At 45.1% G+C, this 70,763-nt stretch overlaps 3 protein-coding genes across 6 annotated transcripts; 1 reads left to right on the top strand and 2 right to left on the bottom strand.

Annotated features, from left to right (window-relative positions):
• The first annotated feature begins 40,679 nt into the window (after positions 1-40,679).
• LOC125523594 (nuclear transport factor 2) lies at positions 40,680-42,885 on the top strand. Its single transcript, XM_048688616.2, has 5 exons — positions 40,680-40,816; positions 41,572-41,627; positions 41,707-41,847; positions 42,230-42,458; positions 42,542-42,885. Exons 2-5 carry the CDS (start codon positions 41,574-41,576, stop codon positions 42,595-42,597), a joined length of 480 nt encoding a protein of 159 aa, XP_048544573.1. The 5' UTR covers positions 40,680-40,816; positions 41,572-41,573; the 3' UTR covers positions 42,598-42,885.
• Positions 42,844-52,098, bottom strand: LOC125523592 (26S proteasome non-ATPase regulatory subunit 2 homolog A-like). Of its 3 annotated transcripts, none has more exons than XM_048688613.2 (25): positions 51,941-52,098; positions 51,712-51,812; positions 50,824-50,944; positions 50,684-50,743; positions 49,845-49,912; positions 49,418-49,451; positions 48,036-48,107; positions 47,831-47,869; positions 47,625-47,743; positions 47,412-47,535; positions 47,249-47,335; positions 46,900-47,058; positions 46,695-46,802; positions 46,535-46,624; positions 46,291-46,431; positions 46,101-46,205; positions 45,806-46,027; positions 45,354-45,503; positions 45,041-45,250; positions 44,250-44,309; positions 44,062-44,169; positions 43,872-43,957; positions 43,682-43,790; positions 43,419-43,597; positions 42,844-43,331 (listed from the first exon to the last, which is right to left on the bottom strand). In XM_048688613.2, exons 1-25 carry the CDS (start codon positions 51,956-51,958, stop codon positions 43,259-43,261), a joined length of 2,643 nt encoding a protein of 880 aa, XP_048544570.1. In that variant the 5' UTR covers positions 51,959-52,098; the 3' UTR covers positions 42,844-43,258. The 3 variants fall into 3 exon arrangements, with proteins under 3 accessions (XP_048544570.1, XP_048544571.1, XP_048544572.1); XM_048688614.2 differs by having other exon boundaries at positions 46,900-46,995; XM_048688615.2 differs by lacking the exons at positions 49,845-49,912; positions 51,712-51,812; positions 51,941-52,098 and having other exon boundaries at positions 50,824-50,892.
• A 3,464-nt stretch (positions 52,099-55,562) lies between these two features.
• On the bottom strand, positions 55,563-63,902 carry LOC125521963 (26S proteasome non-ATPase regulatory subunit 2 homolog A). 2 transcript variants are annotated; one of them, XM_048687030.2, is made up of 25 exons: positions 63,725-63,902; positions 63,496-63,596; positions 62,602-62,722; positions 62,462-62,521; positions 61,640-61,707; positions 61,209-61,242; positions 60,555-60,626; positions 60,333-60,371; positions 60,127-60,245; positions 59,929-60,043; positions 59,760-59,852; positions 59,412-59,570; positions 59,203-59,310; positions 59,052-59,132; positions 58,618-58,758; positions 58,429-58,533; positions 58,137-58,355; positions 57,716-57,832; positions 57,397-57,612; positions 56,926-56,985; positions 56,737-56,844; positions 56,540-56,625; positions 56,328-56,436; positions 56,060-56,238; positions 55,563-55,977 (listed from the first exon to the last, which is right to left on the bottom strand). In XM_048687030.2, exons 1-25 carry the CDS (start codon positions 63,749-63,751, stop codon positions 55,905-55,907), a joined length of 2,610 nt encoding a protein of 869 aa, XP_048542987.1. In that variant the 5' UTR covers positions 63,752-63,902; the 3' UTR covers positions 55,563-55,904. The 2 variants fall into 2 exon arrangements, with proteins under 2 accessions (XP_048542987.1, XP_087390704.1); XM_087534578.1 differs by having other exon boundaries at positions 59,823-59,852.
• Positions 63,903-70,763: the final 6,861 nt, after the last annotated feature.

Raw genomic sequence — 70,763 nt, 5'->3', positions numbered from 1 at the left:
TTTCGGTCTCACCGAAATGAGTGATCGGTCCCACCGAGTTTACCTGACCAACTCTCTGGTTAGCATATTACCAAAATAGGTCTCACCGAGTTTGTGTAATCGGTCTCACCGAGATTACGTTATGCCCTAACCCTAATCATATCGGTCCTACCGAGTTGCATGTCAGTCCCACCGAAAACCCTAACGGTCACTATCTTTGTTGAATCGGTCCGACCGAGTTTAACCATTCGGTCCCACCGAGTTTGGGAAGTTATGTGTAACGGTTCGATTTTGTGTGGAGGCTATATATACCCCTCCACCACCTCTTCATTCGTGGAGAGAGCCATCAGAACGAACCTACACTTCCAACTTATTTTTTCTGAGAGAGAACCACCTACACTTGTGTTGAGACCAAGATATTCCATTCCTACCACATGAATCTTGATCTCTAGCCTTCCCAAGTTGCTTTCCACTCAAATATTCTTTCCACCAAATCCAAATCTTGTGAGAGAGAGTTGAGTGTTGGGGAGACTATCATTTGAAGCACAAGAGCAAGGAGTTCATCATCAACACACCATTTGTTACTTCTTGGAGAATGGTGTCTCCTGGATTGGCTAGGTGTCACTTGGGAGCCTCCGACAAGATTGTGGAGTTGAACCAAGGAGTTTGTAAGGGCAAGGAGATCGCCTACTTCGTGAAGATCTGCCGCTAGTGAGGCAAGTCCTTCGTGGGCGATGGCCATGGTGGGATAGACAGGGTTGCTTCTTCGTGGACCCTTTGTGGGTGGAGCCCTCTGTGGACTCGCGCAACCGTTACCCTTCGTGGGTTGAAGTCTCCATCAACGTGGATGTACGATAGCACCACCTATCGGAACCACGACAAAAACATCCGTGTCTCCAATTGCGTTTGAATCCTCCAAACCCTTCCCTTTACATTCTTGCAAGTTGCATGCTTTACTTTACGCTGCTCATATACTCTTTTCATGCTTGCTTGAATTGTATTAAGATTGCTTGACTTGTCCAAAGTTGCTAAAATTTGTCAAGAACTAAAATTGGGAAAAGGCTAGATTTTTATTTGGTCAAGTAGTCTAATCACCCCCCTCTAGACATACTTTCGATCCTACAAGTGGTATCAGAGCATTGGTCTCCATTTGCTTTGATTTCCATAGCTTTTGGTGGTCATAGCCTTGGTTTCACAACCTAGGAGAGTATGGCGTCTAGCGAGGGAAATTACCACCGTAGAGGTCCTTACTTTGATGACACTAATTTTGCTAGTTGGAAGCATAAGATGAAAATGCATATTCTTAGACATAACCCCGCCGTTTGGGCTATTGTGTGTATTGGCTTGCAAGGTGAATTCTTTGATGGGAGAGAACCGAATCGTGAAGCTACCGCGGACGAGTTGAAGATGCTACAATACAATGCTCAAGCTTGTGATATCCTCTTCAACGGATTGTGCCCCGAAGAATTCAACAAAATCAGTCGTCTTGAGAATGCAAAGGAAACTTGGGATACTTTGATTGATATGCACGAAGGTACCGACTCCGTCAAGGAATCCAAGTTGGATGTGCTTCAAAGTCAACTTGACAAGTTCAAAATAAAGGATGGTGAAGGTGTCGCTATAATGTACTCTAGGCTTGCTCTTATCACAAATGAGATTGCCGGCTTAGGAAGTGAAGAGATGACCGACAAATTCATCATCAAGAAGATCCTAAGAGCCTTGGATGGAAAATATGATATCGTATGTACATTGATCCAAATGATGCCAAATTACAAAAATCTCAAGCCAACGGAAGTCATTGGAAGAATTGTGGCTCATGAGATGTCACTCAAGGATAAGAAGGAGCTCCATAACATGTCAAGTGGTGCTTACAAAACCTCATGTGAAGCTCCCACATCATCAAGTGAGAAACAAACCTTCAATGAAGAATTGAGCCTAATGATAAAGAACTTCAACAAGTTCTACAAGAGTAGAAGCAAAGAGAGAAGTTCAAAGTCAAGGTCCTACAATGACAAAAGATCTTCTAGTCGAGAGCGAAAGTGCTACAATTGTGGAAGACCCGGACACTACTCCAATGAGTGTACGACCCCCTACAAGATAAGAGAAGATTCTCGCAAAAGAAGAAGTAGAAGAGAAGAATCACCATCGAGGGAGAGAAGGAGTAGGGATGATCGTTATGAACGAAGACCCTCTCGGAGGAGCAAGGAATCAGAAAGGAAGGACAATTCATCAAGGAGCTACACAAAACGAAGACATCAAGCTCATGTTGGTGAATGGGTATCCGACTCCGACTCCGACAATCACTCCGAGAGAAGCTATCACTCCGACTCCGAATATACTCAATATGAAGGTGTTGCCGGTCTAGCACTTGTGTCAACCAACTCCTACGACATATTTGATTCACCAAATGAAGGAATTGGAATATGCTTCATGGCCAAAGGTCCAAAGGTATCACACCCTGAGTATGTTGATTTCAAAATGAAGATGACTTGTTAGGTGATGATGATTTACTTGTTGACAACTCTAGTGATGAATACTATGATGAAACATCAATTAATCATGCTAATCAAGATAAAATGAATGACAATGATAAGGAGAAGATTGAGTCTCTAACTAAAGAACTAAACACTCTTAAGTTAGCTCATGAAACTGTCTTAGGAGATCATCGAGAACTTTTAAGGACTCATGAGAAATTACGTTTTGAGAAGCTCAATCTTGAGCAAGAGCATGAGTTCTTAAAGGCAATCAATGATGATCTTCGCAAGAAAAGTTCTTCTTACATTGCCAAGCGTTTACTCTTATCCATTTACATGCCTCAAGTCAAGTCTAGTAACAAGAACAAGAAGGATTCTTCCTCTAGTAGTAACAATAATCATGCTAAATCCAATATTGTTGCTTCTAGTAGTTCTCTTGATTCCACTAATGATTCTTGATGACCCACAAGTATAGGGGATCTATCGTAGTCCTTTCGATAAGTAAGAGTGTCGAACCCAACGAGGAGCAGAAGGAAATGATAAGCGGTTTCCAACAAGGTATTCTCTACAAGTACTGAAATAAGTGGTAACAGATAGTTTTGTGATAAGATAATTTGTAACAAGCAACAAGTAACAAAAGTAAATAAGGTGCAGAAAGGTGGCCCAATCCTTTTTGTAGCAAAGGACAAGCCTGGACAAACTCTTATATGATGTAAAGCGCTCCCGAGGACACATGAGAATATCGTCAAGCTAGTTTTCATCACGCTCATATGATTCGCGTTCGGTACTTTGATAATCTGGTATGTGGGTGGACCTGTGCTTGGGTACTGCCCTTACTTGGACAAGCATCCCACTTATGATTAACCTCTATTGCAAGCATCCGCAACTACAACAAAAGTATTAAGGTAAACCTAACCATAGCATCAAACATATGGATCCAAATCAGCCCCTTACGAAGCAACGCATAAACTAGGGTTTAAGCTTCTGTCACTCTAGCAACCCATCATCTACTTATTACTTCCCAATGCCTTCCTCTAGGCCCAAATAATGGTGAAGTGTCATGTAGTCGACGTTCACATAACACCACTAGAGGAGAGACAACATACATCTCATCAAAATATCGAACAAATACCAAATTCACATGACTACTAATAGCAAGACTTCTCCCATGTCCTCAGGAACAAAAGTAACTACTCACAAAGCATAAACATGTTCATAATCAGAGGGGTATTAATATGCATATAGGATCTGAACATATGATCTTCCACCAAATAAACCAACTAGCATCAACTACAAGGAGTAATTAACACTACTAGCAACCTACTAGCACCAATCCCGGACTTGGAGACAAGAATTGGATACAAGAGATGAACTAGGGTTTTGAGATGAGATGGTGCTGATGAAGATGTTGATGGAGATTGCCCTCTCCCGATGAGAAGAGCGTTGGTGATGACGATGGCGATGATTTCCCCCTCCGGGAGGGAAGTTTCCCCGGCAGAACAGCTCCGCCAGAGCCCTAGATTGGTTCCGCCAAGGTTCCGCCTCGTGGCGGCGGAGTTTCGTCCGAGAAGATGGCTTATGATTTTTTTCCCATCGAAAGACTCCATATAGCAGAAGATGGCCACCGGAGGGCCACCAGGGGGCCCACGAGGTAGGGGGCGCGCCCAGGGGGGTAGGGCGCGCCCCCCACCCTCGTGGGCAGGGTGTGGCCCCCCTGGTGAAGTTCTTGCTCTCAGTATTTTTTATATATTTGGAAAACATCTTCCGTGAAGTTTCAGGACTTTTGGAGCTGTGTAGAATAGGTCTCTAATATTTGCTCCTTTTCCAGCCCAGAATCCCAGCTGTCGGCATTCTCCCTCTTTATGTAAACCTTGTAAAATAAGAGAGAATAGGCATAAGTATTGTGACATAATGTGTAATAACAGCCCATAATGCAATAAATATTGATATAAAAGCATGATGCAAAATGGACGTATCAATTCTCTTAGCCAAGTTACACTTGAGCAAGAAAATAGCTTATTGAAGGGAATCATAGAGAAAGGTGTTTACAAGAGCCTTGTCGGGAGCAAGCAATTCGAGGAAATTATACGCAAGCAAGGAAGGCACCAGAAGAATCAAGGTATTGGTTTTGAACGAAAGTTCAATGCCAATGGAGTTGAGTGGGAAGAAGATCAATACCCCAAGACGAAGTTTGTTCCTCAACAAGAGAAGTATGATCCTACTTCTTTCAAAGGGACACAAGCTCAAGATGATCTTCCACCACAAGACCACAAGGAAAAAGGCAAGGACAAGCTTCAAGAGGAAATTGATGCATTTGAAGAAGCTTGCACTAGTTCAAGGAGTCACAAACCCTCTTGTTGGTAAGACAAGGGACAAGGTAACCTAATGCTCTCATAGACATCATCTTGTGTGTGCATCACTCTATGTCTATGGATATCCTTGTTTGTTCCTTGTGGGACTAACCCGTGTAGGTATTGAAAGTGCAACTCACTCCAAAGGATAGCTCCGAATGATCTACATCAACTTAGAGCATCCACATCTTCAACACCTACATGAAGTCATCATCGACAAAACCTAAGGTTAGTTCATCCCTCTTACGGGGGATTTCACATCTAGGGGGAGCTTTACTCTAAGAATTGAGCTAAAGCAAGTCTAATGGTGTGAACACAACAACACTTTATGTAAAAGTGGTAACCCCACTTGTGCTTAAACGATGAGTATGACCTATGATAAAATGTTCTCATTTGACTCCTAAGTCAATATACTCATATATAGATGACCTAGTCATCGCCAATTGTTTGATAGATGCTAGAATTGTTTGTGCATGCTTTGCCACATATTTCATTTGTCATTTTATTGTGTGAGCATGTTGGTTGCATAATTTACTCATTCGAGGACATCCGCTTGTTGTTTTGATTGGTTGGTTTCCTTTTCTCTTGCCAAGTGGATGGACAAGAATGCCTAAGAACCCTCTCTAGCTATCTATGCTCTTCTCATCTCAAACTCTATTCATGTTGCATCACAAAGTTTGATCAAGTCAGATTCGAACCACTCTGTGTGAGGAGCACTCGGAGTCCCCGATTTGTCATAGACTTAAACTTCCAAAACTTCTTTGTGCGTTTCGGTCTGACCAATTCATCCATTTCGGTCATACCGAGGTCACTAAGTCGATATAGGTTTTCAATCTCGGTGCAACTGATTTGAACTTTTCGGTCACACCGAGTTGCTGTAACTGCTTGCACTTATGCATCTCGGTGCCACCGAGTTGTTCCACTCAGTCACACCGACAGGGTCAGGCTATATATACCCATGAGCCAAAATTTGGAAAACTTTCCGAACCTCTTCGCCCGCGCTCAGCCTGCTCTGCCTCCCTGGGTCTCCGGATCGTCCTCCTCGTCGCCAGCCGCCTCCAGTCGCTGGTCTCTGCCGCCGTCAACGAGATCGTCTCCGCCGTTGCCGTCGTAGCAAGTCCATCGCCGAACTAGGGTATGGACTTGATCTTTTTGATGTTCTCACTCCGATTCCCCAGCACATTGTTTTGCCATGTATCTTGCCACGATTGATATCACTCTTTCCAATGAAAACACTCCGTAGTTTAGTTGTGGATTGAAAATTTAGGGTTAGGTTTCCGCCGAAACCATCTCGGACCGACCGAGTTGTTGAAATCGGTTCCACCGATTTGGCTCAGGCCATTGCACATGTGATTCTCGGTCTGACCGAGAATTGCAAATCGGTGTGAGCGAGTTCGAGTCTTTGTGAAACCATAGCAGTCTCGGTGCCACCGAACTGTGACTCGGTCTAACCGAGTTCACTAGTTTAGGTTCCAACAGCTGCTTCGGTATCACCGAGATTTCAAATCGGTAGATCCGAAATGCTTTCTGTGGAAAACTAAAACTAAGTTTTTGATTCATTCTTTTGCAAAAACCTCTGCACTTTTTGATGCTCATCCACTCTACGTCATCTATTATCTATTCACAGGGTCTGCTGTCAGTGTTTGCATCATGTCAGATCAGAGTGACAGTCAGAACAAATCTGAGGAGCAGGTTCAGATGAGTGAGGGCACTAGTCCCTCTAGTAGCTTAGATGATGGAAGCAGAAGCACCCAGCAACTTGCCAAAGGCTGCCACAAGGGCCAGCAAGAAGAGAACCTCAGATTAAGAGGATGAGGACTATGTGGCTGAGGAGGAAGAAACCACCTCAAAGAGGAAAGTTCTCAAAAAGGAATATGGCACAGCTGCTGCTACTAAGCCAGGGATGAAGCAAAAGGTTCCTACCAAGAGATCTCCCTTGTCAAAAGTCAGAACATCCACTGAAGAGACTTTGGGATCTGCACCCAAAGAGCAGGTTGTGGCAGAAAAGAAAAGGAAAGAGAGGGTCAAGAAGATGTAATGCCCCGAGACTGATGTGCCAGGTGTCTTCCAGTTATTCGCTGTTGTTGCCTTGTCTTTTGCTTGCGTGTCATGCATTTCATGTCATGTCATCATGTGCATCGCTTTTGCATACATGTTCGTCTCATGCATCCAAGCATTTTCCCCGTTGTCCATTTTGCAATCTAGCGCTCCTATGTCATCCAGTGTCCCTTTTTGCCTTTTTTCGTGTGCGGGTGTTGAACATTCTCGGATTGGACCGAGATTTTCCAAGCGGCCTTGGTTCACTACCGGTAGACTGCCTATCAAGTTTTGTGCCATTTGGACTTCGTTTGATACTCCAACGGTTAACCGAGGAATCGTAAAGGCCTCATGTGTGTTGCAGCCCAACACCCCTCCAAAGTGGCCCAAAACCCATCCAAATCTCCTCCATCCTCTCGGTCGTTCGATCACGATCGCGTGGCCGAAAACCGTGCTCAATTTGGAGTCTCCTAGCTCCCTCTACCTATATATATGTGGCTCTCCCCGAAATTCGCGGTCAAACCCTAGCGTCTTCCTCCTCAAGCCGCCGGACATGTCCAACCGTGCCGGACATGTCCGCCGGACACGTCGCTCCGACCAACCCCGTCGCGCCATGTCACCCCGCCACCGCTCCCCTCCACTCGCGCCGCGCCACCTGTCACCGCCACCTCCCACCACCGTGCGGCCCGCCGCGGCCCATCGGGGACCCGCCCGGGCCCGGATCTCCCCGCCGCCCGGCCCGCTCTGCCTCGCCGCCCTCGCCGTCCGGCCGCCACCACCGCACCACGTGCTTGCCGCTGACCTCCGCCACGCCCCGCCAACCTCGTCGCGTGCCTCCGACCCACGGCGCCGCCCGCGCCCTTGCTCCTCCGCCGCCTAGCGCCGCCGCTGCTCCGGCCGCCGCTTGCCGGAGCGCTCTGCCATCGCGTCGTCCGCTGTCGCCGACCCCATCCGGTCGTGCCCTCGACGCCGGCCCGGATCCGGCGAGCCCCCCCCCCCCTTTTCTCCGGCCTCCTCCCTCAGCTCTGGCCATCTCCTTGCGTTTTCCGGTGACCTTCCGGTGAGCTTCCCCGGTGAACTTCGATTTCCGTGCTCAAACCCTAGATCTAGCCGAGGTGAAACCCACTAAGTCCTTTTTCTGTTAAGTTTTATAGCTCTATTCATCATGCCGTAACTCCTCATCCGTAGCTCCGTTTTGGGCGTACCATATATCAAATTGTTCGTCTCGATGTCCTCTTCATTACATTCCTTTGCACCATGTTTGTTTGAGTTCATCTTGATGCCCTAAATGCTGTTGCAAGAGTGCTATAAAATGTTAGGTGCTGGTTCTTAACAGATCTTGAGCATTTGTCATTTTTTCATGATTAATGTGTGCATCCTATGAGTATGAGCTCTACATGTGTTTTGCTATATGCCATGCCATCTTTACAGGGGTGTATGCCATGTATTTTTGTGATCATTGTGATGACTAGCACAAGCATGCAAAGTAGCTCTCGTGATGTTTCTGATTTCAGGGACTTAGAATTCTTCTAAGTCATTTTCCCTGATGTTATTTTTATGCCATGTATTCTTGTTGCTACAGAGTGATCCATGCCTCTTTTGAGCATGTTCAGTAAGGATGATTTTGAGATATGATTATGTTGTATCCATCCATGACCTTGTTTGCAATTATGGAGTACCCTAGCATGACTCGATCTTGCTCTACTTTTGCTATAAAATGTTCCTGGCAGATTGTTTACGTGTTAATCAATTTTGCCAAGGTTGTTGTAGTTGATCCATGCATGCTATGAACTTGTTCTTGCATTGCTTGGTTTCATGATCATGTCTTCTTGATGGGTGTATGCTTAGTTTGTCATACAATGCCTTGTGGTGAGTGCATCGAGCTCATTAACATGCCTTCGTAATTCTGTTCATGCCATGTCCAGTTTTCTGCTAAGTCTGAATCTGTTAATGTAACTTGCTATGTTTACATGGGGGCCATCATATTTTCTGGTCCTTTTTGGCTTATGGTCAGTAAGGGACTTTTGTTATATGCTTTGTGTAGTTTCATGTCATGCCTTGCTTTGCTATGATATGTTCCTGTAGCATGTTTTTATCTTGCTCTAAACATTGCTTCCTGATGTTAAATCCTGACATGTTGTTATTTTCACTAAGTCTGAGATGATGTTATCTTTTGCTCTTTTGCCATGCTTGTTTGAACATGCTATTGTGTGATTTAGCCGTAGCTCAGTGTTCATCTTTTGTCAAGCATCTTGAGTGGATCACTGTCATGTGCTTTATTGTTATGTTAGAGTGCAGTAGCTTGTTGTTCTTGATGCATTTAGATGGCCTCGTGCTGTTAATCGCAGCTTTGTGCCATTATTGTTTTGCTTGCCATTTGCAAACCGTGCATCCGATTCCGGTGATCTTTATATCGATTTCGACTGAAATCATCTCATCTTTCCAGCGGCACTCTTGGTTTGCCAAGTTGAGGCATGGTTCAATCTTTTCCTTTCGGAGCTCGCATATGCATTGCATATCACATCCCGCATATCATCCCATGTTTTGCATCATGTTGCTTGCGCATTGCACCGTGGTTGATTGTTGTTTCCTTTGCTTGTGTTCTTGCCTTGGGTAGAGCCGGGAGACGAGTTCGTGTTTGAGGTACCCGTTGAGTACGTTTTCGAGGATCAAGCTTTCGTCTTCTCGGAGAACTTTGCAGGCAAGATGACCATACCCTCGAAATCACTTCTATCTTTGCTTGCTAGTTACTCGCTCTATTGCTATGCCTATGCTACGATACCTGCCACTTGCTTATCATGCCTCCCATATTGCCATGTCAAACCTCTAACCCACCTTGCCCTACCAAACCGTTGTTTGGCTATGTTACCGCTTTGCTCAGCCCCTCTTATAGCGTTGCTAGTTGCAGGTGAAGATGGAGTTTGTTCCTTGTTGGAACATGATTATTGTTGGGATATCACAATATATCTTATTTACTTAATGCATCTATATACTTGGTAAAGGGTGGAAGGCTCGGCCTTATGCCTGGTGTTTTGTTCCACTCTTGTCGCCCTAGTTTCCGTCATACCGGTGTTATGTTCCTTGATTTTGTGTTCCTTACGCGGTCGGGTTATAATGGGAACCCCTTGACAGTTCGCTTTGAATAAAACTCCTCCAGCAAGGCCCAACCTTGGTTTTACCATTTGCACTAACAACCTACCACCTTCCCTTGGGTTCTGCAGACTCAAGGGTCATCTTTATTTTAACCCCCCCAGGCTAGTGCTTGTCTAAGTGTTGGTCCGAACTAGAGCACCGTGCAGGGCCGTCCCTTGGCAACTTGGGTTACGTTGGCTCCTATACACTTAGCTTATCCGGCGTTGCCCTGAGAACGAGATATGTGCAGCTCCTATCAGGATGTCAGCGCATAGGGTGGTTTTGCTGGTCTTGTTTTACCATTGTCGAAATGTCTTGTAACCGGGATTCCGAGTCTGATTGGGTTTTCCTGGGAGAAGGCATATCCTTCGTTGACCGTGAGAGCTTGTGATGGGCTAAGTTGGGACACCCCTGCAGGGTTTTGAACTTTCGAAAGCCATGCCCACGGTTATGGGCAGATGGGAATTTGTTAATGTCCGGTTGTAGAAAACTTGACACTTAACTTAATTAAAATGCATCAACCGCGTGTGTAGCCGTGATGGTCTCTTCTCGACGGGGTCCGGGAAGTGAACACGGTGTTGGAGTTATGCTTGAACGTAAGTAGTTTCAGGATCACTTCTTGATCACTCTAGTTCACGAACGTACTTTGCCTTCTCTTCTCGCCCTCTTTTGCGTAAGTTAGCCACCATATATGCTTAGTGCTTGTTGCAGCTCCACCTCACTACCTTTTTCCTACCCATAAGCTTAAATAGTCTTGATCGCGAGGGTGTGATATTGTTGAGTCCCCGTGACTCACAGATTACTTCCAAAAACCAGTTTGCAGGTGCCGATGATACTGTGCAGGTGACGCAACCGAGCTCAAGGCGGAGCTCGATGAAGATCTTGTTCATTGTGTTGTTTCGTTTCAGTTGATCAGTAGTGGAGCCCAGTCAGGGCGATCGGGGATCTTTTGCATTAGGGGTAGTCTTCTTTTATTTTGGTTCCGTAGTCGGACCTTGATTGTATCTGGATGATGTAATGATTTATTAATGTATTGTGTGAAGTGGCGATTGTAAGCCAACTTTGTACCTCTTTCTTATTCAGTACATGGGATGTGTAAAGATTACCCCTCTTGCGACATGCCTACAATGCGGTTATGCCTCTAAGTCGTGCTCCGACACGTGGGAGATATAGCCGCATCGTGGGTGTTACAGAAGACCACTGTCAGAGTGCTTGGGAGATCTTCAATAATGAAAGACTCTGAAGAAGAGGAAGAGGAAGAGGATGCAGCACCAGCACCCAAAGCTCAAAAGCTTATGGGAGATGCTATAAGGGCAGGGGTTGTTCCATCTAAGCCTAAGACTGCTGCTCCAGCTCCAAAGCCAAAACCAAAGAGGAGCACCAGGAACATCCCTGCTGAGGAGAAGAACAAGGCCCCAGTGCCTGAAGCTGCAATGGAAGAAGAAGAAGATGATGAGTCACATGTCTTGAGGAAGTTGAAGCCAAAAATTTCAGATCACAATGATGCTCATCCAGTAGCTGAGAACATGAAGATAAGGAAGGATTCAGGATTAGGGCTATGGAGAGAGCTAGATCCATATGCCACCAGAAGAAGAACTGCTATGGACTACAGGTTCCATACCAAGGAACAACAGGACTTCTATGAGACTATCTTACTTGACAAGAAGCCCATAGTGTGTGACATGAGATGGGTTGATTGGAAATTCATTGAGGAAAATGAGGATCACTTCCCTGGTGTATATGACAGCTTCAAGGCGTGTGGAGTCGATGAGTTTGTGGCTCAAAAGCTCACAAAGTGGAATGATGAGCTCATCATGCAGTTCTACTCCACAGCTCATTTCTACCCAGATGGAAGGATTGTCTGGATGTGTGAAGGCACTAGGTACCAGTCAACAGTTGCAGAATGGGCTCAGTTGATCAATGCCCCAGAAGAACAAGAAGATGACTTGGATTTCTATGCCAAGAAGAAGAAGGATCACAACACCATGGCACACATGTACAAAGAGATCCCAGATGCTGCTCTTGAGACACACAAGTTTGGATCAGTACATTACCTTCTGTCATGCTTGGCAACAATCAACTGGATCCTCAGGCACACTGTCTTGCCAAAGTCAGGTGATCACAAGATGATCAGAGGTCACTCCATCAACTTGTTGCACATTTTTTATGTTCCACAGAAGTTCAAGGTCATGAGCCTAATTGTGGAAACCATAAAGAGGACAGCTGTAGATCAGAAAAGGAGTTGTGGGTATGCCCCACAGATCCAGGAGCTGATCAACTCCAAGATGGGCACTAGCACATATCTGCTGGACAAGGAGCACCTGCCCATCTACCCAGACTTTGAGGACAACATTGTGGTGATGGATGAAAATGAACCATCTTCTGTGCATGCACAAGCCAAGAAGGAAAAGGCAAGGGCTGAAAAGGCTGCAAAGATGCCAACCACTGAAGAGGCATCTCAGTATCTTCTGAAGAGCAAGCAAGATAAGCTTGGCTACTTGATTGCCTCCACTCTGAGAATTGAGAAGGGATTGGCTACCCTGACTCAAAACCAGGAGAGCTTGGAGAGGATCGTGGAGCAGAAGTTCTATGACTTAGATGTGAAGGTCACTGAGATACAATTTGTTGTTGAGAAACTTCAGGAGGAAGTGCAGGAGAAGAAGGGCAAGACAACCACTGATGCTTTTGCTAGAGTGCCCAGAGGACAAAGATCTACTGCAGTGCATGTCACAGACACCAGAGCAACTTCATCTGCACCAGCTACAGCTTCAGTGCCACCAGCTCCAGCACCTACTCCACCAGCTCCATCTACATCGACTAACGCCTTCGTCCTTGGAGTTCTGTCTACACCACCACCTGAAGACCAAGCCTGAGTGATGATTTAGCACTATGCATATTTAGGAACTTTTTGGTAACTTGTTGCCAAAGGGGGGAAAATGTATAGATCATAGGCTTCGAGAGAGAGTGTTGCTTTTGTTCTCTCTTGCGTATCTCCTTGGTGGTTGAACTTTTTTATCTGCTTGTTTGAGATACTTTATGCTTGTGTGTGATACTTGGATGATCATGTGTTTGATCATATGCTACCTTTATGCATGTTGGATGACATTATCCTTTTATATTCCATATGATCACTCACTTTGCTTGGTGATGAGTGCATGTATTTTAATCATTGTCATTTTGAGCGCTCCACCAAGATGTATGTGACATGGAAGAGTAACCCATGATCCTAACTCTTTGTGCATTTGTAGTCCAAAGCAAATCTTAAACTATGCACAAATTTAGGGGGAGCTCTTGCTTTTCACATACTTCTCAAAGCGACAATGTTTTTCACTCTTATTACCATTTGTCGAAGCTTTGATCTATATGTTGTCATCAATTACCAAAAAGGGGGAGATTGAAAGTGCAACTATCCCTAGGTGGTTTTGGTAATTCCTAACAACATATAGCTCATTGAGCTAATGCTACTTCAAGATTAATATCTCAGGAAAGCTCAATGAATGGCATGGCATGGATGAGAAAAGTGGCCCCCTCAAAATGCTAAGGACAAAGGATTGGCTCAAGCTCAAAGCTCAAGACTCTAAATTTTCCATTTTAGTGATCCAAGATCACATTGAGTCTATAGGAAAAGCCAATACTATCAAGGAGGGATGAGGTGTTGCTTAATGAGGTTGTTGCTCAAAATGCTTAGTGATATGCTCCAAAACCCTCAACTACTTTCTCACATCCACATATGACCTAAATCAAAAGTCAAACTCGGCCCCACCGATTATTCCTATCCGGCGCCACCGAGTTTCAAATGTCATAGTCACTGCCACATACCCTAGGCAAATCGGTCTCACCGATAGGGATCTCGGTCTCACTGAGATGGGGTTGTAATCTCTCTGTTTCCCTTCGTAACATTTCGGTCTCACCGAGATGAGCGATCGGTCCCACTGAGATTGCAATGTAGACTCTCTGTTTTCCCTTTGTAACGTTTCGGTCTCACCGAAATGAGCGATCGGTCCCACCGAGTTTACCTGACCAACTCTCTGGTTACCTTATTACCAAAATTGGTCTCACCGAGTTTGTGTAATCGGTCTCATCGAGATTACGTTATGCCCTAACCCTAATCATATCGGTCCTACCGAGTTGCATGTCAGTCCCACCGAAAACCCTAACGGTCACTAGCTTTGCTGAATCGGTCCGACCGAGTTTAACCATTCGGTCGCACCGAGTTTGGTAAGTTATGTGTAATGGTTCGATTTTGTGTGGAGGCTATATATACCCCTCCACCACCTCTTCATTCGTGGAGAGAGCCATCAGAACGAACCTACACTTCTAACTTACTTTTTCTGAGAGAGAACCACCTACACTTGTGTTGAGACCAAGATATTCCATTCCTACCTGAAAGTGCGTTATATCGACTAGAGGGGGGGTGAATAGGCGATTTTTATGTAAGTCTTCAAAATGTGGAAGTTATGAAGACAAATAGTAGAGATATGCCTATTACTATGCAGCGGAAGTTAGACTACACTAGGCAAGCCATGGTCAAGTATCGACAGAGTGAAAGCACAGTGACAAATAGTTGTAGTGTAATTTGGATCAGGTAGGAAGATACTATGAAGCCAAGCAGATCATACACTCACGTTGTGAAGACAAAAGATAGAACAGACATGCAATGACTTCACAATGAGTGATCAGTAAGTAAAAGGAAGTGAAGATGAAACCAGTGACTCGTTGAAGACAATGATGTGTTGGACCAGTTCCAGTTGCTGTGACAACTGTACGTCTGGTTGGAGCGGCTAGGTATTTAAACCTTAGGACACACAGTCCCGGACACCCAGTCCTGAACACGCAGCTCAGGACACCAAGTCCTCACCGTATTCTCCTTGAGCTAAGGTCACATAGTCCTCGCCCAATCACTCTGGTAAGTCTTCAAGGTAGACTCCCAAACCTTCACAGACTTTGTTCACTGGCAATCCACAATGTCTCTTGGATGCTCTGAACGCGACGCCTAACCGTCTGGGGATGCACAGTCCTCAAGTGTAATAAGTCTTCAGATCACACAGACAAGAAGACTTAAGTGATGCCCAATGTTCTCTGGCTCTGGGTGGTTAGGACTTTATCCTCGCAAGGAATTCTCTCTCTCAAAGGCTTCGAGGTGGGTTGCTCTCAAACGACAAAAGCCGTACTCTCAATCTGAGCAGCCAACCGTTTATGGTTGTAGGGGGTGGGCTATTTATAGCCACTTGGCAACCCGACCTGATTTGTCCGAAATGACCCTGGGTCACTAAGGAACTGACACGTGTCTCAACGGTCAGATTTCAAACTCTCATGGCAACTTTACTTGGGCTACAAGCAAAGCTGACTTGTCCGGCTCTGGACAAGATTCGCTCTCATTGTCTTCACTCGAAGACATAGGTTTTTGGTTTAGGCATCACTTCAGTCATTCTGACTGGTTCTCCTGGACCCCACTTAACAGTACGGTGGTTCCTATGACTCAACACAAAAGAAAAAGAACTACAAAAGATCTAAGTCTTCGAGCTCCATAGGCTTCATAATGTGTCTTCTTTTGTCATAGTCTTCAATGTGAATATCTTCATATACCACCTTTGACTTCAATGTCTTCATACATTTTTAGGGGTCATCTCTGGTAGTAAAACCGAATCAATGAGGGACTTCTACCTGTGTTATCCTGCAATTCTCACAAACACATTAGTCCCTCAACTAGGTTTGTCGTCAATACTCCAAAACCAACTAGGGGTGGCACTAGATGCACTTACAATCTCCCCCTTTTTGGTGATTGATGACAAACTAGTTGAAGTTTTCAACGGGGAATATAGTCTGTGAAATTGTAAAGGATAAGGAATTGTCTTCATAAGTTGCAAGGGCTCCCCCTGAAGATGTGCATATAAGTTAATTTGCTTTTGGAATGCAAATGCACATGGCAGGTTGTACTTGTGGAGATCCACTTCAGCTTATGATGACAATCCACTATGCATGTGAAAGTATATGAAGATAATGACATGCATAATGGAAAATGGACGTCTGCAGAATGAGATAAGTGCGGAATTTATCGTCGCACATGCGGAATTTATCTTCGCATAACAGGGTGGCAAACAAGTAGCAGACGACCATCTGGTTTAAGTGTTACAACTCACAAGAACTAAATGTAGCAAAGAAAACGAGAGTTGTAAGCACGAAGCAAAATATAAGGCACCCGCCCATATGAACCCGCTTGAAGACTATCAATATCATATGCTTCTCCCCCTTTTGTCAGTAATGACCAAAAAGGTTTGAAGACATAGAGCCTCTACTCGTTCCCATGAGGAGTAGACGAAGTAGCAGGGTTGTTGGCGTTGTTTGGCGGTGCAGAAGAGGGTGGAGGTGAAGTTGCATCGTCTTCATCCTCGATGACTCATGCAGTTACTGTTGCAGCAGATGAAGAGAACTCAGAGTCTTCAAGTGATGGTGTGCTTTGCATCACAGCCCTTCTAGGAGGTGTGGTGTCAAACTTGAATCGCTCAGTGAAGCCATCCTCTTCAAGTTCAGCTTTAGTACACATCATTGATAGCCCTTTCCATGTACGACGACAGGTTTCATGTGTAACGAAAGCATTCTTGGTGGCAAGATTTCGAAGACGATTAACACCCACCAAGAGGCTTTTCATCTGACGCTTTAGCCAGTCATGATGCCTATCTTGTTTTTGATGAAGGGCCACAAGAAGCTCTCGGTCATTGAGAACACGAGCGCGCTTCTTGGGTCTTGAAGCAGTTGCACTGTCAGTGGCTTCAGTTGAAGCAGGGTGTGGTGCACGTGTAGTGCCAGCCAAAGGATACACCCTGGAGATGGCTTCAACACCTTCAACGTTTTGAGTGAAGCTCTGGTGTTCTGCATTCTGAAGACTCAGAGGTTGCTTGGCAGGTTCAGGATAGATGGCTTCAGCAGAGGTATCCACATCAGCAAGAAGATCCGATGGTTGCAGGCTGAGGGCTGATACGAGATGGCAGAGTGAAGTTTGATCAGCCTCATTACCCAAGGAGCATAGAACTTTAAACCAAACAGATCTGAGCCTGATGCAGCTAGTTGGCGTATGAAGAAATCATGTGCGTTGAAGTATTTGCCATGAAGGATACAAAATATCAGAGTCTTCATTGCACCCTCGATCTTGGCATTTGGAGAGTGCCCTTTGATAGGCCAGAGAGTCCGCCGGATAATGTGATAGATGGTTCTGGGCAGGTACTCAAAGTCTTCAACGAAGAACTCTGTTGGATAAGGAGCATCGTGGGGCAATGGCTTCATCATGGAGAGCATCTGACTCATATTCGGTTCAGGCCTCTGGAATATGCTCTCAAGAGCTTCAGTGTGTAGTGAACAGCCTTCCTCGAAGAATTCGCCAGGAGTGGGCAGGCCGGTGAGCTCAATGATATCAAATGCATTGGCTTCGTGATGGACATTGCCGGTCATCCACTCCAGGGCCCAAGTCTTCGGATCTCTGTTGTATCCTTTGATGTGGAGGGTGGCATAGAATTGCAGCAGAAGCTCTTCATTCCAGTGCTCTTCATCAGTTACAAACTGCAGCAGACCCACTTGCTTGAAGCAATCCAACGCTTCCTCTAAACAGGGCAGACCAGCAATGGCTTCAACATCAAGGCGCTTGTGCAGGAAGATGTGACCTTGGTTGTATAGGATGCATGAATAGTAGCTGCGCTGAGGATAGCTCCAGAACCTATGTGATGAAATCCTTTCCCTTGAATAAGGGTTCTTGGAGCTGTTGAAGAACGTATTATCTGCCTTGAAGCTATTGATGTTAAACGAGCCAGGTGCTGATGCAGGACCTGGGAACCTCGGCAGCCTTGGGACTGGCTTCTGGACATGAGGCCTGTGCTCAACATGGTAATCAAATTGAGGACCTGCAGCAGACTCAGAAACAGAAGTGTCTGGATCAGTAGCTTCGCTGTCTTCTGAAGCTTTTGGTGGGGAGGGCTCCACATTGGCTTCAGTGTTGGTTGTGGCAGCCTCAATATTTTCAGCCTCCGCTTGACTAGCTGGAGGGTCGGTCACAAGCACGTTCTCCTGGAGAACTGCTTCTTGGTGGAGCGTAGGAGTGGGCTCTTGTGGTGCTTCTTCTGCGGCTGATGCAGCCGGAATGTCTTCAGCATAGACTTGAGGCCTTGGACCTTTGCGAAGCCTGCGGAATGCAGACGACGCATGTGGGGTTGGAGTGGGCTGGGCCTCATTGTCTTCTTCCTCTTGAGGGCGATCCGCCCATGACGCATCTTGTGCAATTGGCGTCAGAGGACGACCAATGCTGATGAGTTCGCTGTGTTCATACTGAGGAAGGGCTGCATCATCTTGTACATTGTCCTGATGACCAATGTCTTCAGCAGCGATGGGGTCGGCTGCTGGTATGTCTTCAGCTTCAGGAGCCTCTGTGGAAGCAGGCTCATGAACTGTCAGTTGTCGTTCTGCGTCAGGATAGACGACAGAAAGGGGTTCAACCATCAAGGGCTCTGTGGGAGCAGCCCGAGCTTTCTTGATCTTTCGCTTCTTCTGAGTGGGGGCAGAAGGAGAGGCTTCAGAGTGTTTCCGCTTCCTGGCTTCAGCCTCTGCAGTTCGCGTCTTCTTGAGCTCTGAAGCGGTTGACCGACTCTTTGGCTTCGAGCCAGTCGTTGCAGTTGGGAAAACAATTGGAACTGCTTCTTGCCTTGGTGCCTCTGGTTCAGCTAGAACAGTCTTCTTTTTCTTTGCGGCCATCTTGGGGTCGATGCCAGGACGCCCAAGTGCCTTGCGCTTCTCAGCCTCATTGTAGGCTTGCACACATCTGTCCGCCAGAGACTTCATTCTCTCACATGAACCCTGAGCTTCTGCACGCTTCTTCAGAAAGTTTTCCTTAAGCTCATGCAACATGATCTTGAAGCTCTTCACTTCTTGCACGCTGAGCTTGGCCATATTCTTCTTGAACTGAGCCTTTTCATGATCAATTTTCTGCTTCAGTTCAATAATGCGCTGGGCAATGGCAAGTTCTGAAGCAATTGCGCCTTGGAAGGCGACGCTGAGGCCAACAGGCAGCTACAGATCTGCGAAGCTGATGTTTGGTGTGGCAAACCATTCGTCGATGAAGTTGTGGATGATGGCGACATCAAAGAGAGGCAAATTGTTGAAGATTTCAGCTTCTTCTTTGCTCTTGATGAGCTGCTCGAGAGCGTCATCTCCAAGATCTTCATCACTTGACAGATCAATGGCTTCGCTGCGCAGAATGTCAGCAGCTGTGAGCTCTTTGCCGGTGTGTGGCTGAGGCATCTTGGCCTTCTGGGGCTTGGAGACGCGGGATACGTCTTCAGAGTGCACACTGTCTTCAGGAGGTGCAGTTGCCAATGGCTTCGCCCTTGAGACTTTTGGTGAAGGGGCCGGCTTTGAAGCTTTTGGCTTCTTCGACTGCTTTGGCTTCGGTACAGCAGGAGCTTCATCAGACTCAGAGTCAGCTGGAGAGTCATTCACGGCAGTCCCTTGGACTAAGATGCGGGTGATGAGGCCCTCAAGGTTGGCATACGGACCGATGATATTGGGTTCTGCGTCGCGTGTGCCATCTGCCCTTGGTGCTGAGGGACCAGGGTTGAAGTCTAACCCAAATTTCTTCTTGTTCTGCTTCGCTGATTGTTGGGCAAACTGGAAGTTGCGCTTGAACAGATTGTCGTCACGACACCAGAGTAGTGACGACGGATGTGCATCATCAGGCTGTGGCCCACGAACCATGCATGGATAGAAACTTTGGGCAATAGCTTCATCTCTGGACCTGGGTACAAGGTTCTTGTATAAGATGTCTCCCCACGGTCTTTTGTTGGCACTTTTCTCAGCATACTCTTGGGTTGTGAAGCGGTATTTGAACCATTGTTCTGCCCAATAGCGTCGAATCCATTGGATTCGGGTCTTGCGCTGCCCATAATTCTCTTCAGGATCTATTTTATACATTTCTGCCAGGTCATCAGGCAGATCTTTGGATGTTCCTCCATGTCTCTGTCTGCCCCCCTTCCTTGTTGCTGCTTCTGAAGCCATAAACTTTAACTTGAAAGGCTTCAAAACTTTCAAAGGCTTCAAAGGCTTTCTTTTGCTGGACCAACAGGAACTGGCTTCAGGAGAATTTATGTGATGCTGTAGGAATTCTGCAAATGAATGCAGACTATGAGAACCAAAGGATTCTCCCACGGACATGTACCTGTGACAGCATTAAGGTGCGAGGGAAGGGGAAGAGGTCATATGCATTCTCAGAAGATTTTGAAGATAAATCAGTTTAGAAGACATTGACCTCATCGTGCGAAGACATTCACTCATAGATAAGAAGTTGGTTCCAGATTTGTACGAATCCACAGATCAGTACAAGTGAGGAATCTAACTACCTTTTGAAGCACAAGTGAATATTCTAGGCATGTTATGAGACGCAGTTTGAGAGAGATCTAGTTTGTGTGAGCAGAAACTGCTTGTGGTAGAAAGTGACAGATCAATAGGATCAACGGTGCTGTAAAAAGGCAGTTTTATTTACCACACTGAGAACTGCTAGACGGAGCGAGAGATGAGGCCGAGCAGTTCAATCCTCTGTGCCCTAACTTGGCGACGGAAGACACCTACGGCGACGGCGGAGAGGACGATGTCCGTGATCGGTGTGAAGACGGCGTCGGAGAGGTTGCGGCAGCGAAGCACTTCGTCGCCGGCGTCGTCGAGAGCTAGCGGTGGCGCTAGGGTTCGTGCGAGGGTGGAAGAAGGAGATAATGACCGCGGTAAGTGTGAATTTATAGGCGCAGGGGCGGCACTGTGCTATTACACAGGTGCCCCTGGCGATTCGCATCTGAGGAACGCGTGGCCAGTTTGCGGAAGTTTGGGGTTTGTTCCACTTCCCACGCACGCCTGGATTGTCGGGCGGTCGTTCCTGCTTCTCTGGATTTTATGTGGAGGAATGAGCATTGAAAACGGACTTTATGGTTTTCTCTATATCTTGAGCTGACAAGGACGCAGTGAAGACATTCGACAGTTTCAATAGAATGCATATGACTTGGAGAGATAGAGTTTGAGATTGAAAGCATAGAGAAGTTTGGGGTCCGATCACATTCACTTAGTTCAAAAGATTCAACACGAAGATATAGCTATAAGTGAATGCTGTAGAGGACAGAACACTAGCATATATATATATAATCAACATAGTGAAGATAATCATGAAAATGTGTTGAGTTCGAAGCCAAACCAAATGTGAAGACATTGCAAGATAACGCCATGAGTGAAACACTTCAAAATAGAACGTTTGGTGGTGGCGTTACCCACCGTATAGGAAGTATTAGACCCAGACACGGCGCACAATTATCATGGCGCTCCGAAGTCAAATTCCACGTTAATGTATTCACACTTAGAATGTATGTCTTCATTGATTGAAGATATACTTTACTTTGTGTGTTGCACATCTAAGTCATCATATGCATAAGTGTTAGGATGTGTGCCTGATCACAGGACATTTGAGGATTCCAGGATATTTAGCTCACACCGTAACTTGCAAAACCTCTTCTCATCCAAGGGCTTGGTGAAGATATCTGCCAATTGCTCTTCAGTGTTGACGTGTATGATATCAATGTCTTCCTTCACAACATGATCTCTGAGAAAGTGATGACGAATTTCAATGTGCTTTGTCTTCGAGTGTTGAACTGGGTTGTTGGCAATCTTGATGGCGCTTTCGTTGTCGCAGTAAAGTGGCACTTGCTTCAAATGAATGCCATAGTCCTTGAGTGTTTGCTTCATCCACAGAAGCTGAGCGCAGCAAGATCCAGCAGCAATGTATTCAGATTCAGCAGTGGAGAGAGATACACAGTTCTGCTTCTTTGAAGACCAACATACAAGTGATCGTCCCAGAAAGTGACATGTGCCTGATGTAGACTTGCGATCAACTTTGTCACCAGCATAATCAGCATCCGAGAATCCAACCAAATCAAACTCTGAGCCCTTTGGATACCATAATCCTAGAGTTGGGGTGTGAGCCAAATATCGAAGAATTCGCTTCACAGCTAAGTGATGCGACTCCTTTGGTGCCGCTTGAAATCGAGCACACATGCAAACACTAAGCATAATATCTGGCCTAGATGCACATAGATAAAGTAAAGAACCAATCATGGAGCGGTATACCTTTTAATCAAACTCTTTACCATTGTCGTCAGGACCCAGATGATGTTTGGCTGGCATTGGTGTTGTGAAGCCTTTGCAGTCTTGCATACCGAACTTCTTCAGGCAATCTTTGAGATACTTCTCTTGAGATATGAAGATGCCATTGCGTTGTTGTCGTATTTGAAGACCAAGGAAGAACTTCAGCTCCCCCATCATGGACATCTGATATTGCTCTTGCATCATATATCCAAACTCTTCACTGTACTTCTGATTGGTGCAGCCGAAGATAATGTCATCCACATATATTTGGCACACAAACAGTTCACCATCATATGTCTTTGTGAAAAGAGTGGGATCTAGGGAACCAGGTATGAAGCATTTGCTCTTCAGGAAGTATTTGAGTGTGTCATACCAGGCCCTAGGGGCTTGTTTGAGGCCATACAGTGCCTTGTTGAGCTTGTATACCATGTCAGGATGTTTTGGATTTTCAAAGCCAGGCGGTTGTGCAACATACACTTCTTCTTCAATCTTGCCATTGAGAAAGGCACTCTTCACATCCATTTGATATAGAAGAATGTTATGATGATTTGCATAGGCCAGCAGTATGCGTATGGCTTCAAGCCTAGCCACAGGAGCAAATGTTTCATCGAAGTCAATGCCTTCCACTTGAGTATATCCTTGAGCAACGAGACGAGCTTTGTTTCTGACAACTTGACCATGCTCATCTTGCTTGTTGCAGTATATCCATTTGGTGCCTATTATATTGTGCTTCCGTGGATCAGGACGCTTAACCAGTTCCCATACATTATTCAGCTCAAACTGTTGAAGCTCTTCTTGCATAGCTTGAATCCATTTAGGTTCCATGAAGGCTTCTTCAACTTTCTTGGGTTCTGATATTGAGACGAATGCGAAGTGCCCACAGAAATTTGCCAGCTGAGTTGCCCTCGAACGAGTGAGTGGACCAGGTGCATTGATGCTGTCAATTATTCTGTCAATCTGCACTTCATTGGCAACACGAGGATGTACAGGGCGAAGACTTTGCTCTTGTTGATCTGTGTTGTTGTTGGGAGGAATGTCTTCAGGCTGAGCATTGTCTTCATGTTGATCAGGTGCTGAAATAATAAGTTCTTCTTCAAGATGAGCTTCAGAAGGTATAATCTCTCCAGTTCCCATTGGCTTGATTGATTCACTGGATGGAACTTCATCTAGCACACTTGGCAGCTGCTCTCTTTGTGATCCGTTGGTCTCATCGAACCGCACATCCACTGTTTCAACCACTTTGTAATGATGAAGGAGATTGAATACTCTGTAGGAGTGCGAATCCTTTCCATATCCAAGCATAAAACCCTCATGTGCTTTTGGTGCAAATTTTGAGGTGTGATGTGGGTCCTTGATCCAGCACCTTGCGCCAAATACTCTGAAGTAACTGACATTTGGCTTTTTGCCAGTAAGGAGCTCATAAGATGTCTTGTTCAAAAGCTTGTGAAGATAAACACGATTGATTATATGGCATGCAGTGTCAATGGCTTCAGTCCAGAATTTTCTTGGAGTCTTGTATTCATCTAGCATCGTTCTGGCCATCTCAATGAGTGTTCTGTTCTTGCGTTCGACGATGCCATTCTGCTGTGGAGTGTACGGAGCTGAGAATTCATGTGTGATGCCCAAGGTATCAAGATATGTATCAAGGCCAGTGTTCTTGAATTCAGTGCCATTGTCACTTCTGATGTGCTTTATCTTGGCGCTGTAATTGTTCATAGCTCGATTGGCGAAGCGTCTGAAGACATCCTGCACTTCAGTCTTGTAAAGGATTATGTGCACCCAAGTATATCTAGAGTAATCATCAACAATGACAAAGCCATAGAGGCAAGCAGTAGTAGTAAAAGTTGAGTAGTGAGTGGGACCAAAAAGATCCATGTGAAGCAGTTCAAAGGGTCGAGTAGTGGTCATGATTGTCTTCGAGGGATGTTTTGCCCTCGTCATCTTCCCTGCTTCACAGGCACCGCATAAGTGATCTTTCTTGAACTTGACGCCCTCGATGCCTATGACATGTTTCTTCTTCGCAAGGGTGTGGAGGTTCCTCATGCCAGCATGCCCAAGCCTCCGATGCCAAAGCCAACATTCTGAAGCTTTTGCAAGAAGACATACTGCAAGTTGTGGCCCTGCTGAGAAATCTACCACATACAGATCATCTTTCCGATACCCTTCAAACACTAGAGACTTGTCAGATTCCATTAGTACCAGGCAACGATATTTTCCAAATATTACGACCATGTTTAAATCGCAAAGCATTGAGACAGACGTTAAGTTGAAACCAAGGGATTCAACAAGCATGACTTTATCCATGTGTTGATCCTTTGAGATTGCAACTCTACCTAGACCCAGTACCTTACTTTTACCAGTGTCAGCAAATGTGATGTGGCTCTTGTCGGATGGACGTAAGGTTGAGTCCATAAGAAGGCTTCTTTTGCCAGTCATGTGATTTGTACACCCACTGTCAATGATCCATTCTGAAGAGTGTCATACCCTACAGTGCAGTTAGGGGGATAGGCTTCACGAAGAGAATTGTGAAGCAAAAACATTTGACGAACCAGTGGGTTATGAAAACTTAGATCCAGATTAGGACTAATAGGGAGAGTAGCATGCGATTCAGGAACGAAGTACATAATGATGCCATTCGGGCATTTTATCTTGCGCCCTACAAGATTTTTAAGGTCCCCAGCAATAGCGTCAGACGATTTTGGTTTTCTACTGGAGACCATTCCCTGCAAAAGAGAGTTAAGCCTTCTTAACCACCCACATCTTCAAGGGTAGCTTAGAAGCAATAAGTCTAAGTGCAGCATCTGAGAATTTTGGCTTTGAGGCCTTAGCACACAGTCTTGCAGGTGGACAATAGTACTCATAAGAATAAGCAGAATAGTTCTTGGTCTTATGAACATAGCGGTTTGATGAACCGCTCTCATATTCATATGACTGAGTATGGTCTCCCTGCAAAACATTTGCGTTAGTGTGACTCAGGTGAGTCCTCTATTTGTATGAAGCCTTTGGACCGTATGAAGCCTTTGGTCTGAGGTTTGTCATCTTCAAGTTAGGTGTCATGAAGACATTCACAGGAAGATTTTCCAGACACTTTTTCGGAACCTAGATCTTCTTCATAGGCGGTCCATTCCTGCAGTTAGTACCAATGTACCTGGCAAACACTACACCATTCTGATTTTTAAACAGTACATAGTTTGCATCAAAGAATTCATCAATGATAATGGGATTAGCACAGGTGAAGCCAGATAAATTGGATGGATCTGCTGAAGGTTCCTTTGCAGCAACCCACTTGGTTTTGGGGTACTGCTCAGGTTTCCAGTAAGAGCCATCTGCATTTATTTTCCTTACGAACCCTATACCCTCTTTCCTAGGGTTTCGGTTCAGAATCTGCTTTTTCAGGACATCACATAGCGTCTGATGCCCTTTAAGGCTTTTGTACATCCCTGTTTCAAGCAATGTCTTCAACCTAGCATTCTCATCAGCAATAGCAGTGGTATCCTCAGCAGAGGGGTTAGTTACCACATCAACAGTTGAAGATATTGCAACAGCAATAGCAGTGGAACATTCAGCAACAGAAGTAGCATTATCACGCTCAATGCATTTAAGACATGGTGGTTCAAATCCTTCCTGAGCGGAACTGATCTGTTCGGCGCGAAGTGACTCGTTTTCCTTTTGAAGATCTTCATGAGCCGCTCTCAATTTCTCAAGTTCTTGCTTCCTCTGAAGATAATCATAGGAAAGCTTTTCATGAATTGTTGAGAGAGTATCATGACGATCTTCAAGTTCCTGATACTTAACGTGAAGATTTTTTATGTCTTCAATTAAGGATTCAGATCGAGTCATTTCAGCACCCAATAGATCATCGCTTCTGTCTAACAGTTTTTGAATATGTTCCATGGCTTTCTGTTGTTCAGTTGCAATTTTAGCAAGTGTTTTGTAACTGGGTTTTGAATCACAATCAGAGTCATTGTCACTAGATGTTTGATAGTGAGTAGTGCGTTTGTTTACCTTGGCACCGCGTGCCATGAAGCAGTAGGTAGGAGTGGAGTAGTCCTTGTCATTTGCATCGGTGTCGGTGATGAAATCATTGTCTTCAGTGTTGAAGATGGACTTGGCGACGTATGTTGTAGCCAGACTTGCAATGCCAGAATCAGACTCCTCCTCAGACTCCACCTCTGCCTCCTCAGAAGCGGACTCCTCCTCTGAATCCATTTCCTTGCCAACAAATGCACGTGCCTTGCCAGATGAGCTCTTCTTGTGTGATGAAGACTTTGAGGAAGACTTGGAAGAAGACTTTGTGTATTTCTTCTTCTTCTTGTCGTCAGAGTCATATTCCTTGCTCTTGTTCTTCTTTCTGTTCTCATTGTCCCACTGTGGACACTCAGAGATGAAGTGTCCGGTTTTCTTGCACTTGTGGCATGTTTTCTTCTTGTAGTCATGAGCAGAAGCTTCATCATTCCTTGAGCTTGATCGTGAAGACTTTCTGAAGCCTTTCTTCTTGGTGAACTTTTGGAACTTCTTCACAAGCATTGCAAGTTCCCTTCCAATGTCCTCAGGATCATCAGAACTGCTGTCAGATTCTTCTTCAGATGAGGAAACAGCTTTTGCCTTCAAGGCACGAGTTCGCCCATAGTTTGGACCGTAGATATCTCTTTTCTCAGAAAGCTGAAACGCATGTGTGTTGAGCCTCTCAAGTATGTCAGACGGATCGAGTGTCTTGAAATCAGGACGTTCTTGAATCATCAGGGCTAGGATGTCAAACGAACTATCAAGTGATCTTAGCAGCGTCTTGACGATTTCATGTTTGGTGATCTCAGTGGCGCCGAGAGCTTGAAGCTCATTTGTAATGTCAGTGAGCCGATCAAATGTGTGCTGGACATTCTCATTGTCATTTCGCTTGAAGCGGTTGAAGAGGTTGCGAAGAACACTGAATCTCTGATCTCTCTGGGTTGAGATGCCTTCGTTGACCTTGGAGAGCCAGTCCCAGACCAGCTTGGATGTCTTCAAGGCACTCACACGGCCATACTGTCCTTTGGTCAGATGACCGCAGATGATATTCTTGGTAGTAGAGTCCAGTTGAGTGAACTTCTTGACATCAGCAGCAGTGACACCTTCTCCAGCCTTGGGAACACCGTTCTCGATGACATACCATAGGTCGACGTCAATGGCTTCAAGATGCATGCGCATCTTATTCTTCCAGTAGGGATATTCAGTTCCATCGAAGACGGGGCACGCAGCGAAGACTTTGATTATCCCTGCAGTCGACATAGCTAAAACTCCAGGTGGTTAAACCGAATCACACAGAACAAGGGAGCACCTTGCTCTGATACCAATTGAAAGTGCGTTATATCGACTAGAGGGGGGTGAATAGGTGATTTTTATGAAAGTCTTCAAAACGTGGAAGTTATGAAGACAAACAGTAGAGATATGCCTATTACTATGCAGCGGAAGTTAGACTACACTAGGCAAGCCATGGTCAAGTATCAACAGAGTGAAAGCACAGTGACAAATAGCTGTAGTGTAATTTGGATCAGGTAGGAAGATACTATGAAGCCAAGCAGATCATACACTCACGTTGTGAAGACAAAAGATAGAACAGACATGCAATGACTTCACAATGAGTGATCAGTAAGTAAAAGGAAGTGAAGATGAAACCAGTGACTCGTTGAAGACAATGATGTGTTGGACCAGTTCCAGTTGCTGTGACAACTGTACGTCTGGTTGGAGCGGCTAGGTATTTAAACCTTAGGACACACAGTCCCGGACACCCAGTCCTGAACACGCAGCTCAGGACACCAAGTCCTCACCGTATTCTCCTTGAGCTAAGGTCACATAGTCCTCGCCCAATCACTCTGGTAAGTCTTCAAGGTAGACTCCCAAACCTTCACAGACTTTGTTCACTGGCAATCCACAATGTCTCTTGGATGCTCTGAACGCGACGCCTAACCGTCTGGGGATGCACAGTCCTCAAGTGTAATAAGTCTTCAGATCACACAGACAAGAAGACTTAAGTGATGCCCAATGTTCTCTGGCTCTGGGTGGTTAGGACTTTATCCTCGCAAGGAATTCTCTCTCTCAAAGGCTTCGAGGTGGGTTGCTCTCAAACGACAAAAGCCGTACTCTCAATCTGAGCAGCCAACCGTTTATGGTTGTAGGGGGTGGGCTATTTATAGCCACTTGGCAACCCGACCTGATTTGTCCGAAATGACCCTGGGTCACTAAGGAACTGACACGTGTCTCAACGGTCAGATTTCAAACTCTCATGGCAACTTTACTTGGGCTACAAGCAAAGCTGACTTGTCCGGCTCTGGACAAGATTCGCTCTCATTGTCTTCACTCGAAGACATAGGTTTTTGGTTTAGGCATCACTTCAGTCATTCTGACTGGTTCTCCTGGACCCCACTTAACAGTACGGTGGTTCCTATGACTCAACACAAAAGAAAAAGAACTACAAAAGATCTAAGTCTTCGAGCTCCATAGGCTTCATAATGTGTCTTCTTTTGTCATAGTCTTCAATGTGAATATCTTCATATACCACCTTTGACTTCAATGTCTTCATACATTTTTAGGGGTCATCTCTGGTAGTAAAACCGAATCAATGAGGGACTTCTACCTGTGTTATCCTGCAATTCTCACAAACACATTAGTCCCTCAACTAGGTTTGTCGTCAATACTCCAAAACCAACTAGGGGTGGCACTAGATGCACTTACACTACCATATGAATCTTGATCTCTAGCCTTCCCAAGTTGCTTTCCACTCAAATATTCTTTCCACCAAATCCAAATCTTGTGAGAGAGAGTTGAGTGTTGGGGAGACTATCATTTGAAGCACAAGAGCAAGGAGTTCATCATCAACACACCATTTGTTACTTCTTGAAGAGTGGTGTCTCCTAGATTGGCTAGGTGTCACTTGGGAGCCTCCGACAGGATTGTGGAGTTGAACCAAGGAGTTTGTAAGGGCAAGGAGATCGCCTACTTTGTGAAGATCTGCCGCTAGTGAGGCAAGTCCTTCGTGGGCGATGGCCATGGTGGGATAGACAAGGTTGCTTCTTCGTGGACCCTTCGTGGGTGGAGCCCTCCATGGACTCGCGCAACCGTTACCCTTCGTGGGTTGAAGTCTCCATCAACGTGGATGTACGATGGCACCACCTATCGGAACCACAACAAAAACATCCATGTCTCCAATTGTGTTTGAATCCTCCAAACCCTTCCCTTTACATTCTTGCAAGTTGCATGCTTTACTTTCCGCTGCTCATATACTCTTTGCATGCTTGCTTGAATTGTATTAAGATTGCTTGACTTGTCCAAAGTTGCTAAAATCTATCAAGAACTAAAATTGGGAAAAGGCTAGATTTTTATTTGGTCAAGTAGTCTAATCACCCCCCCCCCCCCTCTAGACATACTTTCGATCCTACAGTAGGTGACTATAGACTTGCAAGATAGGATCAAGAACTCACATATATTCATGAAAACATAATAGGTTCAGATCTGAAATCATGGCACTCGGGCCCTAGTGACAAGCATTAAGCATAGCAAAGTCATAGCAACATCAATCTCAGAACATAGTGGATACTAGGGATCAAACCCTAAGAAAACTAACTCGATTACATGATAAATCTCATCCAACCCATCACCGTCTAGCAAGCCTACGATGGAATTACTCATGCACGGTGGTGAGCATCATGAAATTGGTGATGGAGGATGGTTTATGATGATGACGGCGACGGATTCCCCTCTCCGGAGCCCCGAACGGACTCCAGATCAGTCCTCCCGAGAGAGTTTAGGGCTTGGTGACGGCTCTGTATCGTAAAACGCGATGAATCCTTCTCTCTTATTTTTTCTCCCCGAACACGAATATATGGAGTTGGAGTTGAGGTCGATGGAGCTCCAGGGGGCCCACGAGGCAGGGGGCGCGCCCCCATCCTCGTGGCTAGGGTGTGGGCCCCTGGCCTTGATTCTTTGCCAGTATTTTTTATTATTTCCAAAAATAATCTCCGTGGAGTTTCAGGTCATTCCGAGAACTTTTGTTTCTGCACATAAATAACACCATGGCAATTCTGCTGAAAACAGCGTCAGTCCGGGTTAGTTCCATTCAAATCATGCAAGTTAGAGTCCAAAACAAGGGCAAAAGTGTTTGGAAAAGTAGATACGATGGAGACGTATCACACGGCGCCAGAAAAACGTCTTGATAACCCACAAGTATAGGGGACCGTGACATTCTTCGAGGGTAGGATTGCACCGAAATATATTAATTCGAAACAAGGGGAGCCAAAGAATATTTATGAGTATTTATGCTTGTCCCTAGCATATCACGTATGGGGTTTGTGGATCTAAAACATGCTTGTATTTATGAAAACATAATGGGTTTAGATCTAAAATCATGGCACTCGGGCCCTAGTGACAAGCATTAAGCATAGCAAAGACATAGCAACATCAATCTCGGAACATATAGTGGATGCTAGGGATCAAACCCTAACAAATTGACTTGATTACATGACAAATCTCATCCAACTCCATCACTGTCCAAAAAGCCTACGAAGGAATTACTCACTCTAGGTGGTGAGTGTCGGTGTCAAAACCGGCGGATCTCGGGTACGGGGTCCCGAACTGTGCGTCTAGGCCGGATGGTAACAGGAGGCAAGGGACACGAAGTTTTACCCAGGTTCGGGCCCTCTCGATGCAGGTAAAACCCTATGTCCTGCTTGATTAATATTGATGATATGGGTAGTACAAGAGTAGATCTACCACGAGATCAGAGAGGCTAAACCCTAGAAGCTAGCCTATGGTATGATTGTTGATGTGTATGTTGTCCTACGGACTAAAACCCCCCGGTTTATATAGACACCGGAGAGGGTTAGGGTTACATAGAGTCGGTTACAATGGTAGGAGATCTGAACATCCGCATCGCCAAGCTTGCCTTCCACGCCAAGGAAAGTCCCTTCTGGACACGGGACGGAGTCTTCAATCTTGTATCTTCATAGTCCAGGAGTCCGGCTGAAGGTATAGTTCGGCTATCCGAACACCCCCTAATCCAGGACTCCCTCAGTAGCCCCTGAACCAGGCTTCAATGATGACGAGTCCGGCGCGCAGATTGTCTTCGGCATTGCAAGGCGGGTTCCTCCTCCAAGTACTTTATAGAAGATTTTAAACACAAAGATAGTGTCCGGCTCTGCAAAATAAGTTTTCCACATATTGCCATAGAGAGAATAATATTTACACAAATCTAATCCGCTGACGTATTCCATAGTGTGACACACCACGGCCAAGCCTTTATCCGAGTCGTTTTATTATCCCACCTCAGCACGTCATGTGAGGCGGTTTCCTTGGCACGTCTTGTCAAAGCAGAGATCGTGTCCCCTTATTCCGAGATTCTCATCAGTACGGGCGTGGGTAACCCAACCGCTTCTAGGACTCCTAGATCATAGGCAAGTCCAAACGGACACGGAGAGGACGCTCGATATCCACCCTCTTTATAAAGGGACGAGGCCTTTTATTTTTCCCTCCCGTGCTCAATCGAATCCCTCCCCCACCTCAAGCTCAAGCGCCCAAAGTTCAGGTCAGGTGCTCCGAACCTTCAGTTATGTCCGTATCTAGCCTTCAAGGCCGATGGGTGCCTTCTTCCGTCACGGAAGAAGACGTCAAAAAGTTGAGGGAGGCCAGATATCTGACCGCCGAGATTCTGCATCGGCTGCCTCCTCGGGGGCAGGCCGTCCCCTCCCCCGAACCCAACGAGAGCGTCGTGTTCGTCTCCCACTTCCTCCGAGGTCTAGGCCTTGCATTAGATCCTTTTGTCAAGGGCTTGATGTTTTACTACATGCTAGATTTCCATGATCTAGCTCCGGACTCCTTTCTTCATATCACGACATTTATTGTTGTGTGCGAGGCCTTCCTCCGGGTTACCCCTCACTTTGGCCTATGGCTCAAGACCTTTGAAGTAAAACCGAAGATGATCGAGGGGCAACATGCGGAGTGTGGAGGCGCCTCAATACACAAGATGACGGGAGCTGCATGGCCCAAAGGTTCCATTCCAGAGGTGTCTGAATTATGGCAACAGGAGTGGTTCTACATCACGGCTCCTAGAAGTGCCAAGTGGGCGGCCGCCCCTGTCTTCCGCCCGGGCCCTCCTCCACAACTAATGTCATGGATTAGCAGAGGATTGAGCTGGGGTCTGGCCAAGGATGTGCCTATACTGCAAAGCCGCATTCAAGATCTCTTTAATGGAGATTTCAGTTTGGTCGCGGTAACACAAGTTATGCTGGTTCGTCAAGTCCAGCCTTGCAAACGTCGGCCTCTTCGCTTGTGGGAGTTCAATCCTGAGGGACCGCGCGCCATTCGAAATTTCCTCGGCCTGACGCACGAGGAGATGTACAAGTTGTTCTTCGGACCTCAAGTGGAGTGTCCGGAAATTACCGAGGATGTGGGCCTGAGTAGCAACCGTGCCGCCGAACAGGTAAGGCACCTTCCGACCAAGCGTACTACCTCTCCTTTGATGCGAAGTTATTTCTAAGAGTTCGCTTTTTGACCAGGACTGGCTAACAAAGGCGAAGTTGATTCGGTGCTCGGCCCCCCTCCCTGAGGGTTTGGAAAATCCGATATTGGAAAAGATGCTCCAGACCGCACCTTGCCCGGAGCCCTTGAAGGAAAATGCGGGCGGTCGCGGGCCCCAAACGCTGGCCGCTCTAGCCGAGGGAGCGAGCATCTCCATGAAGGAAGACGACCCAAAGAGGAAAAGGATTGCATCTGGGGATTCGGAAGCCGAAGCTTCCAAACGGGAGAAGAAGTCTCCCACAGAGGGTCCTACCCCGGGGGGTGCGGTTGCCGCACAAAGTCTGCGGGGGGGGGGGTCAATTCTCCCACGAGTCGTAAGTGACCCAAAATACCTTAATAGTACAGATATGTCGTCTTTTCTTCTGAGAAGATAACCACTGCATGTATCTTTGTAGTTCAGGCCTTAGCTCCTCTCAAATGAGCTCGTCTTCGGGGGATCTTCTTCCAGAGATGATGGAGAGCGAAACGCCTCCTCCGGACTCCTCCGCTCCGGAAGCGGGCGACCCTGAAGTGTCGTCGCGGAGGGCCTCTCTGAGTCCGGCGAGGCCCGAAGATAATCCCGTCGACCCCCGAAGTTCCCAGTGTCCGGCTCCCGAAGAGAGCAGACAAACGAGTCCGGCACCGTCTACTGTGCGGTCGGATGTTCTGAGGGAGTTGGTGGGGCGAGCGGCCATCTCAGATGAACACCGTGTGCTGATGAATACGGTGATGGAGAGAATCTTGTCCGCCGAAAGCGGATTACATAAAGCTTTTATGAGTCTACTGACAGGTTTTGAGGTATGTAAAATAATGTATGATAACCCTACACATGCTAAGTGTGCCCTGTGTAGATAGTAGCCCCTGAGACTCTGGTTGTCGTTGGGAACGACAACGATCAGAGGATCATAATCCCAGGTAGTAACCATACTGCTTTTATGAGTAGGTGATGGAAGCTCCAGTGGCTAGCCGGACTAGCGAGTTTTCCCATTTAAAACGGCAGTTGGATGCGGCAGACGCCGACATCGAGCTTGTTAACAAAAGGCTTGACGAGGTGCAGGGTAGGTGTTATTATCTGGTAAATGCCGCATAGTAAGAGCAGCATGAAGCCAGTATATTTAACATGTTATTACTGCAGATGGAGCTGCCACTGTTGAAGCCTTGCGGGCGGAACTTGCCCGAGCCAAGGAACAAGTGATATTGGGTAATGCGGCTGCTTTGAAGGCGGCCGAAGAGTTGCGAGCCGAGAAGGCCGCGCATGGCGAGAGCCGGGATAAGATGGCCAATATGGTCGTAGAATTAAAAGCCGCCGCCGACCGTTGCCGGGCTCTTGAAAAGGAAAACCGGGCGAAGGCATCGGACCTTGAGAAGGTTGCTGCAACGGCAAAAGACCTCCGCTCTGCTATGAGGGCAAAGAAGGAGGAGCTGAGGGAAGCCGGGGATATTGTAGTCGGGAAATCCTTTATGCTGCAGAGGAAGTTCGGAGATCCACGGTATGCCCCTCTGGATCGGCTGTGGAGTTCGGAGGATGTGTATATGGATTTGGCGGCGAGCGCTGCCGATGCGGCCAAATACTTTCAGAGTCAGACGGACCATGAAGTAGACCAGCTGTTTTGGGAACAATTCCTTTCTCCCAAGCGTCCGCTTTCATTGACGGACCAATTAGCCAAATGGGCCAAACTAAATAGGTTGTCCGGACTCTCCATGAGGTTTGTTGTGGATCAGCTATGGCCGGGAAGGTCGAAACCGAGCAGCTATTTCAGCTTGGTGCAGCAGTTCCTTGACGTGGTGCCGCGCATAAATGCGATGAAGAGGTCGGCGTGCATAGAACGCGCACGAATGGCCTTTGCCCGTGCTAAAGCATACTGAGCAGAGATGGATGCTACCACTGTTGCAGCGCAGGATTCGGCCATAGGTCGAAGGGCTGTTGAGCACTACTTTGAGGAAGTTCTTGAGGGTGCTCGTTTGATAGAGACCCAGTGCTCAAAAAATATTATGTTTGAGTGACATGTAATCTCATTTTAAGCGAAATTATTTTATAAATTTTCATAAGGCTACTTTTATACTTTTGCCTGAAAGTAATATGATGCCTCCTGGGCGGCCGTTTATGTATACATGTGTATAACCTGAAAGATTGCATCGTCGGCTTCAACCCCCACGCATATAATGCGGAGGTGTTCGCAGAAACACGTGTTCACACTTAACCCAACGTCTTGGTCCTATTAAGGAGGTGATAGTGGAGCGAGCGAGGCAACCGGACTATAATGCTTTAACACTTTCACTTAGCCATAGGAGTTTGACAGTGGGGCTACTAGATAGCCCCTGGTGGCTCCGCACTCTCCCGATCCCGGGGTGCGTATATGCCTGGCCAGAAAGCGGCCCTTCGTTAAGGCGGAGGAATTCTAACATTCCCATGGGTTATCGAGTGGTTGACCAGTCTCGCGCTAGATCATGACAGTCAGTTTTCAGCTTTCTCTACTGAGGTGCTCGTCCGGATGAACCAGGGCACAATCGCAGTAGTTCTCCTGGTGCTACCTTAGCCGGTAAAGCGGAACATAAGGCACCAAAACACAGGAGCCGGGCAAACCCAACATTTGACCAAAGACAATGATTCGGAGCTGATGCATATAGGGCCAAACTCGCGACGCCGAACACTCCTTAAGGTATTCGGTCTTTGTGGTATAAACTGGGCCTAAATAATGGCCTTCGTAAGAAGCCCCTTATGTCCAGGTACGTGCATTGGTCTGGCGTGGCCACATGCCAAGACGTCAGCATCCTTCTCAACGGTGGATATGTATCAACAAGAGACAGTAAGAAAGGTTTACGCAGGGTCTTAATCTAAAAAGAATCCTTGGAGCGGGTCCCTGCTGCACGTCTGCGCCTGTGTCTCCGTTGTGCCGTATCCTGGACGGGTGTGGCACGATGATCGTCTGTAAAAGAGAGGATTTAGGTGAAAAAGGTTGTCGTGCAAAAAGATAATTGAAGAAACTATGCATAATTCAAGATGAGGAGGAATGGCCACATGTCCGCGCGCGTTGAGCCCCTTGTAAATAGGGGTGTGACCATTTATTCGGTATAAGTAGCGGCGCCGGACTCGATTAGTTGTGTCTGAGGTCTTGATGACCTATGGGGCGCTTTGGCTAGTCCGGGCGCCTTTAGTGTGTGGCTGCCAAGGCAGCCTCACTCTCTTCGGTGCGCAGAGATCGCTTGATATTTCCGTGCACTGAAATGATGCCGCGTGGACAGGGCATCTTGAGTGTGAGGGAGGCGTAGTGTGGTATTGCATTAAAGCGAGTGAAAGCTTTGCGCCCGAGCAGTGCTTGATAGCCACTTTGAAACGGAGCGATGTGGAAGGTTAAATGCTAGCTATGGAAGTTATCGGGGGAGCCGAATATAACTTGTAGTAGGAGGGAGCCCGTACAACGAGCCCCTAGGCCTGGCGTTACTCCTTTAAAAGTAGTATTGCTATGGCGAATTTGTGTTGGGTCTAACCCCATCCCGCGGATTGTATCCTGGTATATTAGGTTTAGGCTGCTGCCGCCGTCCATCAAGACTCGTGTGAAGTGATATCCGCCAATTACTGGGTCTAATACCAAGGCAGCCCATCCTGCATGTTGGATACTTGCTGAGTAATCGCGATGGTCGAAAATGATCGGTTGAGGCGACCATTGGCAGGACTTCGCGGTGACAGGCACTTGGGTATATTTTCCTGGGGGTGCCGCATTGTTTTTTCCCTTGATCATGTGTAGTACGTTTACTGTTTTGGCTTCTGGTGGGAATTTCTTTTGTTCCCCAGTGTCTTGCTTGGGAGGCTCGTCCTCGTCTTCACTTGGTGTATCCTCCCCCTTGTGTACGGCGTTGAGCTTGCCGGACTGCTTGAAGACCCAACATTCTCTATGGGTATGATTAGCGGGCTTGCTCGGGGTACTATTTATCTGACATACCTGGTCCAGAATTTTGTTGAGGCTGGACGGTTCATCCCTGGTGCCTTTAGTGGGCGGCTTTTGACCTGGCCGGGAGCTTTTGAATCCGGCATTTACTGTCGTGCCCTTCGTGATGTCTTCTTTATTCCGGCGTTTGCTATTGCTGTTGCGCCATGATTTCCCGTTTCCATCTCTAACTTCAGATATACTGGGGTCGCTAGTGCTGCATCTGGCTAGCCAGTTGTCCTCACCCGCGCAAAAGCGGGTCATGAGGTTTGTTAATGCGGCCATCGTTCTCGGCTTATTTTGGCCGAGGTGTCTGGCGAGCCATTCGTCACGGACGCTATGCTTGAAAGTTGCCAAGGCTTCAGCGTCCGGACAGTCGACAATCTGGTTCTTTTCAGTGAGAAACCTGTTCCAAAGCTTTCGTGCTGACTCTCCGGGCTGTTGAGTTATATGACTCAAATCGTCCGCATCCGGAGGTCGAACATAAGTTCCTTGAAAATTTTCCCGAAAGGCGTTTTCGAGCTCTTCCCAACTTCCAATGGAGCTTTCGGGGAGGCCTTTGAGCCAGTGACGAGCTGGCCCTTTGAGCTTGAGGGGTAAGTATTTGATGGCGTGGAGATCATCTCCTCGAGCCATATGGATATGAAGGATATAGTCCTCAATCCAAACCCCAGGGTCTGTTGTCCCATCGTATGCCTCTATGTTTATGGGCTTGAATCCCTCTGGAAATTCATGGTCCAGCACCTCATCGGTGAAACATAGGGGGTGTGCGGCACCCCTGTAACTGGGTGTACCGCGTTGTTCTGATGCTTGTTGTGTTGCATTGTATGCTGGGGCGCGCTTGCGTGGTCCATAGATGGATCTTGTTGCGCCGTCCTTTGGGTGCGAGCCCTCGCGTGGGTCGCGTGTTGTATTGTGGGCGGCATTGTATGTCGTTCTGTGTTGATAGAGGGGTCGTCTATCCGACCAGGTGGTTGCTTTGATATTTGGTTGTGGGGGGTTGGAGGCCTCCTCATCGAATTCGGGTAGCAGCTTCCGCTTTGGGTAGCTCTTTGAGGGGCGATCGTCGCCGTACATTGCTGTTGTATTAAGTATTTTACTCCATCTGAATTGGAGTTTGTTTTGCGCGGCCTTGAGCCTTCGCTTCTACTTTTTAAGGCTCCTTGTGGTGGCAATGAGCCTTTCGCGGGCATTCTGATGCTCCGGGTGCCTGTCCGGCGTTATGTCGTCCGGACCATTATCCCTGATAGGATTTATTTGTTCGGTTTGAATATTCGGATTGCCGTTGTCCGGCAGCGGTTCGCCCTGCTCCAGCGCTGGGTCTGTGTGATCGCTATTTCTGTCGAGGCGGGATTTGGGGCGGCGCTTGCGTCGTCGTTTTGATTGCTTTTCGAGGGAACAGGCCTTCGGTGCGTCCTTCCACTCCTCGTCGTCATCTTTTGGTGTGTCCACCGTGTATACGTCATATGACGAGGTGGCGTTTCAGGGCCCAATAGGCGCTGGTTCTTCATTGTCTCCTTCATCGGCGTCCATACCGTCGATGTCTTCGGAGTCAAAGTCGAGCATGTCAGTTAAATCGTCGACAGTGGCTACAAAGTGGGTGGTGGGTGGGCTTTGAATTTCTTCATCGTCCATACTCCAACCTTGCTGACCGTAGTCCGGCCAGGGCTCTCCTGATAAAGAGAGAGACTTCAGTGACTTCAGGATATCGCCGAAAGGCGAGTGCTGAAAGATGTCTGCGGCAGTGAACTCCATGATCGGCGCCCAATCGGATTCGATTGGCCGGGGCGCGGAGGGTTCGGAGTCCGGAGAGGAGTCTGGCTCCTTGGAGTCACGAGCCTCGCAGAGTACGGGGCTGGTGTTCGGCTCAGTCGCCGTTTGGATCGCAGCCCCCGAGGTGGCGTCCAACCGCCCATCCTCGATCGGCGCAGTTGGCTCCGAACTGAGGGTCGGAGCCGGTGCGGGTGCGGCCTCCAGGGCACCGTTCGGCGGCAGAGTTAGATCATGCTCGTCATGACAGTGCGGCGCGCTCGGCAGTGGCTCGAATCCGTCGAAGATCAAGTCCCCGCGGATGTCAGCCGTGTAGTCTAAACTTCCAAATCTGACCTGACGGTCAGGGGCGTAGCTTTCGATCTGCTCCAGACGGCCAAGTGAATCGGCCTGCAGTGCGAAGCCGCCGAAGACGAAGATCTGCCCGGGGAGGAAGGCCTCACCCTGGACTGCATCGCTATTGATGATCGTAGGAGCCATCGGGCCTGACAGCGACGGCATAGAGGAACTCTCAATGAAAGCACCAATGTCGGTGTCAAAACCGGCGGATCTCGGGTAGGGGGTCCCGAACTGTGCGTCTAGGCCGGATGGTAACAGGAGGCAAGGGACACGAAATTTTACCCAGGTTCGGGCCCTCTCGATGGAGGTAAAACCCTACGTCCTGCTTGATTAATATTGATGATATGGGTAGTACAAGAGTAGATCTACCACGAGATCAGAGAGGCTAAACCCTAGAAGCTAGCCTATGGTATGATTGTTGATGTGTATGTTGTCCTACGGACTAAAACCCCCTGGTTTATATAGACACCGGAGAGGGTTAGGGTTACATAGAGTCGGTTACAATGGTAGGAGATCTGAACATCCGCATCGCCAAGCTTGCCTTTCACGCCAAGGAAAGTCCCTTCCGGACACGGGACGGAGTCTTCAATCTTGTATCTTCATAGTCCAGGAGTCCGGCTGAAGGTATAGTTCGGCTATCCGAACACCCCCTAATCCAGGACTCCCTCAGTGAGCATCATGAAGTTGTTGATGAAGGATTGATGATGATGATGGCGACGAACCCCCCCTCTCCGGAGCCCCGAACGGATTCCAGATCAGCCCTCCCGATGAATAACAGGAGGCGGCGGCGGCTCTGTAACATAAAACGCGATCAAACTTCTTCTCTTATTTTTTCTTGGGGAAACATAATTTATAGCGTTGGAATTAGGTCAGACGAAGCCACGTGGGCCCCCACAAGTCATCAGGGCGCGCCCTGTGGTGAGGGGGGGTAGGCGCGCCCTGTTGCCTTGTGGGCAACTGGTGCCCCCCCCCCCTCCGGTGGATCTTTGTTCCGGTATTTTTTATATATTTCATAAAAAATCTCCAAAAAGTTTCGTCAGATTTCAAGAACTTTTATTTCTACACAAAAAACAACATCATAATACTTCTGTTGAAAACAACGTCAGTTCAGATTAGTTTCATTCAAATCATGCAAAATTAGAGTTCAAAACAAGAGCAAAAAGTGTTTGGAAAGTAGATACAATGAAAACATATCAATCGTGTTGACAATTGTTGTGTGCAGACTTACATTTTAATTGCATTGCACAATAGAAGTTTGGAGTTTATGAAGTAGGATAGAGATCAGTTTATGAAGTTGTGTAGGAATGAGAAAAACTCCTATCTCAAACTAAAATGAAAACAAGTGCGCTAACTACACCATGAGTAGCATCGAGACGTATCGTAACACCATAATCATGGACCTAGCGACCTCTAGTAGTCATGCGTGACTAAAGCGCACTATGTACAAATATATTTGTCGATAGCACAACAAATCCATTCTTACCCCATAGACGATAGGCAGACTTTTTATGGATGACAATACCACCTAGGAGGCCAGGACCATAGGTGGATAGCGCTTTTGTGCTTTGAGATTCTCCCACATCATTATTTTCAAATCGACCGACAATGAGTGGTCCGACGTTGGCTTCCTATCAGACTACTGATAGGAAGTGTTTCCCTTTATGCTGAATGCTTCGTCGTGGCTGGGATGATAGGCTCGGTGCATTATTTTCATTGTACGCGGGAGTTAAACGAGGTAGCCCATAGTTTAGCTAAATTCACTTACGACAATAACATTTCTTGTAATTGGGTTGATGGAGCTCTTGATTTTTTCTGAAAATGCCTCGCAAACGATGTAACCATTTTGCCGAGGCCATGAATCCATGATGGCATTCCCTCAGAAAAAAGAAAAAGAACACCCGCAAAAAAAAGGACCGGTAGGTGGGGCCGCGGAGCTAATATATATACTGAACCGCCCTACAAACCCGCAGTTCCATCATAAACCCCCACACCCACCCACCCACTCGGTCTATCTAGTCCAACTGCTCCGCCGCAGATCCGCGATTGCCAGCAGCACCATCTCCGAATCGCCTCGCTAGGGTTTCCTCTCCAGCGGCGGCCGGCTCGACCGTACTCCGTTCGTGAGGTACAACCAGTTCCTCCCCCAGTGCCCACTTGTGCTCCTCGATGTCTCCTCTTTTAGGCGAGCGTCGTTATTTGCTCGACGCGCTTCGTCCTTCCTTGGTCGTGCCGTCGCGGTTCGTGAGCTTTGTAGGCTTCGTGGGTCCGTGTGGGCGTTTGGTGCGCGGGGGTAACGCTGTGACTCTGGCCACACTCAAGTTTATGCCGTCTGTAAATTCGCGCTGCAGTACTCTGTGGGAGTAGGAATATAAGATCTTGTAGTAGATCACTTAGTTTTCAGAGGGAGTAGTAGTGTAATACAGTACAAGCTTTCATGTCGCGTTAGCAGAGGGCTTATGTATCGCTGACTGGGGGCGTAGGCAGTGGTGTTTTTTGTGTAGAGCTCTGATCATTGTTTGTCTGGATGGATTCTCGTCAGTTGCTGCTGAACTGATGTTGGTAGTTGGGCTGGTACTTTGGAGTATCAGGACAGTCCTGTGCTGCAAATCTTGAACGATTTAGCCCGCTGCCATTTAGTAGGAAGCCGATGCCCGTACCCTTGTGTAGTTTCTGAATTTTGGTGGGAGTCTTTCAGTCGGCACCCGACACTGAGCTGCAGACCTTCTTTTCTTTTTCTTGCTTTGGCCCTGTGGGACACAAGTATTAATGTTTTGGTTCTGAATTTTAAGCATTTTCCTTTCTGGCAACAATTTTGCATTCTACATTCTCACAATATTCATTCACCTCAAAAGATACTAATCAGAGATGTTCCTTATGCAGCAATGGCTGCGAAAGCTGGGAATTCTGTGGGTGGTGTTCTTCCCCATCCCCACGTGGTAGTGATTTTCTCCATATTAGTTATTATTACTCTGCAAATAAAAGGGTATTGTTGATCAGGATTGGCTTTGCTTACAGATTGGAAATGCATTTGCCCAACACTACTACAAAATTCTGAATGAGTCACCAGAGGATGTCCATAAGTTCTATCATGATCAAAGTATTCTTGGTCGGAAGCCAAATTCTGATGGTACATTGACATCTATAACCACACTGCGTGTAAGTTCTCTGCAGCGCAGCAGCGGCATTGTATGATCTTTCCATTTCGGTTGTAAATTGAGCATTTAGTAGTAGTGGGATTATGCTAAGAATCCAATGTTTAGACCATACGTGTTGAAATGTGATCCATGGACAATTGGACATCGTTAGCTAAAGGATGTGCATGCCAATATGGTTTCTATGTGATCTTATTATGCAGCATCCATGCAAGCACAACCTTGTGATACAACATCATTTTGTAGCAAGAGATTATGTGCCATGTTGAAGGCAGTAGAATTCTTCCCAACACTTGTCTCTCTTATTTGTCTAATACGTGGTTGCTCAATTAAGGGCTATAGTCACTTGATTGGTTAATCAATTTGTTTTTTGTGTGCTTAACCAGGATATCAATAAACACTTTGTATCTACATACCTCAAGGGATGTTCGATGGAGATAGACAATGTAGATTCTCAGCCATCCCACGAGGGCGGTGTGCTCGTTTTAGTTAGTGGGTCCTTCACTGTCCCTGATGCCATGAAGCGTAGGTTTACTCAGTCGTTCTTCCTTGCTCCACAAAAAGGAGGCTATTTTGTTCTGAATGATGTGCTTAGATACATTCCAGTTGAGCCAGGTAACTAACATTAATCTTCAGTTTTCTTTCACCCTCAGAGTTGCTCCTTCCATAGCTTTGCTGACATTTCAATACTTGGCCAGAAACACCACCTGTCAAGGTTACAGTGCTTCCGTTGATGGATTATTTCTGGGTATGATGATATCACCGGTGAAGTCATGAATCAATCTACAGAAAGTACCTCCATCAGCAATGAAGTCATGAATGACAGATAGTCACGTCTCGGCAGTGCACTACTAGCTTTCTTACAGAATGCAAGTTTATCCATCTATAGATTATGTTTGCTTTTGCAACAAATGGGTGCGAAAAGTTTAACATTTGCGAATGCCTTAGCATTGTACATACATTATGACTTGTTAAAAGGGGAGAAAACATCAGACAAGTATACAACTGAATATATCTATTATATGCATCTCAAAAGACTATATATGTGCATGTTAAGGAACACAGACAATTTTTTGTTCTGGGAAACAGAGTCTAGCGAGTGAAAACACAAAATTATAGGCTATGCTATGCAGCTTTCAGTCACACCCACTGTTTCTGTTTCCCCTTCCGACAAAGTTGCTTCTCCTCTTTCCGAAGAAACATCGACCCGATTCTCCCTCTGTACAAACATTGACCCCGAACGCTATTCCGCTCTTTGTATTGACCCCTGTACGACCTGTACTTTGTTAGAAGGAATATTTGCAGCCTCTTCACAATAGTCATTGTCGCTTGCTTGTGTGACAGTTAGATGTTGACCAAGCCTCTTCATGGCACTCCATCCGCAGATCCGCTTACGCTTGCATCGCACCAATCTCTCAATCTTCATGATGCTCTGGGTTCTTCCTCAGGATCACAAAGCCCTCCAGAACTGGTGTCAGCGGAATATATCTACATACAGGAACATCAGTAAGCTCGAGGAAGAATCAAGTTACTGAAGAGAACATAAGATTCATTTCGAAAATGTTCTGTAATTACTTTTCAGTTGCTAGCTCAGCTCGCTCCCCTGCAGCGAGCAATACAGGCGTGTTGTGCGTCTGGAACCCAGTGATGGTCCTGGGACTTCCCGCTTGACCGACCACATCAACCGCTTGGCCAACATGAACAGGCACAGGGAGGGGCTTGAGATCCTCATCGAGAGTCAGTAACATCCTAGGCTGTTCCCAGCAGAGAAACACACATTTCAAAATCATATGATTCTTTTTGACCCTACCACTGAGTCCTTAGTACAAGATACATACCTGCATAGCAAGGGCAAGGATGTATAGCATGTAGGGATACTCTCCGAGGATGGTGGGTTGCATGTTAAGGCATGCGTGCAGAACGGTTACTAGCCCAGCTAGCGCTACGCTGAAAAGTGATAACACAAAAGCTTTTTAAATCACAATTCCAGTAAAACCAAAGGGAAACCCTACCGGACACATTACTCACGGGGATAGAAGTAACCGGTCAGAGTGGTATGGGGCAAGTGTCAGCAAGCCCTTCCCTAGGTGAACAAGACCCTGGGCAATCCTCACCTGAAATCAAAAGAAATCAACAAATCTGAAACCTAAATAACCAAAGGAAATCGTCCTAACGTTTAAAACAAGGATAGTGTTTTTTGCTGTAGGTTTGTACTTACACAAAACAGGTAAACGCCATGTTCCTGACTTGAGAGGTTACGAAGCAACTCGGCTATACGTGCATTGTTTGTACCAGCACCTATCAAACCCAGTGAGATGGTTGCAGCCTGCATGTAGTGATTTGATCAAATATGTAATCTGAGAAATAAGAAGAATCAATATGTTATATTGTGACGAAGTTACTAACCATCATTACTTGACCGTCCGCATCATTGCTCAGTCTACTCAGTGTGTCTACAACGTCTACCTACATGATATGCAGACAGTATGAAACTAGACATCTGGAAGATACAATCTATTTACATTAATTATGATAGGCAGACAGAATGAAACTAGAGATCTGCAAGATGCAACCTATGTACATTATTACCATAACTGCGGGCACTCAGTGAGCTAGAATCAAATAAGAAGCAGCAAAGCATGTTGTTGCCAATAAGCCAAGACCAAATAAGTGTCTAACAAAGCGTGATCTCCAAGCACATTCAGACCGAAACGGATGGTTTTGCAACAGATGAAAAACTAACAGTCATGCATGTTCTTAGCCTATTGTGCTTCCACTGCTATTAATATATTACAAATATGTGTGCAACAGTACAGAGATGCAAATGCTCCATCTTGTGGGACCAATCCATCCGCCAACCCAAGAAATGTTTCCATTTAATTTCATGGTGCATTTGGAAGGGCTATTAATATGGCAAAAGTTTGATTTGTTCCCATTTAGGCCCTGTTTGGCAAATCGCCACGGAGCGGAGCCTGCAGAGCGGCCTTCCGGACACTCCTCAAATTAGAGCTAGATCCTGCTCCGCTCCGGCATGGAGTTGGAGAGTGGAGAGAGTCCGAACAGCCCCTTAATGTTACAGAAGACAAGCGAAACTTATACTCCCTCCGTCCCATAATATAACAACGTTTTTTACACTAGTGTAGTGTTAAAAACGTTCTTATATTTTGAGACAGAGGGAGTATAAAATATAGGAGTACCTTTGGATTGGATATGTAGAGCATGCCAAGAGCAAGAGGAACCGCTCTTCTAATATTATAATCACCATACTTAAAAAGTTGCTCAAGGGACCGTACAGCCATTTCAACTCCTAATTCTTCAGCCATGGCAATAAGAGCAATTCCAAGTACTGCTGGCCCTTGGTGACTTCCACCTTCCTTTTTTGAGCAGATACTAAGGAGCTCCTGAACCTGAAAAATCAAATGGCATAGTTCATTAAGAACAGCTATGCATTGAACTTTTGGGTATCATACAATCTCTCTGCAATTCATGTATCTTTTGAAGGTAAGTTACCTTAAGCACATTCCCTGTCCCAGCATATGCCAAAGACATAAGAGTTACATCCCAATAGTCCTTCATTATTTTATCAAAAAATTTAGAAACCTCCTTCATTATTTCATCAAATGTTTCAGAAACCTTAACAACGTTAGCCTTCGGCCCCTCCTGATACAGTGTTGTTAAGATCAACAAATTGAATAGGAAAAATTCATAAGCCTGTGCACATGCAGCCACATTCAAAATAAAAGGTATTTAAATATAAATCACATCAGCAGATGAACCTATTTTATAACAATGGAGAGAAACCAGCCAAAGCATGGGTTTAAGGTATATCATCAAAGGGTGTCCACAAGTATAAGGGCAGGCACCGAAACATAGAATACATGTTTTAAAATTATTCCATGCTCCGAAACAAGAAAAAAAATGTACAGGAAGCTGTGAATCTTACTGAGGAACAACAAAATTACCTGTTTTCCAAGATATAGAAGGCCAATGGAAACTGGAAGCAGACGAATAATGGGCTCTGCAAGCTCTGCTTTAATAAGATTTTTCAAGACAGATATGATTGACTGTGCAATCTCTTCGTTGCAGGAACCAACAAACACCAATCCCAAGGAGATGGCAGAGAACACTAAGTCCACCAAAGGTGCTTGGGAGTCACTCAAGGTAATTAAGAACAACGATTTAAGCTGAAAATTCGGAAACTATATCAATGCAAGATAATAAGGGTATTTCAGGTATAGGGGAATGTATTGATTTAACCTTGTCTTTCCGGGACCCAGCATAAGCAATACCAAGGCCCAAGATTGCACCGATACGTGTAATTGATGCTGCACTCGTGCTATACCCAGAAATAAGAGCAAGTGCCTGCATAACATAAGAGGTTATTACAGCAGAGGACTTGTATTAGAAGAGCAAGAGGATGGATGGAGTAGGGTAGGGTGGTACATACAGGATCATAGTCATTCTTCACACCACAAGAGACCATTCCTATACCTAACAAAGCCCCTGCAACGACATGAGTATCATCGCTCTGCAGGTACTTGTCAAGTATGGCAAATCCTGAATCATGATCCCATAGATGTATCATTCCCTGAAAATGATGTGTTAGTATTTAGTACTGTTATCTTATCAAATACTCGCATCGTCTAGTAATCTAAAGGGTGCATTTAATAGAAATAGAATTATATCAGTACCAGACTAGCTACTGCACTGGCTTTCCCAAGTTCGTTCTTCTCGAATAGCAAATTTTCAGAAGAATCTGAAATTGCAGTCATGAGTTTGTCCTGCAACAAGAATATGATCTTAATATCATTACTTTCCCTGAAGATGGCGAGAAAGTTCATAAGAGCTAACCTGGCAATAACCAGCATTCACAAATGCATTGACAAAAGTTGCGGCCAAATTTTGTCTTGCAGAATCAAGGCTGGAGCTTTTGGCACCTTGACCGCCAATCAGATGAACCTAACAAATGAGCATGTCTTTATTTTAACTGGGGTACCTAAACAAACTAACAAACTACTTAAAAACTGAATCGGCAAATAACCTAACAAAAAATTACCTTATATATGTCCTCTGGAGATTTTGGCTCCATGACACCAATATCCCGCGCAAGCATATGGTACCCCTCACTCAGTTTGGTGTTATTAACTACTTCCTGCAAAGCATTCTTCTCATTTTCATCTGCAACCATGTCATCATCAACCTCCATGCTTAAACCCTTCAATAAGAAGAGCTCATTGATAAAGGAAAATAAAGGTCAAAGAGTCTGCTAAAAGATTTAAACAATCTGTAGTATGGAATCTATAGGTACAAACTATCCCAATGATCAGAATTGTAGATCAGCAGACGATGGCAAAAATAGGTAATTTTGCTTCTGTTGCATGTCTGTGAGCATGGATGAGACTCACATAGCGTGCTATCATAAATGCGAGTTGCTGCTTCAGGGAGAAATCTTCAGTTTCTGCAAATACAATCTTCACACTCTGATCACAACACTAGAAGACATTGAAATCAATGTTAGTGCCATTGAATTTCGGACCTCAAAATCACAGGCATAGTTCATTCACTTACCTTGTCGTCGTTGACCAAAAGCACAATTCGCAAAGCACTTGCAAGATCCCTAAACTTCCCATACATGCCAAAGGCAATGTAAAGTGTGGCCTCATAGGCCTCACGGTCAGGAGTCAAAAGGTATCTGCCAGTTTCCACCCCAACATAACAAGTGGTCACAAGTTTAATCTCGATAAATTTAAAATTAGAGAATGCATAAATTCACTCACGTACTTAGAAGAAGTAGTCAAATACAAGCATGCCCTTTTGTAGTTGGTAGAGTCAACAAGACAAAATAGCCTTGCAAGGTACTCTTCATATTTTTCGTCTAAAAGCATCTCAAGGTATCCAACCTATGTACAAAGAAATACCATGCTTCAGTTGCATCTCAATAAGCATAAAGCTGATCCATTAATCCAAACAGAAATGTTTCACCAAACCTCCATCAAAAGATCCAGAGCTTCAGTTTCAGCATTATGCTACAATAACAAAATCCATCAAAGAATTAATCACTATTAGGTTTATTTTAAACAATTACTATTGGTTATCAATTACGATTAGCATATTTCACATAAGTTAATATTTTTATATGATGAAGTAACAAAATAAAACAAATGCAACACACAAAATCTAATCGGAATCAACCTTCATGTGAAATTTGACAATTTCCAGCACTAGTTCTATCTTGGATTCAATTGGTGTTGATGAGCCATTGTCCTGCAAAACAAGAAAAGTTTGATATTTAAGCCCAACTTCCTGGAACAACTAATACACTATAGCATAGATAACAAAAGAAAGAGTTGATGGAACTTCTTTTCTAACAAAATAAAATGCATTAAGAGATAGCAAACCAGCAATCACAACTTCAAGAGTCTTGTCAGCTGGACAGCCACAGAAATTATGGTACATCAATCAGTAAGGTATATACATACTGACGATAAAGTCAAAAGGTTCGAGGAAAAACAACCAAAACACTTTCGATTCTAATATACAACATCTAAACAGAAATTGGATGTCATGCTACCATGAAGAACAATTAAAACACTATTGGTTATAATCAACAACATCTAGACAGAAATTGGATGTCATACTACTGTGAAGAGAGACAGGGGCGGGCCACTATTCAGTTTTTTGCCGAAAACTATGCATATCTAGCACGGAACTAACACGCGAAATGGCATGCCATCCGGACAGAAAGTGGATATCATTAAACCTGAGAATGGTTATTAAAAAACTGGGTGAAACGGTTCGGTTCTTACTTTGGATTTGATTGGTTCAGGTTTTATTGGGCTGAAACTTTTTTAGTTTGGTTTTGGTTTGGGTATGTGAAAAAACCAATTTGGGTATAGTTGGTTATGGGCTTAAACAGTTTGGTTATTAACGGCTATAAACTATGGGTCCAAACCGGTTTCTGGGCATTGGTTATGTGCAATAAGTAACGACGCATCGACAACGAGTATCTTTGATCCACGTACATGCTGCGATGCACTATGTAATTCTGTATTATGGGGAAACACCACATGCAAATCGGATGTGTTTGCTTGTGCTTTAGCTAAGCAATTGGTTTTAATACACTTGTCAGTGAGCTTTTCGGTCGTGGGCATTGTCTTTTTTTTTACTCTTGCTGTGTGTTGACCGTATCTCAACGATAACTTTGTTCTCAAACTGTTGTAGATGCACTTATGCCTTTTCTATGTCATTTGCTTCTTAAGATGTCGATTTGTGCAATCATATATACATTGAAGCAAACCCATAGTTATTTATTGGGTTTAAACCCACGGTTATGTATTGGGTTTAAATTGGTTTGGGTGGAAAAAATAGAGGGTTTAGTTTTGGTTGGGCTGAAAATGGCATTAAACAGGTATGGTTCAAGTATGGTTTTGAGAGATACATGTACGGATAAGGTTCAAGTATGGTTTCAGTATGAAACCATTCTCAGATTTAGATATCATACTACAGAACAGGGTACTATGGAGAACATATAAAAAATCATGCAATACAAACGATGAAGTGGATTAGGATCTAACCTTCCACTCTTTTCCAATTTCAAAAGCCAAGTTTCTGTCGAAAAAGACATTGACATAATTAGAGCCCACTATATGAAACAGCTTGAGCCTCCGCAACAAAAAAACTTAGGAGCAATACTATAGTCCATTAATTTCCGAACAATATAGCTTAGATTTGAAATGGCAGAATGACTAGGATGGTGGTAAGTCAATAACACTCAAACTGGAACAACAACAAAATACATAAGAGTGATTCTTTAGATTTAGTATTGCATTTGAGGGCATATAAAAAATAAATTCACATCACGTTGTATTTGTAGCTACAAGGATGGAAAAAAGTGTATACGAAGACAAAATAGTAAATAATGCTAATAGGGAGCTATTTACAAGTAACATGAAGAAAAGGTAAGGTTAGAATTACAGCCAGGGGGATGAATAATGTCAGCACCTCACATATACATGACCCCATGAACATATATCAACTAAAGAGCCCATCATACAGTACTTGAGGCTTTCCTAAAACAAGAAAAGGAAGCAAAATTTAGCAAGACAAACCTATACAGTAATGGTCAACTAAATCTAGATGCTCATTTCAGTATTCAGCTTTCCAAAAAAGCTTATGAAGTAGTATAATGGAAGTTAGGTGGTTTACGATGAGGGAAAACCTGTATTAAAGTAAATGTAACTACATGTAGGTTCTGGTGTTAAAATATCCAAGCAAAGAAAAGGACTAGGTGCCTGTTAGCTATCTGGTTTGTGTCAAAGCATAACACTGTTAAAGTTGCAGTCAGCAGTGATAGATGTGGTTCTCTCGCCAGCGACATTAGGCACAGGATGATCAATCCAGAAGTTAAATAAATCAATTGATGGCCCATGTGTTGATGTCGATAATGGTCGAATGGGGTAATATAGGATGACATATGATCGAGCCATAGGTAAGTTACTATGAAGATTAATCCTTGCCCTTGGTCCCAGCGGCACACATGACTAAATATTTTAGTGGGTTCAGGTTAGTTACAGCATAACAGAGGGATGAGGCTGTTAATCTAGATTTTTGTTTGGGGCCTTCACATATTGCTCTTTGCTTATGCCACCTAGCCTGGTTTTAAGATCCGTATTTATGAGTGCTAAAGCAAACTCTAACCACTATGAACTAGAAATAAATAAAAACTATTTGTAGAGTATATCTTGCTCGGAATTTCACGCGATGGTCATTTATAAAAAAGAAAGATACTAACAGAAGGAAATGCACAAATGTTTAAACAGTGCTTTGGTATTTCTGCATACCCTTTCTCCTTCAGCAGACGCTGTCAAGGCCAATACTGACAGAATGTCAGCCATATGTTTCTGCACAATAAGAACAGAAAATCATAAGCACCATAGTACTTAAGCTTGGCTCAACTGAGACATTAACAATCCCTTGATACCTTCTGTGCAGGATCCCGCATTCTCTGAAAACAAGCCTTGAGAGTTCCGTAGTGTGCACGGAGGAATTTGAGTGGTTTCGGGACAGACGTCATTGAGCTTGTCGCCGCACGAATCTCTTTCCTGTTAGGCATTAACCACAGTTAACTATGTACCGAGAAGAAAAATGGCATATTAGCTGTTTGAGGAATGCAGTGCTGCAGTCAATAGCAGCAGTAGGATGCAACATTCGAAATGAACAAATCAAATCAAATATACCATCATAACATGATAGTGAAATTCAACAGCGAAAGCATGACGCAATAGGAATTTTGCTTTCGTAGTATCCTGTCCCAACTTAAGAGCAGAGGGAGCCCAAAATTGGCATCCTTGCAAAATAAGCAAACCAGCACAACCAAAAACCTGAACAGTATTCCTGTCCCTCCAATTTTTCATGACAGTGAATTTCGCAGAGCGCAACATTCCTATAAACTCGCCTGCAGATTGCAGTACATACCGGTAGGTAAATCAAGAAATCAACCCAGAGATTAGGGTGCAGGAGACTACAAACTATGCAGCGGCGCAACAAACATTTGCATGCGAATCGAGAAAACGGATCACGCGGAATCTGGTGTTCGCGCCTAAAAAATAGCCATCCAAAATTGACAGCGACGCGCCTGAATCCGAACCGGAACTAAGCAGGAGACCAGAACCGAAACTAACCAAAACTGAGAGTGGTGCAGGAGACTAGAAACTGAGCAGCGGCGCGACAAACACTTACATCCGAACCGAATTTGGTTTTCGCGCCCGGATCATACGGAATCTGGTTTTCGCGCCTAAACTGGCCATCCAAATTTGAGAGCGATGCGGGCCGAATCCCGGGGAAGTTCAGAAGCGGCAGAAGGCATTACCTCAGGGTGTCGATGGCTTCTACCCGGAGGCGGGGGTCGCCGCTCTGCGCCAGCTGCACGCAATCCTCGAGACGCGCCTTGAGCTCGAGGTCCTCCTCCGACTGCGACAGGCACGAGACGCAAGTCACGCGGCCGCACCCGTAAGAGAGAGGACGAGCGGCGCCCCCGCCCCGCGGGGAGGAGGCGGAGGAAGAGAAGGGAGAGAAGTGGCGGGGTCGTCGCTGCTCACCAGATCGTCCCCCTTCATCTTCCCCTTGCCCTTGCCGGCTGCGGCGGGGCGGGGGAGGCGGGGAAGGGGCGGAGGTGGGGGCTCCGCCACCGCCGCTGGCGTCGTCGCGCGGCTAGGTAGGGTTTACGAGGGAGTTCGGGGAGTCGGCGGGCAATCAGAAATTCAGAAATGGGAGGGAGGAGAGGGAGGGGAGGAGGATTTGGGCTGGCTGGTGTGGTGATCTTTCTGGTCAGGGGAGGTCAACCGAAGTAAACGCCAAGAGTTTATATAGCGCGCCGGCTGGCGAACAAGCGAACGGCACGTGTTTTCACTCACACGAGCGAACCGCCTCTTGGTCGGTTGTCAGCTACAGCCGGGTGCCTCAAACCCGCCTCATACATCTAGATGGTCCGTCATGTCATTGTCTGGTCACGTTTTTTCAACCCAGACAGACGCCTCAAACGGGTATAAAACATCCGGTCTGACCGGCACCACTCATGTCCAGCTCAAATATGTGGCAGATATGGAGGCGCACGGGCACACCCGCCACGTCGGACTGACGAAGGGGTCCTAGCCGAAAATGCCCTCAAACCCGACGGTCCGAAACTCGTCTCCTTCGGCGGGCCGCGTAGTGTCTTGCTTGGCTATTTAAGTCGACCGGCGGCATCGAAACCCTACCATCCATCCACATTTTCCTCCTTCTGTCTGCTGCCGCCGCCACTTTCCACTCCACCTATCCGCCTAGTAGCCATGTCCTCACGTCGTCGGGTGAGGAGCGAGCCATTTCTGACGCCGGAGCACCAGCTCGAGCTCCTTGAGCAGATCTGGGCTAGGCGCGAAGCCCGGATCACCACGGGGCTCCCTCCGGATGCAGTGGATCCGGAGGACGGGGAGGATGACTTTGTGGAACCCTTCTTTCTATCCAAAAAAAGGAAGAACGCACCAAAAAAAGAATCTAGAAAAAACTCCGCAACTTAGGCTCTCATTGCAGCGGCCCGCCCTTATTTCGGCTTGAGGAGTCGTTTTCTCGCTATCTCTTTCGTCTGGATTAGCCTTTTAGTAGCCTAATAGGTTGTTTGAGTTTCAGGAAAGGAAGAGGTGCTTTTTAAAACAGCCGTTACCGCTATGTTTTTTTCAGTAAGTTTTTTTAGAGCATCGTGCCCCATTGTCCGAATAAAGTGTGCGCCTAAGATGGTCGAGATAGATGACAACACCTTTTTATCCTCTTCCTTACCGGGAAGGCGCCTCTGATCTGTCCAAGAGCAATGCTCCAAAGCTAGAAAGGTTAGAGCAAGTGCTTAAGAATTGTGCTCTGGAAGTTGTGGATGACCCTCAACCAGCTCCGAATATGCCTCCTTCTTCAGCTGAAGCTCCTCAAGGAACCTGGGTTTGGTGAATGGAAGTTGGCCTTGGGAGATGCTTCGCTCCGAGTCCGACTAGGACGGAATGGGGGACCCAGGCCCTTCAATGCCTCCCTCCGGATCCACTAACTGAAATTGTACCCGGCCAGGGATGGACGTAAACTCGTAAGCTACCGAGGGTAGGGAGGCATGCGCCGGACTGAAGAGACTGATTCCTTTCTCCGGACGCTTATATCCATCACTGTAGGACTTAGGTTTAAGCTTTCCCCAGCCCCTTTTCATCAATGGACTCCTGACGTCTCGATTTCTCTTTTGCTAGGCCCAACACTAAAAAACCCACTTTTTTACGATTACGAGGTTTATTCGAAGAGGAAATTGCATCTTGTAACCACATCATTTCTCCCTTTTTTTCTACCCCAGGCTTTGCAACATTTCGAAATCGGGAAATTGCTACAGGAGCAGGTGCTATTAGAGAACAATTACCAGATTTGGATTTGCAAATAAGTATTATAGAGGGGGATGAGCCGGAGGAGGAGGATGTGGGGGACACTGATGACGGGGATCTGCAGGCGGAGCAGCAGGCTATCCTCGATCACCTCTGGTCGGAGTCGGCTGCGGAGGCAAGACGTCATCACCGGTAGGAGATGGAGGCGCAAGAGGTCGCGGAGGAGACGGAGATGTTCGCCACATGGATGAGGTCGAGCAGGAGGAGGATGAGCTGGAGCCCTCCTACCCGCCCGTCCAGCCGGCGCCCGACACCGGCGTCATGGACATCTCCGACGACGAAGAGTAGCTAGGGTAGTACGTAGATGTAGTACATAGGTTTTTTTTGCATTCTTTGTATGGATCTAAGGGATGAAATATGAGAGAGACGGATGCAAAGTGGCTAATTTGAGACGTGACCGGTCATTGTCCGCGGGCGTTTGAGGGGCCGGATTTACAAAATCCAGCTGTATATGCTTTTACGAGGTAAACTAGAAAAAAACTAATAATGCCGCATTTGGTGAGATCCCGTTTGTAAGCACAATAAATGTTCCGAGAATTCTTATTTTGCTGGATTTTGAGGATGCCCTCAAAGTCAATGATTGTGATGTCCATCATCATCCCTTCCGGAACCTTTTCAAAATAAAGGCACTTTGAGTTTCCAAGATAGGTTCATACAAAAAAAACGCAAACGATTAACCAAGCATCTGAAGGTGACCTTATATATAAGTTTGCAAAGACTAGTCGGTCTGAACTCTCTCAAACTTTGTGTCTTCTTTTCCTTAGGAATAAGCACTATGATTGTGTCGTTTATACCATCTGGCATGATTCCAACCTCCAAATATTTCAATACCGCCGCGACCACCTTCTTTTTACCAAAAAAGGGTTTCCTCGCTTTATATTATAAATCAATCATTACCACATACACCCGAGCGAACTGACACAAACACACACCATCACGACACCTCAACACATACACACACCTAAGGCAAGATACAAAGGTGTCGCGGGCACCCCACGCAAACTAAAGATGAGCTAAGAAGAACCGCTTGGAGCCACCGAGGAGGGGTGAGACGGACAATGACGACAAGTGATGTAACCCTGCGCTCACACCCCTCCGGCACAGACACACCCCTGCTCCGCCAACCCCCCGCACCCAAGCCCCCCCCCCCCCCCCCCCCCCCCCCACACACACACGAAGCCATGGCTGCCCGCCCACACTTGAGACGCAGGTTCCGGCCCAGAATGCCATGCCTCTCGCCGCCCATCATTTAGCTCATATTTGTCTAATACATGCTCGCTCAGTTAAGGGCTATTGTCCCCTGATTGGTTCTAATTGATTTTTTGTGTGTGTGCTTAACCAGGATATCAATGAACACTTTGTATCTACATACCTCAGGAATGTTCGATGCAGATAGACAATGTAGATTCTCAGCCATCCCATGAGGGCGGTGTGCTCATTTTAGTTAGTGGATCCTTTACTGTCCCTGATGCCATTAAGCGTAGATTTACTCAGTCGTTCTTCCTTGCTCCACAAAAAGGAGGCTATTTTGTTCTGAATGATATCGCCGGTGAAGTCGTAAATCAATCTACAGAAAGTACCTCCATCAGTAATGAGGTCGTGAATGACAGATAGTCACCTCTCGGCAGTGCACTACTAGCTTTCTTACAAAATGCAAGTTTATCCATCTATAGATTATGTTTGCTTTTGCAACAGATGGGTGCAAAAAGTTGATCATTTGCGGATGTCTTAGCATTGTAGATACATGATGAGTGACTTCTTAAAAGGGCAGAAAACATCGGACAACTGAGTATGTCTATTATATGCATCTCAAAAACAGTCTAGTGAGTGAAAACACAAAATTTGATTGAGGTTATGCTATGCAGCCATCTGTTTCTGTTCCCCGTTCCGACAAAGTTGCTTCTCCTCTTTTCGAAGAAACATCGACCCAATCTCCCTCTGTACATTGACCCCTGAGCTTATTCTATACTTTTGTATTGTCCCTGTACTCTGTTAAGGAATATTTGCAGCCTCTTCACAATAGTCATTGTCACTTGCTTGTGTGACAGTTAGATGTTGACCAAGCCTGTTCATGACACTCCATCCGCAGATCCGCTTCCGCTTGCATCGCACCAATCTCTCAATCTTCATGATGCTCTGGGTTCTTCCTCAGGATCACAAAGCCCTCCAGAACTGGTGTCAGCGGAATATATCTACACGCAGGAACAGCAATAAGCTCAAGCAAGAATCAAGTTACTGAACATAAGATTCATTTCGAAAATGCTCTGTAATTACTTTTCAGTTGCTAGCTCAGCTTGCTCCCCTGCAGCAAGCACTACAGGCGTGTTGTACGTCTGGAAGCCAGTGATGGTCCTGGGACTTCCCGCCTGACCGACCACGTCGACTGCTTGGCCGACACGAACAGGCACATGTAGGGGCTTGAGATCCTCATCCACAGTCAGTAACATCCTAGGCTGTCCCCAGCAGAGAAACACACATTTCAAATCATGTGATTCTTCTTTAACTCTACCACTGAGTCCTTAGTACAGTAGGAGATACATACCTGCATAGCAAGGGCGAGGATGTATAGCATGTAGGGATACTTTTCGACGATGATGGGTTGCATGTCAAGGCATGCGTACAGAACGGTTGCAAGCCCAGCTAGTGCTACGCTGAAAAGTGACAACAACAACAACAACAACACCAACAACAAGAGCTTTTTGAAACGTGCTTCCAGTAAAACCAAAGGGAAACCATATGGGGCACATTACTCACGGAGATAGAAGTAGCCTGTCAGAGTGGCATGGGTCAAGTGTCAGCAAGCCCTTCCCAAGGTGAACAAGACCCTGTGCAATCCTCACCTGAAATCAAACGAAATCAAATCATCTGAAACTTAAATAACCACAGGAAATCTTACTAGTGTTTAAAACAAGGACATAATTTATTTATTTTTGCTGTATATTTGTACTTACACAATACAGATAACCGCCATATTGCTGACTTGAGAGCTTACGAAGCAATCCGGCTATACGTGCATTGTTTGTACCAGCACCTATCAAGCCCAGTGAGATGATTGCAGCCTGAAAGTACCGATTTGATCAAACATAATCTTAAGCTTCAAGAGGTATTAATATGCTATATATTGTGACGAAGTTGCTAACCATCGACACTGCACCGTCCGTATCATGGCTCAGTCTATTCAGTGTGTCCACAACAACCGCCTACATGATATGCAGACAGTATGAAACTAGACATCTGGAAGATACAATCTATTTACATCAAATATACCATAACTGCAGGCACTCAGTGAGCTAGAATCAAATAAGGAGCAAAGCATGTATAGTTGCCAATAATCAAGTAAGACCAAATAAGTGCCTAACAAAGCATGTTCTTCAAGCACATTCGGACCAAAATGGATGATGCAATAGATGAAAAACTAACAGCCGTGCATGTTCTTAGCCTATTATGCTTCCACTGGTATTAATATATTGCCAGTATGTGTGCAACCCAATAAATGTTTCCATTCAATTTCATGGTACATTTGAAAGGGCTTTTAATATCACAAAAGTATGACTCATTTCCATTTAATGTTATAGAAAAACAAGCAAGCTTATACAAAAATATAGGAGTACCTTTGGATTGGATATGCAGAGCATGCCAAGAGCAAGAGGAACTGCTCTTCTAATACTACAATCACCATACTGTAAAAGCTGCTCGAGGGACCGTACAGCCATTTCAGCTCCTAATCCTTCAGCCATGGCAATAAGAGCAATTCCAAGGACTGCTGGCCCTTGGTCACTTCCACCTTTCACAAGTTTATCTGAGCAACTACAAAGGAGCTCCTGAACCTGAAAATCCAAATGGCATGATTCATAAAAACTAGCTATGCATTGGACTTGTTGGTATTGTACAGCCTCTCTGAAATTCATGTATCTGTTGAAGGCAAGTTACCTTAAGCACATTCCCTGTCCCAGCATATGCCAAAGACGTAAGAGTCAGGCCACAGTACTTCTTTAATGGTTCTTCCAATGTTTCAGAAACCTTAGCAGCAGTAGCAACTACCATCTCCTGATACAATGTTGTTAAGATCAACGAGATGAATAGGAAAAATGCATAAGCCTGTGCACACGCACACACATACAAAACAAAAGATATTTAAATATAAATCACATCGGCAGATGAAACTATTTTACAACAATGGAGAGAAACCAGCCAAAGCATGGGTTTAAGATATATCATAAAAGGATGTCCACAAGTATAAGGGCAGGCACCGAAACGATAGATACATGTTTTATAATTATTCTATGCTCCGCAACAAGAAAAAATTGTACAAGAAGCTGTGAATCTTACTATGGAGGAACAACAAAATTACCTGTTTTCCAAGATATAGAAGGCCAAGGGCAACTGGAAGTAGATGAATAATGGGCTCTGTAAGCTCTTTACTGTGATTTTTCAAGACAGATATGATTGACTCTGCAATCTCTTCATTGCAGGAACCAACAAACACCAATCCCAAGGAGATGGCAGAGAACACTAAGTCCTCCAAAGGTGTTTGGGGGTTACTCAAGGTACTTGAGAAATGTGATTTAAGCTGAAAATTCGGAAACTGTATCAATGCAAGATAATAAGGGTATTTCAGCTATAGGGGAATGTATTGAATTGACCTCGTCTTTCCGGGACCCAGCATAAGCAATACCAAGACCCAAGAATCCCCCAATCCGTGTAACTGATGCTGCACCCTTGCTATACTCAGAAATAAGAGCAAGTGCCTGGAAAACATAAGAGGTTATTAAAGCAGAGGGCTTGCATTAGAAGAGCAAGAGGATGGATACAGTAAGGTAGGTGGCGCGTACATGATCCCGATAATTCTTCACACCAGAAGAGACAATGCCTATACCTAAAAAAGTTCCTGCAACGACATTAGTATCATTGCTGTGCAGGTACTTGTCAAGTTTGGGAAATCCTGAATCAGGATCCCACATATGTATCATTCCCTGAAAATGATGTGTTGTATTTAGTACTGTTACCTCTATACCAAAATATAAGACGTTTTTGTAGGCTAAACTATTAAATGCACCTTTTAGATTACTACTCCCGCCGTATCAAAATATAAGACGTTTTTTGTAGGGTTTTTTAGCCTACAAAAAACGTCTTATATTTTGATACGGCGGGAGTAGTAATCTAAAAGGTGCATTTAATATAGCCTACAAAAAACGTCTTATATTTTGATACGGCGGGAGTAGTAATCTAAAAGGTGCATTTAATAGAAATAAGATTATATCAGTACCAGACTAGCTACTACACTGGCTCTCCAAAGTTCGTTGTTCTTGAATAGCAAAGAATCTGGTATTGCAGTCATGAGTTTGTCCTGCAACAAGAACATGATCTTAATATCTTTACTTTCCATAAAGATGGCGAGGAAATTCATAAGAGCTAACCTGGCAATAACCAGCATTCACAAATGCATTGACAAAAATTGCGGCCAAATTCGGCCTTGCAGAATCAAGGCTGGAGCTTTTGGTACCTCGACCGCCAATCAGATGAACCTAACAAATGAGCATGTCTTTTAAATTTTAACTGGGGTGCTTAAACAAACTAACAAACTGCTCAAACAACTGAATCGGCAAATAACCTAACAAAATACTACCTTATATATGTCCTCTGGAGATTTTGGCTCCATGACACCAATATCCCGCGCAAGGATATGGTACCCCTTACTCAGTTTGGTGTTATAAACCACTTCCTGCAAAGCATTCTTCTCATTTTCATCTGCAACCATCTCATCATCAATCTCCATGCTTAAACCCTTCAATAAGAAGAATTCATTGATAAATAAAAATAAAAATCAAAGAATCTGCTGAAAGATTTAAACTATCTCTAGTATGGAATCTGTAGATACAACTATCGCAATGATCAGAATTATAAATCAGCAGACGATGGCAAAAATAGGTAACTTTGCTTCTGTTGCATGTCTGTGAGCATGGATGAGACTCACATAGCGTGCTATCATAAATGCAAATTGCTGCTTCAGTGAGAAATCTTTAGTTTCTGCAAATACCTTCTTCATCTTCACATTCTGACCACAATACTAGAAGACATTGAAATCGATGTTAGTGTCATTGAATTTCGGACCTCAAAATCGCAGGCATAGTTCATTCACCCACCTTGTGGTCGTTGACCAAAAGCACAATCCTTAAAGCACTTCCAAGATCCCTAAACTTCATATACATGTCATAGGCAATGTCAAGTGTGGCCTTATGGTCGGGTGTAGATAAGTATCTGCAAGTTTCAGCCCCAACATAACAAGTGTTCACAAGTTTAATATCGATAAAATTGGAGAACACATAAATTCATTCACGTACTTAGAACAACTAGTCAAATACAAGCATGCCCTTTTGTAGTTGGTAGAGTCAACAAGATGAAGTAGCCTCATAATGTATTCTTCTTTTTTTTCATCTGAAAGCAACTCAAGGTATCCAACCTATGTACAAAGAAATATCATACTTCAGTTGCATCACAATAATTATAGAACTGATCCATTAATACAAACAGAAATGTTTCACCAAACCTTCATCAAAAAATCCAGAGCTTCAGTTTCAGCATTATGCTACAATAACAAAACCCATCAAACTCTCAATCCATCAATGAATTAATCACTATTAGCTTTCTTTTAAAAAATTACTATTGGTTATCAATTAGAGATTAGCATATTTCACATAAGTTAATAATTTTATATGATGGATTAACAAAATGAAACAAATGCAACACACAAAATCTTATCAGAATCAACCTTCATGTGAAATTTGACAATTTCCAGCACTAGTTTTATTTTGGATTCAATTGGCGTTGATGAGTCATTGAACTGCAAAACAAGAAAATTTTAGCATTATAAATGTAAGACCAAGAATAAAGTTTGCATATTTAAGCCCAACTACATGGAACAACTAATACACTACAGCATAGATAACAAAAGAAAAAGTTGATGGAACTTCTTTTCTAACAAGATTGAATGCATTAAGAGATAGCAAACCAGCAATCACAACTTTAAGAGTATTGTCAGATGGGGAGCCACATAAATCATGGTACATCAACCAGTAAAGTATATACTAATATACACACTGACTATAAAATCAAGAGGTTCGAGGAAAAACAATCAAAACACTTTCGATTTCAATAAACATCTGGACAGAAATTGGATGTCATACTACTGTGAAGAGTGCCAGGGGCGGGCCCACTTCAATTCATTGGTATTCAGTTGAATACCCATTATTTTTTGCCAAAAACTATGTTAGCGTATACAATGTACATGTTCAGGAAAAACTGAACTGACACAAAATGGCATGCCATCCGGACAGAAAGTGGATATCATACTACAGAACAGGGTACTATGAAGAATATATAAGAAAACATGCAATACAAATGATGAAGTGGATTAGGATCTAACCTTCCATTCTTCTCCAATTTCAAAAGCCAAGTTTCTGGCGAACAAGACATTGACATAATTAGAGCCCACTATATGAAACAGCTTGAGCCTCCGCAACAAAAAAAACTTAAGAGCAATGCTATAACCCATTAATTTCCAAACAATATAGCTTAGATTTGACATGGCAGAGTGACTAGGATGGTAAGCGAATAACATTTAAACTGGAACAACAAAAAATTACTTGGAGTGATTCTTTAGATTTAGTATTGTATCTGAGCCAGCATATCAAAAAGAAATTCACATCACGTTGTATTTGTAGCTACAAGGATGGAAATAGCTTGTAGGAAGACAAAATAGTAAATAATGCTAATAGGGAGCTAGTTACAACTTACAAGTAACATGAAGAGAAAAGTAAGGTTGGAATTACATCCAGGGAAGCTGGATGCCATTACCTCACGTACTCATGACCCCATGAACATATATCAACTAAAGAGCCCATCATACAGTACTTCAGGCTTTCCTAAAACAAGAAAAGGAAGCAAAATTTAGCAAGAGAGCCCTATACAGTAATGGTCAACTAAATCTAGATGCTCATTTCAGTGTTCAGCTTTCCAAAAAAGCTTATGAAGTAGTATAATGGAAGTTAGGTGGTTTACGATGAGGGAAAACCTGTATAAAAGTAAATGTAACTACATGTAGGTTCTGGTGTTAAAATATCCGAGAAAAGAAAAGGACTGGGTGCCTGTTAGCTATCTGGTTTGTGTCAAAGCATAACACTGTTGAAGTTGCTGTGAAAGAGATCTGGTTCTCTCGCCAGCAACATTGGGCACAGGATGATCAATCCGGAAGTTAAATAAATCAATTGATGGCCCATGTGTTGATGTCGATAATGGTCGAATAGGGGAACATAGGATGAGATATGACCGAGCTACAGGTAGGTTACGATGAATACCACTAAATTTTTAGTGTGTTCAAGTTAGTTACAGCATAAGTGTATAACAGAGAGATGAGGCCGCTAATCTAGATTTTTGTTTGGGGCCTTCACATATTTGCTCTTTGCTTATGCCATCTAGTCTGCTTTTAAGATCAGTATTTATGAGTGCTGAAGTAAACCCTAACCACTATGAACTAGAAATAAATGAAAACTATTTGTAGAGTATATTTTGCTCAGAATTTCCCATGATGGTCATTTGTAGAACAGCAAGATATATACTAAATTACTAACAGAAGGAAATGCACAAATGATTGAACAGTGCTTTGGTATTTCTGCATACCCTTTCTCCTTCAGCAGACGCTGTCAAGGCCAATACTGACAGAATGTCAGCCATATGTTTCTGCACAATAAGAACAGAAAATCATAAGCACCACAGTACTTAAGCTTGGGCCAACTGAGACATTAACAATCCCTTGATACCTTCTGTGCAGGATCCCGCATTCTCTGAAAGCAAGCCTTGAGAGTTCCGTAGTGTGCACGGAGGAATTTGAGTGGTTTCGGGACAGACGTCATTGAGCTTGTCGCCGCACAAACCTCTTTCCTGTTAAGCATTAATTACAGTTAACTATGAACTGAGAAGAAAAATGGCATGTTAGCTGTTTGAGGAATGCAGTGCTGCAGTCAATAGTAGCAGTAGGATGCAACATTCGAAATGAACAAACCAAACCAAATATCCCATCATAACATGATAGGGAAATTCGACAGCGAAAGCATGACGCAATAGGAATTTTGATTTCGTAGTATCCTGTCCCAACTTAAGAGCAGAGGGACGTAAGGAGCCTCCAACTGGGCCCAAAATCGGTGCCCTTGCAAAATAAGCAAACCAGCACTACCAAAAACCAGAACAGAATCCCCGTCCTCGCGAATTTTCATGACAGTGAATTTCGCAGAGCATAACATTTCCCATAAACTCGCCTGCAGATTGCAGTACATACCGGTAGGTAAATCAAGCAATCAACCCAGAGATTAGGGTGCAGGAGACAACAAACTAAGCAGCGGCGCAACAAACATTTGCATGCGAATCGAGAAAACGGATCACGCGGAATCTCGTTTTCGCGCCTACAAAATGGCCATCCAAAATTGACAGCGACGCGCCTGAATCCGAACCGGAACTAAGCAGGAGACCAGAACCGAAACTAACCATAATTGACAGTGGTGCGGGAGACTAGAAACAGAGCAGCAGCGCCCGAGCCGAATTTGGTTTTCGCGCCCGAATCACACGGAATCTGGATTTCGCGCCTAAACTGGCCATCCAAATTTGACAGCGATGCGGCCGAATCCCGGGGGAAGTTCAGAAGCGGCAGTAGGCATTACCTCAGGGTGTCGATGGCGCCTACCCGGAGGCGGGGGTCGCGGCTCTGCGCCCGCTCCACGCAATCCTCGAGACGCGCCTTGAGCTCGCGATCCTCCTCCGGCTGCGACAGGCACGAGACGCGAGTCACGCGGCCGCACCCGTAAGAGAGAGGACGAGCGGCGCCCCCGCCCCGCGGGGAGGAGGCGGAGGAAGAGAAGGGAGAGAAGCGGCGGGGTCGTCGCTGCTCACCAGATCGTCCCCCTTCATCTTCCCCATGCCCTTGCCTGCTGCGGCGGGGCGGGGGAGGCGGGGAAGGGGCGGATGCGGGCGCTCCACCACCGCGGCTGGCGCCCTCGCGCGGCGAGGTAGGGTTTACGAGGGGGTTCGGGGAGTCGCTGGGGAATCGGAATGGGAGGGAGGGAGGATTTGAGTTGGCTGGTGTGGTGATCTTTCCGGTGAGGGCTGGGGAGTCAATCCAAGTAAACGCGAAGTGTTTATATATCGAGCCAGCTGGCGAACGGAACGGAACGGTTATTAATCACGCGTGTGTTCACTTCACACGAGCGAACCGCCTCTTGCTTCTTCTTTTTTTTTTCAGGGAGAACCGCCTCTGGCTGGGTTGTTACGGGTGAGGAGTGAGGAAATGTGTAGTGCCCCGAACGTGGAAAACGCATGTACCAAATTTTTTCCGAAAATAAATTAGCACAATGGGTGTTCAGATGGTCCCGACTTTTTTTTTGCAATGAAATTATGGTTCAAAGTCAATTTTAATGACCGTGGAAACCACATGCAAATAGTTGTCAAGAAAATCTGATTTTTTTTTCAAAAAACTGAAAATATATTAGCATAACAGGTGTTCAAATGGACTTGACTTTGTTCACACGGAATTTGGGGTGCAAAGACATTTTTCGTGGAGTTGTAATTACTGACGAAGCTACAATGCAAACTGGTGGCCCATATTCTATTGGCAAATGATTTGGGATCATGTGATTGATCTCAGTCTTTAACAGTCACTCGTTGTCAAGCATTGACACCCATCACCTTAATCGACACGTATGCCCATGGTATACCGCACACACCTTATTCATTTGGCTCTCCATAGAAACCGCTCGTTTGTTCCTCGGTTCCCCATCTTCTTCTCCGCATGCCAGTGTTTCTTTGTTCCCCGTCGTCTTCTTTTTGCATTGGCTCCTTCAGCTCATAGCTTCATTGAGAGTCTTTCCCTTCTTACTCCCCTCCTTTTTTTTCCTTCTTCTCTCCCACAATTTTTACCATTCTCTCGCCGAGATCTGCGACCAGGTGCCACACGATAGTGTTGCGGGGGTTACCGGTGATACTGCGGGAAGGAGGCTGACAACTACTACAACTGACGCATGATGTGAGGAGCGAACAGAGCTGCCATGAGAGGACAACACTGGTGGTGGTCGTCGGTGCTGCAACCGATCAGCGTTGATGCTAACTAGTGGTTGTTTGTGCTGCAACTGGTCGCCTTTGGTGTTATGACTGGTCACCACCGATGTACGAATGGTGGTCGTCGATGTTGCGATCGGTCACCGCCGTGCTACAACCGGCCACAACCAATGCTATTGCGGTGCGTCGATGCAATGACTAGTGTCGACCAAAGCTAAGACCGATCATGAGCAAACTTGCCACTAACGTTGACCAATGATGTGACCGAGGTCGACCAAAGCTACGACCGATCACGAGCAAAGTTGCAAACGTCGACCAAAGCTGCAACCGATGTCGACCAAAGCTGCAACCAACGTCGACCAAAGCTACGTGTGACGCCAACTATTGTTGCGACTAGCGTCCACCAAAGCTGTGGCCGGTCACGGGCACAACTATGAGCTGAGGGCGGCATTGCTTTAGAGCGGGATGTTAGCTACTTCATCGTTGTCGGTGACAGAGCAACGACGCGGCAACCCCAAATTTCCCCTGCGCGAGAGCGCGCTGGAGGCGCGCAAGATGCGGCTGGGTTCCTTTTTTCTCGGCGGCCAGCGTGCTGATGTGCGAGCTAAGAGTGAAGACAAGCAGAACACTTTGATCGAGCGGTTGAGTGCGGGACAATCTTGCGTCAGAGATGATTGATTGGTGCTAGCTATCGGTCGGCCAACGACTAGCACTGCCCTGTTATCTTTCGACAAGACCCAAAATTTCTCTCACGCCTATTGTGTTGCAACGAAACTAAGCGAGTCATGGTCAATTTCGCTTAAACGAAGCTCGGCCATTGGTTGCATATAGCGGACCCCTTCTAACTAATGTGAGGGTATCCAGGTATTTGTTAGTTGTATTTATATTTTTAGTATATATGGCAGAACAAAAATATCAATATTTTTAGTTATTGAAATAAATCCAAAATAGTTCCATGATTTAAAATTTCAAATTAATTTTTAAAATATTTCTTATGAAAGTTCAAAAGGGATTTTAGTGCACTTTCTTGAATTTTTAGTTCATTTTTGAAATAATTTCAATGGCGTTTCAGAAAGTTAAATTTGAAAACAAAGATGAACTTTCATCATTTAAATATTTTTATAATTAAAATTTAATATATTCATACATATCAATATTCTAGTCATATTTCAACCAGTTTCAATAACTTAGTCATATTCAACCACTTTCGGTTGTTTCAAAAAAACTCATAATGTTTAAATGCAACCATTTTCTTGCGGGTTGCTCTGCCCCGAAGTATATATCATGCATGTTATATGTGACAATATAGTGATGAATATTTGATCGAAAATAGTATAAATGCAACCAACTCCCTCATTAGGAGATAGAGTGGAATATTGTTCAATGATAAACTTGGTTTGTGCATATTACTTTAGTTTTTGATGTCTAATGAAACTCAACTAGATCTAAAAAATATATTTTTATTGTAGCTGGCATATATTTTAGTTGCACTGCAAAAAGTAGAAGAAGAGAAGGGGAATAGGTTCTTAGGATGTGAAACAAGTGTTGGAAGATTATGCCATCTCCTGACACACAACAAATATCCACTTGCTGCTTCTTGGGGAAGCTGGGAGAGTCCACGAGAGGAGTGTATTAAACTAAGGTATGCTATTCTTAACTACTCCTTTCGTCCCATAATATAAGATCTTGTTACATCCAATATATGAGCATATTTTATATAATAAGATCTTATATTATGGTACGGAGGGAGTACATGTGTATTAAATGAACCAATAAGTATTTTATGTTAATTGTGTTGACAATTTTTGTTGTGTGTAGACTTACATTTTAGTGGCATTGCACAACAGAAGTTGACCAAAGGGTTTATGAAGTAGGATAGAGATCGGTGAGAAAATATGTCCTCTATCTAGTTTGTTAAGAGGATCAACTGTGAAGTGTGTAGCTTTGGTTAGTATTCTCGAATTGTTGGTTATGAACTGTGTAAATGTTGTGAACTGTGTGAATGTACATGTGAATTGTGTTAATGAAAATTAATGTGTAATTGAATGATTGTGCATGTGTATTGTGTTCCTATCTTTTTGTTAATTTTGTTTGCATAGATGGTAACCATACGTAAATAAAGTGTGGGAATGCATTGCTGAATGGAATCGTTACCACTGACCGGCTGGTAGTCACTACTAATACCACATCACTGATCGGCCTTGTGGGCGGTCTATGATGAACATTGAAGGAAATATGCCCTAGAGGCAATAATAAATTTATTATTTATTTCCTTATATCATGATAAATGTTTATTATTCATGCTAGAATTGTATTAACCAGAAACATAATACATGTGTGAATACATAGACAAACAGAGTGTCGCTAGTATGCCTCTACTTGACTAGCTCGTTCATCAAAGATGGTTATGTTTCCTAACCATAGACATGAGTTGTCATTTGATTAACGGGATCACATCATTAGGAGAATGATGTGATTGACTTGACCCATTCCGTTAGCTTAGCACTTGATCGTTTAGTTTGTTGCTATTGCTTTCTTCATGACTTATACATGTTCCTATGACCATGAGATTATGCAACTCCCGTTTACCGGAGGAACACTTTGTGTGCCACCAAACGTCACAACGTAACTGGGTGATTATAAAGATGCTCTACAGGTGTCTCCGAAGGTACTTGTTGGGTTGGCGTATTTCGAGCTTAGGATTTGTCACTCCGATTGTCGGAGAGGTATCTCTGGGCCCTCTCGGTAATGCACATCACTTAAGCCTTGCAAGCATTGCAACTAATGAGTTAGTTGTGAGATGATGTGTTACGGAACGAGTAAAGAGACTTGCCGGTAACGAGATTGAACTAGGTATTGAGATACCGACGATCGAATCTCGGGCAAGTAACATACCGATGACAAAGGGAACAACGTATGTTGTTATGCGGTTTGACCGATAAAGATCTTCGTAGAATATGTAGGAGCCAATATGAGCATCCAGGTTCCGTTATTGGTTATTGACCGGCAACATGTCTCGGTCATGTCTACATAGTTCTTAAACCCGTAGGGTCCGCACGCTTAAAGTTTGATGACGGTTATATTATGAGTTTATGTGTTTTGATGTACCGAAGGAGTTCGGAGTCCCGGATGAGATCGGGGACATGACGAGGAGTCTCGAAATGGTCGAGACGTAAAGATCGATATATTGGACGACTATATTCGGACATCGGAAAGGTTCCGAGTGATTCGGCTATTTTCGGGAGTACCAGGCAGTTATGGGAATTCGTATTGGGCCTTAATGGGCCATACGGAAAAGGATAGAAAGGCCTCAAAGGGTGGCCGCACCCCTCCCCATGGGCTGGTCCGAATTGTACTAGGGAGGGGGGGCGCCCCCTTCCTTCCTTCTCCTTTTCCCTTCCCTTTCCTTCTCTCCTACTCCTACTACTTGGAAGGGATCCTAGTTCTACTAGGAAAGGGGGAATCCTACTCCCGGTGGGAGTAGGACTCCCCTAGGGCGCGCCATAGAGAGGGCCGGCCCCTCCCCTCCTCCACTCCTTTATATACATGGTCAGGGGGCACCCCATAGACACACCAATTGATCTCTTGATCTCTTAGCCGTGTGCGGTGCCCCCCTTCACCATAATCCACCTCGATCATATCGTAGCGGTGCTTAGGCGAAGCCCTGCGTCGGTAGAACATCATCATCGTCACCACGCCATCGTGCTGACGAAACTCTCCCTCAACACTCGGCTGGATCGGAGTTCGAGGAACGTCATCGAGTTGAACGTGTGCAAAACTCGGAGGTGACGTGCATTCGGTACTTGATCGGTCGGATCGTGAAGACGTACGACTACATCAACCGCGTTGTGCTAACACTTCCGCTTTTGGTCTACGAGGGTACGTGGACACACTCTCCCCTCTCGTTGTTGTGCATCACCATGATCTTGCATGTGCGTAGGAAATTTTTGAAATCACTACGTTCCCCAACAGTGCTATCAGAGCCAGGTTTTATGCGTTGATGTAATATGCACGAGTAGAACACAAGTGAGTTGTGGGTGATATAAGTCATACTGGTTACCAGCATGTCACACTTTGATTCGGCGGTATTGTTGGATGAAGCGGCCCGGACCGACATTACGCGTACGCTTACGCGAGACTGTTTTTACCGCTGTGCTATGCACACAGGTGACTAGCGGGTGTCAGTTTCTCCAACTTTAGTTGAACTGAGTGTGGCTACATCCGGTCCTTGCGAAGGTTAAAACAGCACCAACTTGACAAACTATCATTGTGGTTTTGATGCTTAGGTAAGAACGGTTCTTGCTAAGCCCGTAGCAGCCACGTAAAACTTGCAACAACAAAGTAGAGGACATCTAACTTGTTTTTGCAGGGCATGTTGTGATGTGTGATACGTCTCCAACGTATCTGTAATTTTTGATTGCTCCATGCTACTTTATCTACTGTTTTGGACTATATTGGGCTTTATTTTCCACTTTTATATTATTTTTGGGACTAACCTATTAACCGGAGGCCCAGCCCAGAATTGCTGTTTTTTGCCTATTTCAGTATTTCGAGGAAACAGAATATCAAACGGAGTCCAAACGGAATGATACCTTCGGGAACGTGATCTTCTCACCGAACGTGATCCAGGAGACTTGGACCCTACTCCAAGAAGTTTTCGGGGAGGTCACGAGGGTGGAGGGCGCGCCCCCCTGCCTCGTGGGCCCCTCGGAGCTCCACCGATGTGCTCCTTCCTCCTATATATACCTACGTACCCCCATTAGACCAGGGGGGGAGCCAAAAACCTAATTCCACCGCCGCAACTTCCTGTATCCACGAGATCCCATCTTGGGGCCTGTTCCGGAGCTCCGCCGGAGAGGGCATCCATCACGGAGGGCTTCTACATCAACACCATAGCCCTTCCGATGAAGTGTGAGTAGTTTACTTCAGACCTTCGGGTCCATAGCTAGTAGCTAGATGGCTTCTTCTCTCTTTTTGGATCTCAATACAATGTTCTCCCCCTCTCTCGTGGAGATCTATTTGATGTAATCTTCTTTTTGCGGTGTGTTTGTCGAGACCGATGAATTGTGGGTTTATGATCCAACTTATCTATGAATAATATTTGAATCTTCTTTGAATTCTTTTATGTATGATTGAGTTATCTTTGCAAGTCTCTTCAAATTATCCATTTGGTTTGGCCAACTAGATTGGTAGTTCTTGCAATGGGAGAAGTGCTTAGCTTTGGGTTCAATCTTGCGGTGTCCTTACTCAGTGACAGAAAGAGCTGCAAGGCACGTATTGTATTGTTGCCATCGAGGATAACAAGATGGGGTATTTATCATGTTGCATGAATTTATTCCTCTACATCATGTCATCTTGCTTAAGGCGTTACTCTGTTTTTAACTTAATACTCTAGATGCATGCTGGATAGCGGTCGATGAGTGGAGTAATAGTAGTAGATGCAGGCAGGAGTCGGTCTACTTGTCACGGACATGATGCCTATATACATGATCATACCTAGATAACCTCATAACTATGCTCAATTCTATCAATTGCTCAACAGTAATTTGTTCACCCACCGTAGAATATCTATGCTCTTGAGAGAAGCCACTAGTGAAATCTATGGCCCCCGGGTCTATTCTCATCATATCAATCTCCATTACTTTATTTTACTTGTTTTGCTTTTACTTTTTACTTTGCATCTTTATACCAAAAATACCAAAAATATTATCTCTATCAGATCTCACTCTCGTAAGTGACCGTGAAGGGATTGACAACCCCTAAGCGTTGGTTGCGAGTTGCTACCGTTTTGTGCAAGTACGAGGGACTTGCGCGTGACCTCCTACTGGATTGATACCTTGGTTCTCAAAAACTGAGGGAAATACTTACGCTACTGTGC

This window comes from Triticum urartu, chromosome 7A (assembly GCF_056163025.1).
Source record: "Triticum urartu cultivar PI428250 chromosome 7A, HENAU_Tu73, whole genome shotgun sequence".
Classification (NCBI taxonomy): Eukaryota; Viridiplantae; Streptophyta; class Magnoliopsida; order Poales; family Poaceae; genus Triticum; species Triticum urartu.
Note: the sequence above shows the minus strand (reverse complement) of the source record. Positions and strands in the feature narration are given on the sequence as shown.

Excerpts from the sequence above, each read along its gene's own strand:
- LOC125523594 (XM_048688616.2), top strand. The coding sequence starts at position 41,574 with ATGGCTGCGAAAGCTGGGAATTCTGTGGGTGGTGTTCTTCCCCATCCC. Across the intron at positions 41,848-42,229 it reads CATCTATAACCACACTGCGT|GATATCAATAAACACTTTGT; the intron begins GTAAGTTCTCTG and ends GTGCTTAACCAG. Across the intron at positions 42,459-42,541 it reads ATACATTCCAGTTGAGCCAG|AAACACCACCTGTCAAGGTT; the intron begins GTAACTAACATT and ends ATACTTGGCCAG.
- LOC125523592 (XM_048688613.2), bottom strand. Across the intron at positions 48,108-49,417 it reads AAATTGGAAAAGAGTGGAAG|GACAATGGCTCATCAACACC; the intron begins GTTAGATCCTAA and ends CTTGTTTTGCAG. Across the intron at positions 47,870-48,035 it reads TTGTCAAATTTCACATGAAG|CATAATGCTGAAACTGAAGC; the intron begins GTTGATTCCGAT and ends TTGTTATTGTAG.
- LOC125521963 (XM_048687030.2), bottom strand. The coding sequence starts at position 63,751 with ATGGGGAAGATGAAGGGGGACGATCTG. Across the intron at positions 62,522-62,601 it reads TGCGGGATCCTGCACAGAAG|AAACATATGGCTGACATTCT; the intron begins GTATCAAGGGAT and ends CTTATTGTGCAG. Across the intron at positions 59,133-59,202 it reads TGAATGCTGGTTATTGCCAG|GACAAACTCATGACTGCAAT; the intron begins GTTAGCTCTTAT and ends TTCTTGTTGCAG.